This window comes from Phyllobates terribilis, unplaced genomic scaffold (genome assembly GCF_046119375.1).
Source record: "Phyllobates terribilis strain yellow unplaced genomic scaffold, ASM4611937v1 Scaffold_30__1_contigs__length_15301838, whole genome shotgun sequence".
Taxonomy (NCBI): domain Eukaryota; kingdom Metazoa; phylum Chordata; class Amphibia; order Anura; family Dendrobatidae; genus Phyllobates; species Phyllobates terribilis.
In genome coordinates, this window is record NW_027362790.1 from 11,932,456 (window position 1) to 12,002,309 (window position 69,854).

A 69,854-nucleotide genomic window follows, 5' to 3' on the forward strand; every position below is an offset into this window, starting at 1 on the left:
TAGAGACATGAAGGAGGCTGGGGTGATCAGGGATAGCTGTAGCCCCTGGGCAGCTCCACTAGTCTTAGTCAAAAAGAAAGACAACACCATGAGGATGTGTGTAGATTACCGGAAAATCAACCGTATCACACACAAGGATGCGTACCCCTTACCAAGGATAGAGGAGTCTTTGGCTGCTTTAAGATCTGCTAACTTCTTCTCTACCTTGGATCTCACTAGTGGGTACTGGCAGGTTCCTGTAGCAGAGGCGGACCGGGAGAAGACCGCATTCACCACCCCGATGGGACTTAGCGAGTTTACCTGCATGCCGTTCGGACTCTGCAATGCACCAGGAACCTTCCAACGATTAATGGAGTGTTGTCTGGGCCACAGAAACTTTGAAACGGTCCTGTTGTACCTGGACGATGTCATCGTATATTCCAAGACGTATGAGGACCACCTGAAACACCTGGCGGAAGTGTTCGAAGCTCTGGCAAGCTACGGCCTAAAGGTGAAACCCTCCAAGTGTCACCTCCTGAAACCAAAGGTGCAGTACCTGGGACACGTGGTGAGCGCTGATGGAGTGGCTCCCGACCCTGATAAGATCACCGCAATTAAGGAATGGCCAAGTCCCTCCAGTGTAAAGGAAGTGCGGCAGTTCCTCGGGTTGGTAGGCTATTACCGCAGATTCATCCCCGGTTTCACCAAAAAGGCAGCTCCTATGCAGGACCTCCTGATAGGCCATTCCCGGAAGGCCAAGAACCAGAAGCCACCCTTCAGATGGGAGAAGTTAGAAGAAGAGTCCTTCCGCCAGCTGAAGATGGCCCTCACGGGGGATGAAATCCTGGCGTACCCTGATTACAGCCAGCCCTTTATCCTCTACACCGACGCAAGTAACATCGGGCTAGGAGCCGTGCTGTCCCAGATCCAGCAGGGGAAAGAACGAGAAATCGCTTACGCCAGCCGAAAACTGCGACCCACCGAAAGAAACCCTGAGAATTATAGCTCATTTAAGCTAGAGTTCCTGGCAGTGGTGTGGGCAGTCACCGAACGCTTTAAGCACTACCTCGCTTCTTCCCGGTTCACCGTGTACACGGATAACAACCCGTTGACACACCTGGACACTGCAAGACTCGGTGCCCTAGAGCAGAGATGGATGGCCCGTCTGTCCAACTACGAGTTCACAATCAAATACCGGGCAGGACGCTCCAATACCAACGCGGACGCCCTGTCCAGGATGCCAAACCTACCGGACGTAGGAGAAGGTCCAGAGGGACTGGAAGAAGTCGAACTCCCCGCGTTCCACCGTCATGGGACTATCCAGTATTCCCATCGGGTAAGGAGTAAGCAAGCCGCTTTGTTTAACCCCTTGCCTCACTACAACTGGGAGGATACGCAAGACAGTGACCCTGCCGTCCGGCTGGTGAAGGAGGTGCTGACTCGGCCAGAGGCTCGCCTTGACCCAGACGCACCGGAGGAAGCCAAGCAACTGTGGGCTGAGAAGAGTCGACTGTTCCTTTACAAGGGGAAGTTGTGCCGCAGAATGGTTAACTCCCGGACGCATGAACTAATCTGGCAAGTAGTGGTGCCACGGAGAGACGCAGCCATGGTGATGGAAGCATACCACGACGGGGCTGGACACTTCGGATGGAAGAAGCTGGAGTTCCTGCTGCGTGGGCGGTTCCACTGGGTAGGCATGAGGGGAACCATCGAGAGGTGGTGCAGAGACTGTGGCCCGTGCAACCTAAGAAGGAAGGACCGTGCCAGCCAGAAGACTCCCCTGCAGTCCATCGTCACCCGGCAGCCGTTGGAACTGGTAGCCTTGGATCATGTAAAACTGACCCCAAGCAGAAGTGGCTACGTCTACGCGTTAACCATTGTGGATCATTACTCCCGGTTCTTGGTTGTCGTCCCCGTTAAGGACTTAACGGCTCAAACAGCAGCTAGAGCCTTCCAGCAGCACTTCTGCCGTCCACACGGGTACCCGGACCAAGTGCTGACGGACCAGGGACCTGCCTTTGAAGCGGAGGTCTTCCGGGAATTCTGCAATCTGTATGGCTGCCGGAAGATAAGGACGACACCCTATCATCCGCAAACTAATGGACTTTGTGTGAAAATGAACCAGGTGGTAATGGATCTCCTGAAAACGTTGCCCCTGGAAGAACTCAGTCTGTGGCCTGAGAAGCTGCCCGATCTAGTGGACCTATACAACCACATCCCGGTAGGTTCCACCAACTGTACCCCGGCTTACCTAATGAGGGCGAGACCTGGTAAGTTACCTATTGACCTGGAAATGGGAGTCCTGACACCCGAGGACACTTCACCAGAAGCAGACTGGGACACAGAGAGGCAGCAGCAGTACCGGAAAGTACAGGAGAGCGTGGAGCGAAGTCTCTGTCAGGCTAGGGAAAGACAAGAGAAAACTTACAACCAGTATGCTCGCGCTGTTCCCCTGGTACCCGGAGAGCAGGTCTTGAAGAGGAAAAGACGGCTCCACAAGTTGGACGACCAGTGGGAGAAGGACCCGTACACCGTACTGCCCTCAAGCCACGAGAACCCGAAAGTCTGTACCATCAGTAAAGACGGAGGGGAGACCATAGCCATTGTATCCCGGGATCACCTGAAGAAGTGTCCTGAACAGCTACGGAACCCTGAAGAGGAACAAGAAGACCATCGACCCGTAGAGGAAAGGGAAGATATGGTTAGTACTGTGCTCGGAGACTTCCCTCGGTCCTGGACTCAAGTCAATGGTGCAGTTGTGGTACCCGTCCTCACGTTCCTCCAACCAGCATCCCAAGTGCCTACGGAGCAACAGGTAGAGCTGGAAGAGCAGCCGGTCCAGGAGGCAGAAGACTCCACACAAGCAGAACAGGAGGATCAACCCTCTGCTTATAGTGAGCCTGCCGTACCCCTAGTGAGCCAAAGAGCCGGTAGACAGCTGCCCAGTTTACCCTTGACAGCTCCTACACCCTGTAGTTCAGGGCTAGACAGTCAGCTCCGTAGGTCCACTAGGGCCACTAGAGGCCAGTTACCCGCACGTTGGAGGATTTGAAGTGTATAAATTGTTTTATTTGTGGTTACCTGTTTTTCTTGTTGCTTGTGTATAATTATGTGCTTCTAGTTATTTATAGGAGTCCTTGGTGGATTTACCAGGAATCCTTGTACATGGTTGGAGCGTAACCTAGGAATGGACTAAAGACTGTTAAGGACTCGGGGCAGGACAGACCCCTACCTGGTTACGTCTCCCTGTTTTGGTGAAATGGACACCTTGCTTTTCTTCAAAGACTGCACCCGGTTGCGGACACGCTGTAACCATCTTTATGTGTTTTTCTTATTGTATTATTATTGTTTATACCTTGTTTTGTTTTTCTAAAAATATGTTTAGTCCCGGAGTACTAAATTTCACTAGGGGGGAATGTGGCACCCCAGGGGTCTGGTTTCCACAGTAACGGCAATGTTATGTCTGAGAGCAGGTGGGAGGTCTCTTGGTCAGGGATCCTGTGCATGCCACACCTCCTGCCCAGTCCTGGGAGGGGAAGAACTTCCCCTATATATAAACCTAGGGCTGAGGCAGGGTTAGTGAGTAGAGAAGAAGTAGAGACAGAGAAGAGAAGCAGATATAGGAAAGAACATCAGGAGCTCTGTGGGAGCAGTGCTACAAGGAGTCAGGGGCTGGCAGCTGCAGAGCTCGCCCTGACTGAGAAGTTATCACCGGACCCGGAGTCCGAGGCTGTGGGGACTAACTCCTATCCAGCAGCAGAAACCGACCGGCAGGGGATTGCAGGTCCTCTGGCCCACAAACCCGAAGGCACGGTCACACGCGTGGGACCAGCACCGCCGTCGTGGAGCGGAAGCTACTAGAAGGCCCCGAGTCACCGGCCATACGGGTGAGCACCACACGGTACACTCAGGGACGTGGGCTACTTATACCCGCTTCTAGCAAGGTAGCCAGAAGAGTATCGTTAGTTTGGGAGGCCTACAACTCCGCCTGGCCAGGGGAGATCCCATCTGCTCAAGGACTGACCAGGCCCCAATCGCTAGCCAGTACTCCGGGAGGGTCTATCGTTGTCACCAGTAAAGACCCTGAACTACACCGTACCGTCTCTGAGTGGTTCCTGCTACCCCCATCATCCACGTTGGCTGCCCTGAGGCCATACCCCTCCCGTTGGGGGTTATACTATCACGCTGCACAATCCTACCACCGGCCTCAGCGGTCTGCCCTGCAGCAGCAGCTCCTTAGCTGTACTCAACGGGTGGCGTAGTCGTCCAACATCTACCGCTAATACAGCGCCACTTAGTCTGACTCCCTGGGCACGGACCGGATCACCGCCACGAGACTACAACCCTCAAGAGATCCGGCTCCGGGTAAGCTCCCGCATGCGCAACGCAGCGCGACACAGGCCCAGGGGCGCGTCAAATGCTTATGAGGGCCTCTTGTGGAGGAATCCATCAATGCACACTTCTAGGATCTGTGATACCAAGCGCAGCTGGGTGTCACCGCAGCGAACGTCGCGTCTTCAGGCGTCTGTGTAAGAACATCACATTTTTATTTTCCTCCCTGAATAAGCACCAAATGGAATAGCTGAATGCCAGGATACAGAGACCGGCGGGGGGCAGGGAGGCGCTGTCCGCTGGATTTTGTGCTGGTTTCACAAGCGGTCACCCTGCAGTTTTCTCTGAATTTGCTGTGGAGACTTTTCACAACACATCTAATAATTGTGAACCTTCCACCTCACATGTTTATTACCTTGTCAGCTGGGCGGGATGAAAGCCGGACAAGAATGATCCTTATTATATATAATGGCTGCACTGAGCGATGGGGAAAAGCCGCAGAGGACTGAGAGCAGAAGGGCAGAGGGGTTCCTCTTCCTCATAGGAGAAAGTCTACAGGGACCAGTACAGAAGCCGGTGCAGAAGGGGAGACAAGGGCTGAGCCACTTACACAGACAGAAAGCTGAGGAGAGGAGGACATGTTATTACTCCAGGATCCGCTCCATTCCTTCCCTATGTGGCATTCAAGCCCTGAGCTCGGCTTTTCTGGAGCCCCATAGAGAATGAATGGAGCTGCAGTTGAATCCTGACTTTCCACTCCTTCCCGATCAGACGATGGTTCGCAGCGGTCAGACCCCCACGATCAGTAAGTGATCACCGAGCCTGTGGATAAGTGATAACTTGTTTTCTTCAGACATCCCCTTTAAGCAATGGAGCATGCCAGCAGAGAAGGCGCTGGTTACAGGGGAGACTTTACCTCTGGAGGCCGCATATAGGATATGTGAGGGGCGGACACTTCCCGTATTCATCATTACTGAGCCCCCGCTCTGTACGGCTCTTATCTGAGCTGCAGGAGACGCAGCAGTTACTAATCAGCCGTTCTCCGTTCACTTGCAGCCATCCGAGCTCTGCTGTGCCTGTTAGGGGTGAAGTGTAGCGCCCCGAGGGTTCGGCCGCTACAGGGGTATTGCACCTCTGCCAGAGGTGTGATATTCCACTCCCGGGTAAGGATGGAGTGTGGACCAGGGCTCAGTTAGCTGCATGCAGCACACGCACCCCATTTCCGAGGGACAGCTCAACGGTGCTCCCACTAGACAGTAGTGCAGGCACGACCGATTATGTCCCTGCCTGGAGTGGGGAGGGCGGTGGAACACCCAGTGCTGTAGGGGCAGATAGGGGTTGGTTCCTGAGTGTAGGTAGGAGCCCATTGGTTGCTGGTCACCTGGGCTCATGGTCAGAGGGAGGTATAAAAGGTGGGCACCATCTTAGATCTAGGTTCTGTCCAGAGAGGAGAAGACAGGGAGTATAGGCTCTGTAGGAGCTCTACTCCAGGAGGGCCTAGTGAGAGGCCGAGGAGGAAGTGAAGGGGAGCTGTGGTGCCACCTGAGCCCAGCTCCATGAGAAGGGAGGAGAAGAAGGAACAGGAAAGACGGAGGAGAGACAGAGAAACAGAAGGGCTCAGGAACAAGAAGGTGGAAGGGACCCTAAGAACCCATGAGAATCCAGGGTGAAGGGTCAGGCAGATTAAGGGTACCGGATCCCAAGTTGGTGGAGGAGAAACAACCTTCAGCCAAAGACCGGTCGTCGTGATCATTTATTGGTGCGACACCTCATCAAACCTGCTAGGAAGGCACCATATAGGACAGCGGAGGACGGGGCCCACGTTTAACCGCACAAGTCCGCGGCAGCTGGACAGAAGTGGGTCACTGGTGAGGCAGGCCAGAGAAAGGAAAGAAGGGGGTCCTGTGCCATATTCCTGAGCTGCCTGGGAGTTGACCGAGCCCCTCACCTGGTGGACGCAGCACGGCTCGGGCGGTCACTACGTGCACAGAAGTGACCCGGAGTACCTGAACTGTGAGTAAAAGACATTGGACGTTGTTTGTGTGCTCTTTCGCTCCTCCAGCACTACCGGTACTGGGACTCTAACTACCATTACTCCCACCATCCACTACACTGCCCTGGGGCCGCACTCTTCCCGTGGGGAGTAACATCAGCCCCAGCGGACTGCCTTGCAGTGGCGGATCCTAATAACCGCAATCCACGGGTGGCGTAGTCGGACATTATCTAAAGTACAGCAGCAGACTACCATTGGTCTGACCACCCTGAGCCGCGGGACCGGGCCGCCACTACTACTCCCAGAGTCTCCCTATTGCCCGGTTCCGCGTGCCCCACGGCCCAGGGGGCGAGTCAGAAGTTCGGGTCCTAGGAGGCATCGACTATGCAGCCTGCACAGCAGATCACAGCCCGGGCACCACGTCTCCGGGTAAATCTCCACCTTTTGAGTTACTTCTTGTGCAGCTGCCCCATGCAAGTTGCTCCGCTCTCCTCGGCCAGCTCCTGCTGAAGACTGAGCTCCTCTGCCCAATCTAGGAGCTCAATAGCCCTGATCACGTCAGTGGTAGCCCAGCGCTGCTGGATCAGATTTACAAATGGAAAACTAATCAGCCCTAGGCATTTCTAATATGTGCAGAGCAGGCGACATAAGTCTCACCGGCATCCTCATAGACCTTTGCTCAGCCGGGGTCTAATAGGAGCAGTAAGATGGCCGTCATGGGGTCTATTGTTAGATCTCGGCTGCCATAGAAACTCATCGGCACCATGATCGCGCCTCCCTCTCCTGTCTAAAGTGCCTAAATGCTGTGGAAGCCCCCTACTGTGTCATACAGTGGATTAAACTGCCAGGGTCAGGGTTGGCTCCACTGTCGGAGGCTGAGGCAGGAGCAGGAATGTGTTATACAGCCACACTTCTGCCGCAGATCTTGTAAGAGCCCTGACAGGACCTGCCTGATGATAATGTGTCCTATAGAGCGGGTCCTGGTACCGGACTGCCCTGTACATATTCACCACTAGCTGGGAACCAGTTACTTACAAGGTCTAGTTTCGGATGTGTTTCCAGGTTCTGTAGTTGTCAGCATTTTATCCTTAAGGCCGAGTTATAATATCACTGTAACACTCTCGCCCTGTACCTGTATACCTGCCCTGTGTGCTGCACAAAAGTGTATAACAAAGTGTGTGTGTACACAGATATCTATCTCCTGAATGGAATTACTGCTAGATCTCCTGTACATAGAAATATGAGGTTCTTAGCACACATTTTGAGCAAATTGTGCGAGCCCATCTGCCAACGTCAAGGCGACCTCTTCAGATGGGTCCCTACACTAACACTACACTAACTTAGTAACTGGGACTAGTTTTTTTTATTGTTATTACCACCATTTTTACTATTTATTATTATTGCATTAATCCAATTAATTGTAACTGTTATAAAACTAATTAAAAAATTTAATTCAAATTTTTTTCTTATTCTTGTGATTCTAATAATGGTATTACTAAAATCCCTATGCCTAAAGCTGTTGATCCAGAAGAAGGCAAAAACCCCAGGACACCTACCGCCAATTTGTGTCACGGGAAAAATTCCTTCTTGACCCCGGGAAAAGGCGATCAGTCCTAGGACCCTGGATCAAACCTAATAATGCTATTACAAGTTATATATTACACTAATTATTGTACTACTGGAGTTATTTTAATTTGTTTTTATAAATCTAACTATTTGATATGGTTATTATTAACATTGTGCTATCTTATTACAGTATTATTCTTCTTTCCTATCACTACTAATACTGCCCTATACCTACAGTGTTGATCCAGAAGAAGGCAGAAACCCCAGGACACCTTCAGCCAATTTGTGTCACAGGGAAAAATTTCCTTCTTGACCCTGAGAAAAGACGATCAGTCCTAGGACCCCGGATCAAACCTAATTATGTTACTAGTTATGTAATTACTATTACTGTACTAAATGTACTACTACAGTTGTTTTTAATATAGTTTTTTATATATTTTGTCTTATGTCCTGCTTTCTTATTAAAGTACTACTCTAACTTTTCTATAACTATTTAATATTACAGTATTGATTGAACTACGTCTATAATTATTTTTATTTACTCTTTGTTCTTTCTATAGATATAACTAGTTTATATTTATTAATAATAATAACCTGATGTCTTATTACGGTATTATTCTTCTTTCCTATTGCTACTAATACTACCCTATACCTAGAGTGTTGATCCAAAAGAAGGCAAAAACCTCAGGATACCTTCAGCCAATTTGTGTCACAGCGGAAAAATTCCTTCTTGACCCCGAGAAAAGGCGATCAGTCCTAGAACCCTGGATCACACTGCTATTCTACCTACTACTATTACTATTGTTATTTTATTACTTTCTTACTATTATCACTAGTATTATTACTCAAATTACACTAATACTCATATACTACCACTATATAACTACTATCCTGCTATTATTACTTTGGTGGATTTATACTTACCAGCCGGTATTGCCGTATGATGTTATCGGCAGAGAGGTCCCAGCAGGATGGTCCACATGATGTTCCTCTTTCCTCTCAAATACCGGTTGATGTAATGGCGGACGTTGTTCTGGTTCTGCTTCTTCCTTTTTGTTGTAGGATCGATTGTTGTCTTTTCTGGCATTTGGCCATCCCTTTCCCCCTAGGGATCTTAAGGTGCAGTTCTGTCCTCTTCGGTCTCCTCTTCGGTGGGACTCCTCTTCGGTGGGTCTCCTCTTCGGTGGGACTCCTCTTCGGTGGGACTCCTCTTCGGTGGGTCTCCTCTTCGGTGGGACTCCTCTTCGGTGGGACTCCTCTTCGGTGGGACTCCTCTTCGGTCTCCTCTTCGGTGGGTCTCCTCTTCGGTGGGTCTCCTCTTCGGTGGGTCTCCTCTTCGGTGGGACTCCTCTTCGGTCTCCTCTTCGGTGGGACTCCTCTTCGGTGGGTCTCCTCTTCGGTGGGACTCCTCTTCGGTGGGACTCCTCTTCGGTGGGTCTCCTCTTCGGTGGGTCTCCTCTTCGGTGGGACTCCTCTTCGGTCTCCTCTTCGGTGGGACTCCTCTTCGGTGGGACTCCTCTTCGGTGGGTCTCCTCTTCGGTGGGTCTCCTCATCGGTGGGACTCCTCTTCGGTGGGTCTCTTCTTCTGTGGGACTCCTCTTCGGTCTCCTCTTCGGTGGGTCTCCTCTTCGGTGGGACTCCTCTTCGGTGGGACTCCTCTTCGGTGGGTCTCCTCTTCGGTGGGACTCCTCTTCGGTGGGACTCCTCTTCGGTCTCCTCTTCGGTGGGTCTCCTCTTCGGTGGGACTCCTCTTCGGTCTCCTCTTCGGTGGGTCTCCTCTTCGGTGGGTCTCCTCTTCGGTGGGACTCCTCTTCGGTGGGACTCCTCTTCGGTGGGACTCCTCTTCGGTGGGTCTCCTCTTCAGTCTCCTCTTCGGTGGGTCTCCTCTTCGGTGGGTCTCCTCTTCGGTGGGACTCCTCTTCGGTGGGACTCCTCTTCGGTGGGTCTCCTCTTCGGTGGGACTCCTCTTCGGTGGGTCTCCTCTTCGGTGGGTCTCCTCTTCAGTGGGACTCCTCTTCGGTGGGTCTCCTCTTCGGTGGGACTCCTCTTCGGTGGGACTCCTCTTCGGTGGGACTCCTCTTCGGTCTCCTCTTCGGTGGGTCTCCTCTTCGGTGGGACTCCTCTTCGGTCTCCTCTTCGGTGGGACTCCTCTTCGGTGGGACTCCTCTTCGGTGGGTCTCCTCTTCGGTGGGACTCCTCTTCGGTGGGACTCCTCTTCGGTGGGTCTCCTCTTCGGTGGGACTCCTCTTCGGTGGGTCTCCTCTTCGGTGGGACTTCTCTTCGGTCTCCTCTTCGGTGGGTCTCCTCTTCGGTGGGACTCCTCTTCGGTGGGACTCCTCTTCGGTGGGTCTCCTCTTCGGTGGGACTTCTCTTCGGTCTCCTCTTCGGTGGATCTCCTCTTCGGTGGGTCTCCTCTTCGGTGGGACTCCTCTTCGGTGGGACTCTTCTTCGGTGGGACTCCTCTTCGGTGGGTCTCCTCTTCGGTGGGACTCCTCTTCGGTGGGTCTCCTCTTCGGTGGGTCTCCTCTTCGGTGGGACTCCTCTTCGGTGGGACTCCTCTTCGGTGGGTCTCCTCTTTGGTGGGTCTCCTCTTCGGTGGGTCTCCTCTTCGGTGGGACTCCTCTTCGGTGGGACTCCTCTTCGGTGGGTCTCCTCTTCGGTGGGTCTCCTCAACAGCCTGACTCGCGAAAAACGAAAATTTTGGCCGATCGCCTCGAAAATCGGTACGCCGGGACCCGTGACGAGGCCCGCGAGGGCAGCATCTCCGCTTTTGCGGGGTCTTTTTTCCCCTCGCCGTGGCGTTTCTTTGGGCCGCCGCGGCCGTTCCGTCGCCCCGGCGGTCGCGAGGACTTTGCCTGCCCGACCGCCTAGGCAGGCCGAACGATACGCCGCCTCTCCCGCGCCTCTGGGACGACGCCCACTTTTCATGGAAAAGATGACCCCAAAATCACTTTAACTGTATTAGCATGACCCCAAAATCGGGAAATGCGCACCTTAACCGGATTAGCATATGCGGTCTACCGACCACAGGCAGATGGCGCAGGAGACCACGGAACCCTCAAACACCATTATCTGGGTTAGGAGAAGCAATGCGGCGAACGAGCAGCAGATGGTGCTGCTGTCCATGGACAGTTTTGCCTTTAGCTAGACCAATGGGGTGGAAAAAAAAGTGCGCCCAAAAATAGAGAAAGTTTACGTTTTTTTTCCGTAATTCATCCGATGAGCGTGATAACGGACGCTGCGCTGAACAGAGGCGCGGAGGAACGGGCGGTGAAATAAGTGCGCCAAAAAAACAAAGTTTACGTTTTTTTTCCGTAATTCATCCGATGAGCGTGATAACGGACGCTGCGCTGAACGGAGGCGCGGAGGAACGGGCAGTGAAATAAGTGCGCCAAAAAAACAATAAAGTCTACGTTTTTTTTCCGTAATTCATCCGATGAGCGTGATAACGGACGCTGCGCTGAACGGAGGCGCGGAGGAACGGGCGGTGAAATAAGCGCGCCAAAAAAACAATAAAGTTTACGTTTTTTTTCCGTAATTCATCCGATGAGCGTGATAACGGACGCTGCGCTGAACGGAGGTGCGGAGGAACGGGCGGTGAAATAAGCGCGCCAAAAAAACAATAAAGTTTACGTTTTTTTTCCGTAATTCATCCGATGAGCGTGATAACGGACGCTGCGCTGAACGGAGGCGCGGAGGAACGGGCGGTGAAATAAGTGCGCCAAAAAAACAATAAAGTTTACGTTTTTTTTCCGTAATTCATCCGATGAGCGTGATAACGGACGCTGCGCTGAACGGAGGCGCGGAGGAACGGGCGATGAAATAAGCGCGCCAAAAAAACAATAAAGTTTACGTTTTTTTTCCGTAATTCATCCGATGAGCGTGATAACGGACGCTGCGCTGAACGGAGGCGCGGAGGAACGGGCGGTGAAATAAGTGCGCCAAAAAAACAATAAAGTTTACGTTTTTTTGCCGTAATTCATCCGATGAGCGTGATAACGGACGCTGCGCTGAACGGAGGCGCGTCCGCACGTACGCTTATTTTTATTTTGCGAATTTCATGTGAAAAACGGGGTCAGTGACTTTTTTCCTGCAGATTGAGTTTTAAGTGCGTGTGGTATCATCAGCCCCTCCCCCGGATGATGGCCGCCGCAATAAAAGTACTTAAAAAGACCCTCAAATCGCGTAAAACGGGGATGTTGCACGACGGGGGCGGGGTCCGGGTGTTTGACTCGGAGCCGGCTGGCTTGTCACTCATGGTGCCATGTACAATATGTGAACGGCCGGTAGGGGACGCGCACGGGCTGCGGGCTCGATGTGGGGGGCCGTGTACAGTGTGAACTGCTTGTGACCCCGTCCGGAGCACAATGTAGAATGGCCGTGGGGGAGGGGGGGCGCCAGCTCTATGTTCCAGCTTGCACTGTTATCTCCTTTCCCCGTCCCTGTGTGAATGGCTGGGGGCGGGAGGACGTGACGCTACTGGGAAGCCAGCTGCCTGGCTGAGGCCGCAGCCGCACAGCATGTTGGGAGATGTAGTCCACGCCCAGGCCAGAAGAGTCAGTGACAGTGCCTGGAGAACTACAGCTCCCAAGAGCCTCCGCGGGAGAACGGAACTCTTCCTTCCTGCCTTCCCGGATTGGCTGAGACTGAAGAAAATGGCAGACAAAGAGCAGCGGATACCCGCCGGCTGCTGTCATCCTTAACTTAGGTACACTCAACGATCCTATGTCCCAACAGGACTGGGGCAAAGCACCACAACAGGGGGACACTGGGCCACACAGGACAGGACAGGGCCAGAGGACGAGGCTAGAGGGACGCAGAGGCTTACAGGACAGGAGCAGAGGACGGGGGGTGGTGCCTGCAGCAGAGACACTGGGGGACAGCCAGAGACAGGGGGACACAGGGGACAGCCAGAGACACAGGGGGACACTGGGCCACACAGGACAGGACAGGGCCAGAGGACGAGGCTAGAGGGACGCAGAGGCTTACAGGACAGGAGCAGAGGACGGGGGGTGGTGCCTGCAGCAGAGACACTGGGGGACAGCCAGAGACAGGGGGACAGCCAGAGCCACAGGGGGACACGGGGGACAGCCAGAGACAGGGGGACACAGGGGACAGCCAGAGACACAGGGGGACACTGAGCCACACAGGACAGGACAGGGCCAGAGGACGAGGCTAGAGGGACGCAGAGGCTTACAGGACAGGAGCAGAGGACGGGGGGTGGTGCCTGCAGCAGAGACACTGGGGGACAGCCAGAGACACAGGGGGACACGGGGGACAGCCAGAGCCACAGGGGGACACGGGGGACAGCCAGAGACACAGGGGGACATGGGGGACAGCCAGAGACACTGGGGGACACGGGGGACAGCCAGAGCCACAGGGGGACACGGGGGACAGCCAGAGACACAGGGGGACATGGGGGACAGCCAGAGACACAGGGGGACACGGGGGACAGCCAGAGACAGGGGGACACGGGGGACAGCCAGAGACACAGGGGGACAGCCAGAGCCACAGGGGGACACGGGGACAGCCAGAGCCACAGGGGGACACGGGGGACAGCCAGAGCCACAGGGGGACACGGGGGACAGCCAGAGCCACAGGGGGACACGGGGGACAGCCAGAGCCACAGGGGGACACGGGGGACAGCCAGAGACAGGGGGACACGGGGGACAGCCAGGGACACGGGGGACAGCCAGAGCCACAGGGGGACAGCCAGAGACACATGGGGACACGGGGGACAGCCAGAGACACAGGGGGACATGGGGGACAGCCAGAGACACAGGGGGACAGCCATAGCCACAGGGGGACACGGGGGACAGCCAGACACTGGGGGACACGGGGGACAGCCAGAGACAGGGGGACAGCCAGAGACAGCGGGATATGGGCCACAGGCAGAGACATGGGGAGCAGGTACAGACAGACACCGCACACGGGGGAGACAGCAGGCACAGGGGGACACAGCTACAGAGGGACACAGCTACAGGGGGACACAGCTACAGGAGTACAAAGCCACAGGGTGACAGACACAACCACACCACCGCTCACACACACCACTGCACACCTACACCGCCGCACGCAGACACCGCCGCACGCCCGCATGTATTGCATTATTCTTAAATCTTCATAAATAAACTACATACATATTCTAGAATACCCGATGCGTTTGAATCGGGCAACCATCTAATATATATATATATGTGCTGTCTTCCTCCTGTGTGCGTTACTCCCTGTGTATGTGTGTTTCTTTGTGTATGTCCCAACTGGCCAGCTGGGACGCGGCTGCTGGTGGTGGTGTCGTCCCCTCTGGCCAGCTGGGACGCGGCTGCTGGTGGAGGTGTCGTCCCCCCTGGCCAGCTGGGACGCGGCTGCTGGTGGTGGTGTCATCCCCCCTGGCCAGCTGGGACGCGGCTGCTGGTGGTGGTGTCGTCCCGCCTGCCCAGCTGGGACGCGGCTGCTGGTGGTGGTGTCGTCCCCCCTGGCCAGCTGGGACGCGGCTGGTGGTGGTGGTGTCGTCCCCCCTGGCCCGCTGAGACGCGGCGGCTGCTGGTGGTGGTGTCGTCCCCCCTGGCCAGCTGGGACGCGGCTGCTGGTGGTGGTGTCTCCCCCCCTGGCCAGCTGGGACGTGGCTGCTGGTGGTGGTGTCTCCCTTCCTGGCCAGCTGGGACGCGGCTGCTGGTGGTGGTGTCGTCCCCCCTGGCCTACTGGGACGCGGCTGCTGGTGGTGGTGTCCCCCCTGGCCAGCTGGGACGCGGCTGCTGGTGGTGGTGTCCTCCCTGGCCAGCTGGGACGCGGCTGCTGGTGGTGGTGTCGCCCCCCCTGGCCAGCTGGGACTTGGCTGCTGGTGGTGGTGTCGTCCCCCCTGGCCAGCTGGGATTTGGCTGCTGGTGGTGGTGTCGTCCCCCCTGGCCAGCTGGGACGCGGCTGCTGGTGGTGGTATCCCACCCCCCCCTCCCGGCCAGCTGGGACGCGGCTGCTAGTGGTGGTGTCCCCCCTGGCCAGCTGGGACGCGGCTGCTGGTGGTGATGTCGTCCCGCCTGGCCAGTTGGGACGAGGCTGCTAGTGGTGGTGTCCCCCCTGGCCAGCTGGGACGCTGCTGCTGGTGGTGATGTCGTCCTGCCTGGCCAGTTGGGACGAGGCTGCTAGTGGTGGTGTCCCCCCTGGCCAGCTGGGACGCGGCTGCTGGTGGTGATGTCGTCCCGCCTGGCCAGTTGGGACGAGGCTGCTAGTGGTGGTGTCGGGCCAGCTTTGACGCGGCTGCTTGTCGTGGTGTCGGGCCAGCTGGGACGCGGCTGCTGGTGGTCTTATATGTATATTTTGTATCATTATATATTTATATTATGGCAAATTAATTTCCCTTTTTTTTTTCTTCAGTTAGATAACGAAGCATTGTGGAGATGCGGCTCTCCAGCCTCCATGATAACGCAACCCGGCTATCCTCTTCTTCCTTGGTTTGAGTATATATGTGTATGTGTATGGCGTGAGCCAGCAGAGGCCGTCCTCCTGGCCAGCTGGGACGCGGCTGCTGGTGGTGGTGTCGTCCCCCCTGGCCAGCTGGGACGCGGCTGCTGGTGGTGGTGTCGTCCCCCTGGCCAGCTGGGACGCAGCTGCTGGTGGTGGTGTCTCCCACCCATGGCCAGCTGGGACGCGGCTGCTGGTGGTGGTGTCTCCCCCCCTGGCCAGCTGGGACGCGGCTGCTGGTGGTGGTGTCGTCCCCCCTGGCCCGCTGGGACGCGGCTGCTGGTGGTGGTGTCCCCCCTGGCCAGCTGGGACGCGGCTGCTGGTGGTGGTGTCCCCCCTGGCCAGCTGGGACGCGGCTGCTGGTGGTGGTGTCCTCCCTGGCCAGCTGGGACGCGGCTGCTGGTGGTGGTGTCTTCCCCCTGGCCAGCTGGGACTTGGCTGCTGGTGGTGGTGTCTTCCCCCTGGCCAGCTGGGACTTGGCTGCAGGTGGTGGTGTCTTCCCCCCTGGCCAGCTGGGATTTGGCTGCTGGTGGTGGTGTCGTCCCCCCTGGCCAGCTGGGACGCGGCTGCTGGTGGTGGTATCCCACCCCCCCCTCCCGGCCAGCTGGGACGCGGCTGCTAGTGGTGGTGTTCCCCCTGGCCAGCTGGGACGCGGCTGCTGGTGGTGATGTCGTCCCGCCTGGCCAGTTGGGACGAGGCTGCTAGTGGTGGTGTCGGGCCAGCTGGGACGCGGCTGCTTGTCGTGGTGTCGGGCCAGCTGGGACGCGGCTGCTGGTGGTCTTATATGTATATATTGTATCATTATATATTTATATTATGTCAAATTAATTTCCCTTTTTTTTTTCTTCAGTTAGATAACGAAGCATTGTGGAGATGCGGCTCTCCAGCCTCCATGATAACGCAACCCGGCTATCCTCTTCTTCCTTGGTTTGAGTATATATGTATATGTGTGTATGTGTATGGCGTGAGCCAGCAGAGGCCGTCCTCCTGGCCAGCTGGGACTCGGCTGCTGGTGGTGGTGTCGTCCCCCTGGCCAGCTGGGACGCAGCTGCTGGTGGTGGTGTCTCCCACCCATGGCCAGCTGGGACGCGGCTGCTGGTGGTGGTGTCATCCCCCCTGGCCAGCTGGGACGCGGCTGCTGGTGGTGGTGTCCCCCCTGGCCAGCTGGGACGCGGCTGCTGGTGGTGGTGTCCCCCCTGGCCAGCTGGGACGCGGCTGCTGGTGGTGGTGTCGTCCCCGCTGAGACGCGGCTTCTGGTGGTGGTGTCGTCCCCCCTGGCCAGCGGGGACGCGGCTGCTGGTGGTGGTGTCTTTCCCCCTGGCCAGCTGGGACGCGGCTGCTGGTGGTGGTGTCCCCCCTGGCCAGCTGGGACGCGGCTGCTGGTGGTGGTGTCCCCCCTGGCCAGCTGGGACGCGGCTGCTGGTGGTGGTGTCGTCCCCCCTGGCCCGCTGAGACGCGGCTTCTGGTGGTGGTGTCGTCCCCCCTGGCCAGCGGGGACGCGGCTGCTGGTGGTGGTGTCTTTCCCCCTGGCCAGCGGGGACGCGGCTGCTGGTGGTGGTGTCCCCCCTGGCCAGCTGGGACGCGGCTGCTGGTGGTGGTGTCGTCCCCGCTGAGACGCGGCTTCTGGTGGTGGTGTCGTCCCCCCTGGCCAGCGGGGACGCGGCTGCTGGTGGTGGTGTCTTTCCCCCTGGCCAGCTGGGACGCGGCTGCTGGTGGTGGTGTCCCCCCTGGCCAGCTGGGACGCGGCTGCTGGTGGTGGTGTCCCCCCTGGCCAGCTGGGACGCGGCTGCTGGTGGTGGTGTCGTCCCCCCTGGCCCGCTGAGACGCGGCTTCTGGTGGTGGTGTCGTCCCCCCTGGCCAGCGGGGACGCGGCTGCTGGTGGTGGTGTCTTTCCCCCTGGCCAGCGGGGACGCGGCTGCTGGTGGTGGTGTCATCCCCCCTGGCCAGCTGGGACGCGGCTGCTGGTGGTGGTGTCGTCCCCCCTGGCCTGCTGGGACGCGGCTGCTGGTGGTGGTGTCCCCCCTGGCCAGCTGGGACGCGGCTGCTCGTGGTGGTGTCCTCCCTGGCCAGCTGGGACGCGGCTGCTGGTGGTGGTGTCGCCCCCCTGGCCAGCTGGGACTTGGCTGCTGGTGGTGGTGTCGTCCCCCCTGGCCAGCTGGGATTTGGCTGCTGGTGGTGGTGTCGTCCCCCCTGGCCAGCTGGGATTTGGCTGCTGGTGGTGGTGTTGTCCCCTCTGGCCAGCTGGGACGCGGCTTTTGGTGGTGGTATCCCACCCCCCCCCTCCCGGCCAGCTGGGACGCGGCAGCTAGTGGTGGTGTCCCCCCTGGCCAGCTGGGACGCGGCTGCTGGTGGTGATGTCGTCCCGCCTGGCCAGTTGGGACGCGGCTGCTTGTCGTGGTGTCGGGCCAGCTGGGACGCGGCTGCTTGTCGTGGTGTCGGGCCAGCTGGGACGCGGCTGCTGGTGGTGGTGTCGGGCCAGCTGGGACGCGGCTGCTTGTCGTGGTGTCGGGCCAGCTGGGACGCGGCTGCTTGTCGTGGTGTCGGGCCAGCTGGGACGCGGCTGCTGGTGGTGGTGTCCCCCCTGGCCAGCTGGGACGCGGCTGCTGTTGGTCTTATATGTATATTTTGTATCATTATATATTTATATTATGGCAAATTAATTTCCCTTTTTTTTTTCTTCAGTTAGATAACGAAGCATTGTGGAGATGCGGCTCTCCAGCCTCCATGATAACGCAACCCGGCTATCCTCTTCTTCCTTGGTTTGAGTATATATGTATATGTGTGTATGTGTATGGCGTGAGCCAGCAGAGGCCGTCCTCCTGGCCAGCTGGGACGCGGCTCCTGGTGGTGGTGTCGTCCCCGCTGTCCTGCTGGGACGCGGCTGCTTGTGGTGGTGTCATCCCCCCCTGGCCAGCTGGGACGCGGCTGCTGGTGGTGGTGTCGTCCCCCCTGGCCCGCTGGGACGCGGCTGCTGGTGGTGGTATCCCACCCCCCCCTCCCGGCCAGCTGGGACGCGGCTGCTAGTGGTGGTGTCCCCCCTGGCCAGCTGGGACGCGGCTGCTGGTGGTGATGTCGTCCCGCCTGGCCAGTTGGGACGAGGCTGCTAGTGGTGGTGTCGGGCCAGCTGGGACGCGGCTGCTTGTCGTGGTGTCGGGCCAGCTGGGACGCGGCTGCTGGTGGTCTTATATGTATATATTGTATCATTATATATTTATATTATGTCAAATTAATTTCCCTTTTTTTTTTCTTCAGTTAGATAACGAAGCATTGTGGAGATGCGGCTCTCCAGCCTCCATGATAACGCAACCCGGCTATCCTCTTCTTCCTTGGTTTGAGTATATATGTATATGTGTGTATGTGTATGGCGTGAGCCAGCAGAGGCCGTCCTCCTGGCCAGCTGGGACGCGGCTGCTTGTGGTGGTGTCATCCCCCCCTGGCCAGCTGGGACGCGGCTGCTGGTGGTGGTGTCGTCCCCCCTGGCCCGCTGGGACGCGGCTGCTGGTGGTGGTGTCCCCCCTGGCCAGCTGGGACGCGGCTGCTGGTGGTGGTGTCCCCCCTGGCCAGCTGGGACGCGGCTGCTGGTGGTGGTGTCGCCCCCCTGGCCTGCTGGGACTTGGCTGCTGGTGGTGGTGTCGTCCCCCCTGGCCAGCTGGGACGCGGCTGCTGGTGGTGGTATCCCACCCCCCCCCCCTCCCGGCCAGCTGGGACGCGGCTGCTAGTGGTGGTGTCCCCCCTGGCCAGCTGGGACGCGGCTGCTGGTGGTGATGTCGTCCCACCTGACCAGTTGGGACGAGGCTGCTAGTGGTGGTGTCGGGCCAGCTGGGACGCGGCTGCTTGTCGTGGTGTCGGGCCAGCTGGGACGCGGCTGCTGGTGGTGGTGTCGGGCCAGCTGGGACGCGGCTGCTGGTGGTGGTGTCGGGGCAGCTGGGACGCGGCTGCTGGTGGTGTTGTCGGGGCCTGCTGGGACGCGGCTGCTGCTGGTGGTGTCTTCCCCCGTGGCCAGCTGGGACGTGGCTGGTGGTGGTGTCGTCCCCCCTGGCCAGCTGGGACGCGGCTGCTGTTGGTGGTTTCGCCTCCCCTGGCCAGCTGGGACTTGGCTGCTGGTGGTGGTGTCGCCCCCGATGGCCAGCTGGTACAGACACCTGAATGTCCGCACCTCTGACACTGGGAATAACCCAGGGTCTAAAAAACGGCAAAGTCCCTTCATTTTGAGTAAATCCGGTTATTTAGCAGAACATGGTACAGATGTTAACCGGATGTACCCAAAGTTTATTCACCCTAATCCCGTTACTTAGCAGAACATGGTGCAGATGTTAACCGGATGTACCCAAAGTTTATTGACCCCACTCCGGACACCTGGATGCCCGCACCCCCTATTCCGGACACCTAGATGCCCGCACCTCTGACAGTGGGAGTGACCCAGGGTCTAAAAAACGACAAAGTCTCCTCATTTTGAGTAATTCCGGTTAAGTAGTATAATGCAACCCGGCTACCCTCTTCTTCCTTGGTTTGAGTATATATGTATATGTGTGTATGTGTATGGCGTGAGCCAGCAGAGACCGTCTCCCACCTGGCCCGCTGGGACGTGGCTGCTGGTGGTGGTGTCGTCCCCCCTGGCCAGCTGGGACGCGGCTGCTGGTGGTGGTGTCCCCCCTGGCCAGCTGGGACGGGCATCAGACACCTGAATGCCCGCACCTCTGACAGTGGAAGTGACCCAGGGTCTAAAAAACCAGCAAAGTCCCTTCATTTTGAGTAAATGCGGTTAAGTAGTATCATATGGTGCAGTTGTTCACCTGATTAGGGAAAAATGGACTTTGGTTATCTTCTGCGCTATATGCTACAAATTAACTGGATTTACCCAGTTTAGGGAAAATGGACTTTGGGTAAATCCAGTTAACTATGGCCTGTGATTGGCTGAGGCAGTCACATTTTCTGGTCAGAAGCAACCTGGATGGACAGAGTAGTTGAGAAGCAATTATAAGTCCTAGTACAAACACTTCAACAGTAAAATACCAACTTTATTATTGAAAAAACAAATTACAATAATATAACAGTCAACTGCCCCTTTGTCCACCCATAAAGCTAATATATAAAGTACACAGATACAAAGAACAGCGGGTCAGATGCAGGGATAGAACCCATGTAAAATATTACTCGTCTAGCCAGTCTAATTCCGCCCCTTCTCCAAAATCATTTTTTCGGACACCATAATCAAAGAAGATTTCTGTTCCTGGCTTCAGATCTTGATTAGCATAAAACAGAATTGTTGGTGACCCATCTCCATATGACCAAACCTTTGTGTGAAGATTGAAATTGGTGGGCTTATGATTGATCAGCCTTCCAAAAGTGGACTCTATATCTGGATGGCAATCACAAGGCGCTTTGGAGCCATTAATGCATAATTTTCGGCCTTTGTGTTGAAAAAAGTACATATATGATGGTCCGGTCAGCATTTTCTGCAGCTTTTCCGCACTTTGATGGTCCATAAGTTCCCCGTGATAGTCACATATCACTTGACCCCTTTTAAAAGCACTGATGGTCTTTACGGTACGTCCACCTTTGCCAATGTCTTCTGTTATAATTAGTCCCTTCCATTTCTGTGTTAACACAAGCTCTTTGATCTCCTCATCTTGAAAATTGGGCTTGTGCCTTCGCTCATGGGGTTTCCAAGCGCTTTTCACTTGTTTTATGTCTGGAACATTTGTGCCCCATCCCTGTTCTTTTGCATACTTAAACAATTCTTTTTCATTGGGGACTGTCTTGAAATATTCTAAATACGAAAAAAATAAAAATGTTAGAATAATCAGCACACATATTTTCTATATAAGCATAGGCCTGGAACAGTGCCATCTACTGTAGATAGATTGGAATGGGGGGGGTGTAAACTTTAAAATCTTACCAGCAGCATCTGTTGATCTTATTTGTTTCTGATTGTAGAGCCATTTCTTTTGCAGAAATTTTGCATGCTCCCGGTTTACATTTCTACATTCTCTTATTGTAGGTGGAGAACTGTGTATTGCTACTCGGTGTATAGCTGTCAGCTTCCGAAACAACAAACTGCGCGGATACACAGCTTCCTCATCACTGCTTTCTTCCTCATCACTGCTTTGTTCCCCTTCACTGTGGCCCTCTGTGCTCGACCCTTCACTGTGGCCCTCTTTGCTCGACCCTTCACTGCTGTCCGATCCCTGGGCAGCGCTGCTCCTTGGCCTCTTGGAGACACTTTCTCTGTGAAGTCAAAATAAGAGAAGGTATGTTAAAAGGTTTTTCAAGGACTTTTATGATTTGAGCTTTGTAAATGCCTCTATTGTTTCTCTTGACATTGTCATATAGTGTATTTTCAAAATTAGCTCAGGAAACATCAGGGAAATCACTAGAATGAATAAGACCGTTGAACTGAAATAGTCATTGCTCAAATCTGATGCTACAAAAGGTGGTTGGTGGGGCTGATTGTGTATTCAGGGGGCTTTCACACTGGCGTTTCATCCTGATCAGGATGCGTTCCTATGTTGAGTATAGGGAGAAGGTCTGCATCAGGATGCATTAGGATTGCTATGCATACAAACGCACACCACTCAAACGCAGATGTGAAACCAGCCTCGGTTAGGACTCTTACCCAGATGTTTCTCCTTCCTTGTTTTCCTCCATTTTCACCAATTGTTTCATTCCTTCAACTAAATCTGTGAAGACAATCTGGTGCTTGAGGGTCTCATAGTTTACATAAGCAGCTGTGAGGGAACGAGTGTCCTTTGGCATCTCATCTGCCCAATATTTATATGCAGAAATCGCCTTTTGGTACGTCATAACGGGCAGCTTGAACCTGAGAAGAAAGGAATTGTTAGTATGGGCAAAGGCCCCTTTACATGCAGAGATATGTGTTCAAAGATTGGTCGGCAGATCTCTGATGGCTGTGAAATCATGGATGTATTGGTTCATTTGTACCCAGCCACAAACCTGGCACTGTATGTCCATGATTTCGCTGCAGACAAACACTTTAAACAAGGCGGGGTGGCTGTGGTTAGCACTGCAGCCTTGCATCCTTGCAGATGTTGTCCATGGTGTGTTCAAATCCCAACATCTGCAAGGAGTTTGTATGTTCTCCCCATGTTTGCCTGGGTTTCCTCCCAGACTCCAAACACATACTGATAGGATGTTTACATTGTGAGCCCCAATGGGGACAGGGTTGCAAACGTATGTAAAGCGACTTGGAATTAATAGTGCTATATAAATGAATATTATTAGTGGGTAAAGGGCCACTAAGACTATATTGAAAATGTATTCATACAATCTAAAGTAAACATTATTAGTTGCCTAGAGCAACTAAGCACAGATCAACTTTCATTTTACCTGAGCAATTTAGGACATGGAAACAGTTCAGATTGGTTTCTATGGGCAGCAGACAGTTTGTGTATAATATTTATTATTAATATTATAATTAATATAATAAATATTATTTGTTATTATTTAATCTTAGATATTTTCACTTTGTCTTATTTTAAAAAATAAGGACCTGTGTTTCTCCCCCTTTCCACTTACTTGTTATGGAATCGCATTAGGTCTCCTGATGGATTTTTCAAACCTTGGCCAGATTGAGAAAGAAAAAATTGCTCGACGGTGGTTGATTGCGCTTTATCCAGTGTCGGCCGTATTTTTTCAAAATATATTGTAAAAAGCTGTTAGAGTAAAACAATAAATTATGGATTCGATCTATGTAGAACACTGAAATATATACTCTTCATGTTCCTCCAAGGATTTCTAACACGTACCTTCTCCTCCTCATTGTCCAGTATAACTATATCGCGTCCTGTGTAAACAGCTACAAATTTTCTTTCTTCACGGTCTTTTACTTCTTTCTTTTGCAGCCAATGTTTTACCTATTGGATAACAAACATAGAAAATACATTGCATATGACACACCATCATATCTACAGAAAAATGTTTGGTGATCAATAGCACCCAGCAATCTGAAGTCCTCATATACCTCAAGGGTCGTGGCGCAAGTCTCATCCGGGGAGTCCACCCAGTCACAGGTACATAGTAGAAGAACAGAAGACAGCGTCTCACAGGTTGGTGCAGTATCAAAAAGTGCGCTGTGAGCGGAATAAAGTGCTTTTTGATACTGCACCCATCTGTGAGACGTTGTCTTCCATTCTTCTACAACATCATGTCTGTCAATAGTATGATAATAAGTTGCTTACCGTTAGGTTTTTGGGTACCGATGGCTTGCGTTTGTGTCTCAATATGAGGAGTGCAATGAGGTATGATCCAGCTAGAACTTTTTCATTGTTGGAGAGTATTTGATGGGATCTTGCCTTCTTAAATATGGTGTTGATATGGTTTTTAGACACTTCTAGGATTTTGCAGCATTCTAGATTAGTGATTGGCTGGGGAGCCAACCTGTATGTGATTAAAAAAAAAAAAGTTACTTTCACACTTAATCATTCTTATGAATACTTTGTAATTTGCGGAAATTATCCAAGCAATGACTCCTATACTTACCCCCTTTTCATGCCTTTACGTCTCTTATGGAATCCCTGTTGAATCTTGTTTAATTCCTCTAAAAAACGTTTTGCATTTGTTTTTGTTTCCTCCTCATCCACGGTATCAGGGCAGTTGTCTCTCACAAAAATTACAAATTGGCGCACATTTCGTAGATATTTTTGAATAGTATTCTCAGTATTTTGCTTTCTCAGTTCATCAAAATATGCCTTTGTCTTATCAAATTCGTTTATAAAGTCCAGGGTGATTTCCTCCGGACTGACGAAATACAGAAATTTGGCAACATGGTCTACCTGAAATTAAACACACATACATTAGGATTAGTCTCTTTAAGGAGTATTCATCAACTACATGCAACCTGACAGCGTATCAAACTTACCATTGCCTCAACAGAAATCTCTTTATGGGTCTCCTGTAAATAGGTTTTAAACCTTGTCAGCATAGGGGACTTTATATCATGTTTCTTGTACATCCCAGCCTCTGCCAGTTGTTTTCGCGGGTGGGACCTGAAACAGATATAGACACACATATTGGGACACATAGTAGAGAACTGTTAGCTCATAATTAGTGTCAGATACCTGTATATCCAGTATCCTCTCCACATAATTTTCTATTGTATCAAGATGAGGGGCGTAACTACAATAGGTGCAGGGTTACAATCGCACGTGGGCCCTGCTGGCTAGGGGGCCCCAAAAGTCACTTTTGGCCTACAGAAAGACTAACGCTAATACAGATTTGCAACAATTGAGGGCTCCGTTGGAGCCTTTGCATTGGGGCCCATGAGCTTCCAGTTACGCCATTGATCAAGATCCTAACACTATCCATACACAGGGACATCCCTGCCGCATGACCAGTGATAAGATGAGGACTTCCCACCCACCAAAAGCACCCCACCTTGTTTGGCCAGAGAACCCCCCCCCCCAGCACCCATCACTACACAAATAAAGCGCTTATCAGGTTTCTGAGGCTCCATGGAGCCGGCCGCAGGACCCCCTCCGCTCCTGGTTGAGTCACAGCATATGCACACAGTGTGGAGACCCAGAAGAGATTCACTGGCCTGATGTATAGCACACATTGTGTGTATATGTAACACTACTCAACCAGGAGGAGAAGAGGACATGAGGCCGGCCCCCAGGACCACCCTGCATACCTGCTCAGTGACTAGTGGGTAGTAATCGTCTAATAATGCATGCAACATACATTGAGTAGGCATGTGTATATCCACCGGACACATCATCCACACAGCCTCTGTGCACCCTGTTATCCCATTAAATAACTGATATACACAGATATATCTGCACATGCTTACTTATATTTCATCTGTTACTAATACAGTACTTGGACCTGATGGTAAATAGAACTTACGTAGATGGTTCACCGCTGCTGCCGGCAGCCTCACAATCTGGCAGCCTAAGGAGATGAATGTAAATCTGCATTATGCATTGATACTTTGTACAGACCTTCATATCTGCCGCTTGGCTTTCCACCCCCAGCCCCTCACATCTACTTCCCAGCATCTCATCATTACAGTAACTTGCTGCGTACAGGTCACCTGTCATGGAGCAGGAGTTAAGATTTATTTATTTTTCTTCATTGCACAAATCTGTCTTTATTGAAATGTGATGCAGCTTTTGCATGTTTCCTGGCACAGATTCTGGTACAGAAAAAACAATGTGAACATACTCTAACACATGTAATACAGTAAACACTTTTAATTCAGTTTAAAAAATAAAAAAAGGTCTGTTCACACTGCTTTTTAGTGCGTTAGAATTTGTGCTGGAGAACGCTTTTTTTTAAGAACGCGGTTTTTTATGTACAACGATGAAGGACATCTATATCCCCCCAACCTGGTTTATATGTCCCCCATCCTAGTGTATATATATCCTCCTTCCTAGTATATATAACCCCCATCCTGGTATATACTAGGATGGGGCACATATGGTATATACATTCCCCAACCTAGTATATATAACCCCCAACCTGTATATACCCTATGTCCCCCATCCTAGTATATATATCTCCAACTATTATAAGACAGACACTGGTATTATAAGACGGACCCCATTTAATAATAAAAATTATTTTTTTTCTCTTTTCCATCACCAAATTTGGGGTGCGTCTTATAATCCGGTGCGTCTTAAAAAGCTAAAAATACGGTACTAAAAAGACCTAAGTCACCCGGAGTAAAGATGCCTCCAACACTGCCACTCCATGTACCGTGGAACTATATCTGCTACCCCCATAACCACCCAGATTCACATAAAGATAGAAGGAACAATATAATTACCTTGTAGATGGTTTATTGTAGACTATGCACCCACGTTTCTCCAAGAAATCAGCAAAAAAGTCACTGGCATTTTCACATTTGCTTTTCTTATAGTCCAGTGAGTCGTATGGAACCGCAGTCAGGAAATTGAGGGCCTTTCTTTGCTTCCTTTTTGCTTCCTTAAAAACTTCAAGCTGCTCATTGGGAGAAGTTGTAGCCATACAAGATTTCTTCAGATGTGAATGTAGGTTGAGCTGAAAAGTTTTGCATAGCTTGCAAAAACTTTTAACACTGCTTTTTGTTGAAGACATGCTAGCTAGAATCAGTAGCTACAGTTGCACAGGTCCACAGCATCTGAAGAGTCACATATTTATACACAATAAGACACACAAGAAAAAAAAATGCAATAGGTAAGACTCATGATGGAAAGCTGAGTTATTATGGAAGAGATAAACAGTTCTGGCTATAAATAATTAGGAGTTAGTAGATAAGAAGTGTGAAGGGTTTATTGCCTTGTGACCAGGTCCAGTGTTATGATGCCCCCACAGGTCTGAGGAGCAAACTCCTTAGCTGATGTAGAATGACATAAATCCACGCGACACATTCACTCCTGCTCTGAAAGTGTAAAAGTTCATCATCAGTTCATATTCTGAATTTCTTCTTTCTCTCTGAGATTTGAACTTACCTTTTAATACTAGTAATTTCATATCTGTTATGCTGTGATCAGGGGAACACAGGTGCTTGGCTACAGGCAGATCTATTCTTTCTTCTTATTGTGTGGCGATGTCCTAAGTTTTTGCCCTGTCTCCCCCCTACATACAGACCCCCAGCTGGACATTTGGTACATATAGTTAAGTACACCCCATTAGATGTGATACAGCTGAACGTACCTGGGATCTTATAGTCCTGATGTGAGTTGGGGATCTTTATCTTGTCTGTGGTTTTACACTTTTTCTGGTAGCAGAGAAGGTACCTGTAGCTGGTGGAGATGACAGGGAGCTTCTGACAATGATGCTTCTTAGATTTGGGGGCTGCCTGAAACACAGAAGTGGGGGATCTGGAAATATGGATTGTAATCGGCCATCTTTTTGTAGTAAGGGTTGTAGTTTCTGTGCAGCTCTTCTTAGCGCCTGAAGACGTTCCATGAACACTTTAATCGATTTCATCCCATCATCAACCTAACACTCAACTACTCCTGGACTGAAATTAACTTTTTGGACACCATCATCAAGCTACAGAACAATGAAATAGAAATATCCTTGTACCGGAAACCAATCGACCGTCCTACATACCTTAAATGGGACAGTTTCTATCCAAAACACATTAAAAACTATTGTTTACAGCCAAGCCATCAGATACAATCGGATATGTTCCAACCAGATGAACAGAGACAAACACGTTGATGGCCTCAGAAAGACCTTTTTGAAACAGGGCTACCATCCAAGAACAATTGAGAACCAGATTACAAGAGCCACCAGAATATCAAGGAATCATCTCCTACATCACAAAACCAAACAAGAAAGCAGCCGGGTGCCTCTAGTAGTCACCTACAATCCAAATCTGGAGGCGCTAAGGAGAGCTGCACGGAAACTACAACCCTTACTACAAAAAGATGGCCGATTACAATCCATATTGCCAGACCCCCCACTTCTGTATTTCAGGCAGCCCCCAAATCTAAGAAGCATCATTGTCAGAAGCTCCCTGTCATCTCCACCAGCTACAGGAACCTTCTCTGCTACCAGAAAAAGTGTAAAACCACAGACAAGATAAAGATCCCCAACTCACATCAGGACTATAAGATCCCAGGTACGTTCAGCTGTATCACATCTAATGGGGTGTACTTAATTATATGTACCAAATGTCCAGCTGGGGGTCTGTATGTAGGGGGGAGACAGGGCAAAAACTTAGGACATCGCCACACAATAAGAAGAAAGAATAGATCTGCCTGTAGCCAAGCACCTGTGTTCCCCTGATCACAGCATAACAGATATGAAATTACTAGTATTAAAAGGTAAGTTCAAATCTCAGAGAGAAAGAAGAAATTCAGAATATGAACTGATGATGAACTTTTACACTTTCAGAGCAGGAGTGAATGTGTCGCGTGGATTTATGTCATTCTACATCAGCTAAGGAGTTTGCTCCTCAGACCTGTGGGGGCATCATAACACTGGACCTGGTCACAAGGCAATAAACCCTTCACACTTCTTATCTACTAACTGCTAATTATTTATAGCCAGAACTGTTTATCTCTTCCATAATAACTCAGCTTTCCATCACCAGTCTTACCTATTGCATTTTATTTTCTTGAATGTCTTATTGTGTATAAACATGTGACTCTTCAGATTCTGTGGTATACTATGCTTGATGAAGAGACCTGCGTAGTCTTGAAAGCTTGCAATTTGTTCCCATCTTTTCATTTAGCCATTAAAAGGTATCAACCACTGAGGACTCTCAAATCTAAATACTGTTCTATCTACTGGCTAACACAGTACAAGAATATATATTTTCCCTATTTCCAAACAAAGGGAGTTTAAAGTAAATTATACTGATTTCTATACTTAAGCCCCCCGTCTCACATAGCGAGATCGCTAGTGAGATGGCTGCCCACCTCACCAGCGATGTCGCTGTGTGTGACACTTTGTAGCGATCAGGCCCCTGCTGTGAGGTCGCTAATCGCTGCAGAATGTCCTGGACCATTTTTTAGTCGCTGCCCTCCCGCTGGTCAGCACACATCACTGTGTGTGACCAGTGGGACCAGCGATCAGGCTGGTAGCCATGATAAACAGCGCGTTGCTAGGGGCACACGCGCACTTAGTAACCCGCTGTTTATCATGGTTACCAGCCTGCTTCAGCAGCAGACTGGTAACCAGGAGCAGGACATCGTGGAAAGATTCTTTCCCCGATATCGCTCCTCCCCTGATCGCTGGTGACCCTGCCTATTTGACAGCTCACCAGCGATCACTTAGCGACGCACCAGCGATCCCGGCTAGGTCACATCGTTGTCGGGATCGCTGCTGCGTCGTTATGTGAGACGGTACCCTAAGTAATGCACATTTTCTAAATGGACATTGTCTAATTATATGAATGATACTTAAATTATATCTATCGATTTTTTTTTTTTGTATTTACAAGTAAATACCTTGATGTGCTGGCTTGAGGTTCCTGCATTTCTTCCCATAATCGTAGCACCAGAGTGATGGCAAATGTTTTGTTTATTTTTTCGGGCATCAGACACCTGAATGCCCGCACCTCTGACAGTAAAAGTGACCCAGGGTCTAAAAAACGGCAAAGTCCCTTCATTTTGAGTAATTCCGGTTAAGTAGTATAACGCAACCCGGCTATCCTCTTCTTCCTTGGTTTGATTATATATGTATATGTGTGTATGTGTATGGCGTGAGCCAGCAGAGACCGTCTCCCACCTGGCCCGCTGGGACGCGGCTGCTGGTGGTGGTGTCGTCCCCCCTGGCCAGCTGGGACGGGGCTGCAGGTGGTCGTGTCGGGCCAGTTGGGACGCGGCTGCTGGTGGTGGTGTCTTCCCCCGTGGCCAGCTGGGACGTGGCTGGTGGTGGTGTCGCCCCCCCTGGCAAGATGGGACGCGGTTGCTGGTGGTGGTGTCGGGCCAGCTGGGACGCGGCTGCTGTTGGTGGTGTCGCCTCCCCTGGCCAGCTGGGACGCGGCTGCTGGTGGTGGTGTCGCCCCCCCTGGCCAGCGGGTACAGACACCTGAATGTCCGCACCTCTGACAGTGGAAGTGACCCAGGGTCTAAAAAACGGCAAAGTCCCTTCATTTTGAGTAAATCCCGTTACTTAGCAGAACATGGTGCAGATGTTAACCGGATGTACCCAAAGTTTATTCACCCTAATCCCGTTACTTAGCAGAACATGGTGCAGATGTTAACCGGATGTACCCAAAGTTTATTCACCCTAATCCCGTTACTTAGCAGAACATGGTGCAGATGTTAACCGGATGTACCCAAAGTTTATTGACCCCACTCCGGACACCTGGATGCCCGCACCCCCTATTCCGGACATCTGGATGCCCGCACCTCTGACAGTGGGAGTGACCCAGGGTCTAAAAAACGACAAAGTCCCTTCATTTTGAGTAATTCCGGTTAAGTAGTATAATGCAACCCGGCTACCCTCTTCTTCCTTGGTTTGAGTATATATGTATATGTGTGTATGTGTATGGCGTGAGCCAGCAGAGACCGTCTCCCACCTGGCCCGCTGGGACGCGGCTGCTGGTGGTGGTGTCATCCCCCCTGGCCCGCTGGGACGCGGCTGCTGGTGGTGGTTGTGTCCCCCCTGGCCCGCTGGGACGCGGCTGCTGGTGGTGGTGTTGTCCCCCCTGGCTAGCTGGGACGCGGCTGCTGGTGGTGGTGTCCCCCCTGGCCAGCTGGGACGCGGCTGCTGGTGGTCTTATATGTATATATTGTATCATTATATATTTATATTATGTCAAATTAATTTCCATTTTTTTTTTTTCTTCAGTTAGATAACGAAGCATTGTGGAGATGCGGCTCTCCAGCCTCCATGATAACGCAACCCGGCTATCCTCTTCTAACTTGGTTTGAGTATATATGTATATGTGTGTATGTGTATGGCGTGAGCCAGCAGAGGCTGTCTCCCCCCTGGCTAGCTGGGACGCGGCTCCTGGTGGTGGTGTCGTCCCCCCTGGCCAGCTGGGACTCGGCTGCTGGTGGTGGTGTCCCCACCCCCTGGCCAGCTGGGACGCGACTGCTGGTGGTGGTGTCCCATCCCCCCCCTTGGCCAGCTGGGACGCTACTGCTGCTGGTGGTGTGTGTCCGTCCACCCCCCCTGGCCAGCTGCGACGCGGCTGCTGGTGGTGGTGTCCTCCCTCTGGCCCGCTGGGATGCGGCTGCTGGTGGTGGTGTTGTCCCTCCTGGCCCGCTGGGACGCGGCTGCTGGTGGTGGCGTCGTCCCACCTGACCAGCTGTGACGTGGCTGCTGGTGGTGGTGCCGCCTCCCCTGGCCAGCTGGGACGCGGCTGCTGGTGGTGGTGTCGTCCCCTGGCCAGCTGGGACGCGGCTGCTTGTGGTGGTGTCGTCCCCTGGCCAGCTGGGACGCGGCTGCTGGTGGCGGTGTCGTCCCCTGGCCAGCTGGGACGCGGCTGCTGGTGGCGGTGTCGTCCCCTGGCCAGCTGGGACGCGGCTGCTGGTGGTGGTGTCGTCCCCTGGCCAGCTGGGACGCGGCTGCTGGTGGTGGTGTCCCCCCTGGCCAGATGGGACGCGGCTGCTGGTGGTGGTGTCGTCCCACCTGACCAGCTGGGACGTGGCTGCTGGTGGTGGTGCCACCCCCCCTGGCCAGCTGGGACGCGGCTGCTGGTGGTGGTGCCCCCCCCTGGCCAGCTGGGACGCGGCTGCTGGTGGTGGTGTCGTCCCCTGGCCAGTTGGGACGCAGCTGCTGATGGTGGTGTCTCCCCCCCCCCTGGCCAGCTGAGACGCGGCTGCTGGTGGTGGTGTCTCCCCCCCTAGCCAGCTGGGACACGGCTGCTGGTGGTGGTGTGCCTCTCCCGGCCAGCTGGGACGCAGCTGCTGGTGGTGGTGTCCCCCCTGGCCAGCTGGGACGCGGCTGCTGTTGGTGGTGTCCCCCCCCCGGCCAGCTGGGACGCGGCTGCTGGTGGTGGTGTCGTCCCCGCTGTCCAGCTGGGACTCGGCTGCTGGTGGTGGTGTCGTCCCCCCTTTGCCAGCTGGGACCCGGGTGCTGGTAGTGGTGTCGTCCTCCCTGGCCAGCTGGGACTCGGCTGCTGGTGGTGGTGTCGTCCCCCCTTTGCCAGCTGGGACTCGGGTGCTGGTGGTGGTGTCGTTCTCCCTGGCCAGCTGGGACTCGGCTGCTGGTGGTGGTGTCGTCCCCCCTTTGCCAGCTGGGACCCGGGTGCTGGTAGTGGTGTCGTCCTCCCTGGCCAGCTGGGACTCGGCTGCTGGTGGTGGTGTCGTCCCCCCTTTGCCAGCTGGGACGCGGGTGCTGGTGGTGGTGTCGTCCTCCCTGGCCAGCTGGGACTCGGCTGCTGGTGGTGGTGTCGTCCCCCCTTTGCCAGCTGGGACTCGGGTGCTGGTGGTGGTGTCGTTCTCCCTGGCCAGCAGGGACTCGGCTGCTGGTGGTGGTGTCGTCCCCCCTTTGCCAGCTGGGACTCGGGTGCTGGTGGTGGTGTCGTTCTCCCTGGCCAGCTGGGACTCGGCTGCTGGTGGTGGTGTCGTCCCCCCTTTGCCAGCTGGGACCCGGGTGCTGGTGGTGGTGTCTTCAAGCGCTAAGAAGAGCTGCACAGAAACTACAACCCTTACTACAAAAAGATGGCCGATTACAATCCATATTTCCAGATCCCCCACTTCTGTGTTTCAGGCAGCCCCCAAATCTAAGAAGCATCATTGTCAGACGCTCCCTGTCATCTCCACCAGCTACAGGAACCTTCTCTGCTACCAGAAAAAGTGTAAAACCACAGACAAGATAAAGATCCCCAACTCACATCAGGACTATAAGATCCCAGGTACGTTCAGCTGTATCACATCTAATGGGGTGTACTTAATTATATGCACCAGCTGGGGGTCTGTATGTAGGGGGGAGACAGGGCAAAAACTTAGGACATCGCCACACAATAAGAAGAAAGAATAGATCTGCCTGTAGCCAAGCACCTGTGTTCCCCTGATCACAGCATAACAGATATGAAATTACTAGTATTAAAAGGTAAGTTCAAATCTCAGAGAGAAAGAAGAAATTCAGAATATGAACTGATGATGAACTTTTACACTTTTAGAGCAGGAGTGAATGTGTCGCGTGGATTTATGTCATTCTACATCAGCTAAGGAGTTTGCTCCTCAGACCTGTGGGGGCATCATAACACTGGACCTGGTCACAAGGCAATAAACCCTTCACACTTCTTATCTACTAACTGCTAATTATTTATAGCCAGAACTGTTTATCTCTTCCATAATAACTCAGCTTTCCATCACCAGTCTTACCTATTGCATTTTATTTTCTTGAATGTCTTATTGTGTATAAACATGTGACTCTTCAGATTCTGTGGTATACTATGCTTGATGAAGAGACCTGCGTAGTCTTGAAAGCTTGCAATTTGTTCCCATCTTTTCATTTAGCCATTAAAAGGTATCAACCACTGAGGACTCTCAAATCTAAATACTGTTCTATCTACTGGCTAACACAGTACAAGAATATATATTTTCCCTATTTCCAAACAAAGGGAGTTTAAAGTAAATTATACTGATTTCTATACTTAAGCCCCCCGTCTCACATAGCGAGATCGCTAGTGAGATGGCTGCCCACCTCACCAGCGATGTCGCTGTGTGTGACACTTTGTAGCGATCAGGCCCCTGCTGTGAGGTCGCTAATCGCTGCAGAATGTCCTGGACCATTTTTTGGTCGCTGCCCTCCCGCTGGTCAGCACACATCGCTGTGTGTGACCAGCGGGACCAGCGATCAGGCTGGTAGCCATGATAAACAGCGCGTTGCTAGGGGCACACGCGCACTTAGTAACCCGCTGTTTATCATGGTTACCAGCCTGCTTCAGCAGCAGACTGGTAACCAGGAGCAGGACATCGTGGAAAGATTCTTTCCCCGATATCGCTCCTCCCCTGATCGCTGGTGACCCTGCCTGTTTGACAGCTCACCAGCGATCACTTAGCGACGCACCAGCGATCCCGGCCAGGTCACATCGTTGTCGGGATCGCTGCTGCGTCGTTATATGAGACGGTACCCTAAGTAATGCACATTTTCGAAATGGACATTGTCTAATTATATGAATGATACTTAAATTATATCTATCGATTTTTTTTTTTTGTATTTACAAGTAAATACCTTGATGTGCTGGCTTGAGCTTCCTGCATTTCTTCCCATAATCGTAGCACCAGAGTGATGGCAAATGTTTTGTTTATTTTTTCGGGCATCAGACACCTGAATGCCCGCACCTCTGACAGTAAAAGTGACCCAGGGTCTAAAAAACGGCAAAGTCCCTTCATTTTGAGTAATTCCGGTTAAGTAGTATAACGCAACCCGGCTATCCTCTTCTTCCTTGGTTTGAGTATATATGTATATGTGTGTATCTTTATGGTGTGAGCCAGCAGAGACCGTCTCCCCCCTGGCCGGCTGGGACGGGGCTGCTGGTGGTGGTGTCCCCCCCCCCCCCCCGGCCAGCTGGGACGGGGCTGCTGGTGGGGGTGTCGTCCCCCCTGGCCAGCTGGGACGGGGCTGCTGTTGGTGGTGTGTCCCGTCCCCCCCCCCCCCCGGCCAGCTGGGACGCGGCTGCTGGTGGTGGTGTCCCCCCTGGCCAGATGGGACGCGGCTGCTGGTGGTGGTGTCGTCCCACCTGACCAGCTGGGACGTGGCTGCTGGTGGTGGTGTCGTCCCACCTGACCAGCTGGGACGTGGCTGCTGGTGGTGGTGCCGCCCCCCCACGGGCCAGCTGGGACGCGGCTGCTGGTGGTGGTGCCCCCCCCTGGCCAGCTGGGACGCGGCTGCTGGTGGTCTTATATGTATATATTGTATCATTATATATTTATATTATGTCAAATTAATTTCCCTTTTTTTTTTTTCTTCAGTTAGATAACGAAGCATTGTGGAGATGCGGCTCTCCAGCCTCCATGATAACGCAACCCGGCTATCCTCTTCTAACTTGGTTTGATTATATATGTATATGTGTGTATGTTTATGGCGTGAGCCAGCAGAGGCCGTTCTCTTGGCCAGCTGGGACGTGGCTGCTGGTGGTGGTGGCATCCCCCCTAGCCAGCTGAGACGCGGCTGCTGGTGGTGGTGTCGTCCCCCCTGGCCCGCTGAGACGCGGCTGCTGGTGGTGGTGTCGTCCCCCCTGGCCAGCTGGGACGCGGCTGCTGGTGGTGGTGTCCCTCCCCCCCTGGCCAGCTGGGACACGGCTGCTGGTGGTTGTGTTGTCCCCCCTGGGTCGCTGCTGCTGGTGTCCCCACTTGGCCAGCTGGGACGCGGCTGCTGGTGGTCTTGTGTATATATATTATATATTGTATCATAATATATTATATATTAAAAAATATTATATATTTATATTATGGCAAATTATTTTCCCCTTTTTTTTTTTTTCTTCAGTTAGATAACGAAGCATTGTGGAGATGCGGCTCTCCAGCCTCCATGATAACGCAACCCGGCTATCCTCTTCTAACTTGGTTTGAGTTTATACAATGCCGGCAAGAAAAATCTTTACAAATTCAACAAAACCACAAAATCTTAACGTTCAAGTGTTTTATTGTTGATATTTTGTTACAATTAGTATTTTAATTAATTAGTATTGATATTTACATTTTACTAAGCCAGCTTTGCTATTATATAGTTTTTGATTATCTCCTTCATTGTGTGCACTTTTAAGAAGTGAAATCATGATGCGGATTTTACTTGTAAAGTTTTTTTTTTACTGCACAAATGTAAAGATTTTTTTTGCCGGCAATGTATGTATATATGTGTATGACGTGAGCCAGCAGAGGCCGTCTTCCCCCCTGGCCAGCTGGGACGCGGCTGCTGGTGGTGGTCTCCCCCCTGGCCAGCTGGGACGCGGCTGCTGGTGGTGGTCTCCCCCCTTTCCAGCTGGGACGCGGCTGCTGGTGGTGGTGTACCCCCCTGGCCAGCTGGGACGCGGCTGCTGGTGGTGGTGTCGTCCTCCCTGACCTGCTGGGAACGCGGCTGCTGGTGGTGGTGTCGTCCCCCCTGGCCAGCTGGGACGCGGCTGCTGGTGGTGGTGTCGTCCCCCCCTGGCCAGCTGGGACGCGGCTGCTGGTGGTGGTGTCGTCCCCCCTGGCCAGCTGAGACGCGGCTGCTGGTGGTGGTGTACCCCCCTGGCCAGCTGGGACGCGGCTGCTGGTGGTGGTGTCGTCCCCCTTGGCCAGCTGGGACGCGGCTGCTGGTGGTGATGTCGTCCTCCCTGGCCAGCTGGGACGCGGCTGCTGGTGGTGGTGTCGTCCCCCCTGGCCAGCTGGGACGCGGCTGCTGGTGGTGGTGTCGTCTCTCCTGGCCAGCCGGGACGGGTATCAGACACCTGAATGCCCGCCCCTTTGACAGTGAAAGTGACCCAGGGTCTAAAATACGACAAAGTCCCTTCATTTTGAGTAAATGCGGTTATTTAGCAGAAGATGGTACAGATGTTAACCGGATATACCGAAAGTTTATTCACTCTAATCCCGTTAATTAGCAGAACATGGTACAGATGGTAATCGGATTTACCAAAAGTTTATTGACCCCATTCCAGACAAACATTAAAACATTACCAGTTGTCCAGTGTCGTATGTATGATAAGGACTTAGCAGGTCCCGGGGACCAATGGTGAACACTAATCAATCTGAGGCTAATCACATATAATGTCCAGCACTGTCATGGGGGGGTAATGTGCCAGAACCCCTGGGGGTCATTTCGGGCATCAGACACCTGAATGCCCGCACCTCTGATAGTGGAAGTGACCCAGGGTCTAAAAAACCAGCAAAGTCCCTTCATTTTGAGTAAATCCTGTTAAGTAGTATCATATAGTGCAGTTGTTCACCGGATTAGGGAAAAATGGACTTCGGTTACCGCTTGCGCTATATGCTACAAATTAACTGGATTTACCCAGTGTAGGGAAACTGGACTTTGGGTAAATCCGGTTAACTATGGCCTGTGATTGGCTGAGGCAGTCACATTTTCTGGTCAGAAGCAACCAGGATGGACAGAGTAGTTGAGAAGCAATTATAAATGATAGTACAAACACTTCAACAGTAAAATAACTTTATTATAGAATAAAATAACAATATAACTCAGAAACTTTTAATATATAAAGTGCACACATATAAAGAACGGTGGGTCAGCTGCATGGATAGAGCCCATGTAAAAGTGTCAAGCTTTCAAGTCTGAACATTCCGCCCCTTCTCCATACTCGTGTCTTCAGAGTCCATAGTCAACAAAACAGTTCTGTCCCTTTTATAAATTAGGCAAACGCTTGAGCAGGACCACGGGGTTCATCCTCGGACGAGAAGGGCTGGGTCCTTCAGTGCTTTACAAGAAAACAAATACTGAGTGTTAGTATGCATTACATTTTTTTTATGTCTTTATTTTAACATGAGGGTTCCCTTACGCGCAGCAACAGTTGGCAGATATGTGATACCTGTCGGCGGTGAATCAGTGTCGGGCCGTTTGAGCGGCCCAATGGACCGGACACTGAGCGAGCGCTTGGTCTGTCAGGCAGATGCTGCAGGAGCGTGACTCAGGTGTGCACGGACACTGATGGGGCCAGGACATGTTTGTTTCTGAAAACTGTAAAGCATTAAGACACTTCCCATCATTTAGAGCAGGGATCTCTAACCCCAGGCCTCGAGGGCCGCAAACAGTGCAGGATTTCCTTAGCATTGCACAGGTGACGATTAAGGAAATCCTGAAAACCTGCACTGTTTGCGGCCCTCGAGGCCTGGGGTTTGAGATCTCTGCTCTACATGATGGGAAGTGTCTTAATGCTTTACAGCTTTCATAAACAAACATGCCCTGGCTATTACATTAAATGGCTGTACTATAACACCAGTTCTCTCAATGTACATAAGCATGTTCCAGAATTACCTGGAGGAGCTCCTTTTTAGCGACTGGCCCGCCCTCGACATTGTTTCAGTGCTGGGTGAAGAGCCTAAACCTGCCCTGAAATAAAACCATGAGTATTAGAGCTCTTACGGAGTGCACCCATTAGATTGGCATCACAGTATTGAACTCATTTTAAGCCAGCTCCCCACTCATCACTATTCTCCAATCCATATGGAGCCTGCACATCGGCCCTGCCTCCACCAGAAACACAGTTCAAAATAGATGACAATCTGGCTCAAAACAAATGGATTTTTTTTCTGTTTCTTTAAAGGTGCATAACAAAGATCAATGTGACATATCAGTGTGACCCCAGTCAACGCATTTCACGTGCTAGATGCCTGCTTATTCATAATCCAGACAATGTCTCATGAATAAGCATGCATGTTGCATGTGAGAAGTGCTAACTGAGGGTCATGCTGATCATGGCTTAGATCTTTCTTATGCACCTTTTTTTTGCCAGATTGTCATCAATTTTGTTGAATCATAGTATTGAATTAGTATACCTTTAACTGTCTAATCAAAGGTTCTCTGGTGCCCTCTTCTGCAGCTCTTTAGAAGTCTAAAGGCCTTGTCTCACATAGCGTCACCGTTTTGATGACGCTAGCGATGTCGCTCTGTGTGACACAAAGCAGCGATCAGGCCCCTGCTGGGAGTTCGCTGCTCGTTCAGGAATGGCCTGGCCATTGGTGAACAAAGGTGATCTCCCGCTGGGCGGGCTGATCGCTGCGGGCGACACCTTCCAGCGACTCTGACAAAGCGGACCCCTATGGAGGTCCGCCTTGTCAGAGTCGCTGGTGAGATAGTCATGTTTGACATCTCGCCAGCGACGCCACTGCGGTCCCGCCTCCGTCACGTCACAGCGATCTCGTTAGCGAGATCGCTGTGTGACGGCACGTTTAGGAAACAAATCACATTTAGTTACAAAGCAGGTTTCAGTTTGTATCTTACAGTTAAATACCTTGATGTGCTGGCTTTTTCATTCATTTCTTCATCCCACGATCGAAGCACAAGAGTGTGGCCATGACAAACGCTTTCTAGGGTGTTTTCCCTATAGTTCCTCTCTGCTGTCTCGTTGGAGTGGCCAAGATATCTTGCAAATAGATGTTTTTCGGAGTCTTTTAATCTGGAGATGGTCCAAGATTCGATGACTTTCCGAATCATTTGGCTGGTTACAGAGGGAAGCTCAAACCTAGAATGAAATGTAGAGAATCAAACACATAGCTCTGTACATAGGTTTTCAGAAAGATTTTCTAAATCTTACCTTGTATGATAGCGCTTTATGTCATTGGACACATTATATATGGCCCCCCCTGTGGTCGATAGGAAGAAATTATTTGGCGAGTTTTCATTGACCAGAACGGGTCGTATTTTGTTAAAATACACCTCTAGCCACTGTAAAAGCAAAAACAAATACAAACATGGTAAGATAGAGAAGGACTCTGGGATTTTCCATGAGGAAAGGATACTTTGAGAAATCTTACTTCTTGTTCAGTTGGAGAAAGCGCAAAGCAGGCCACTTGTTGGGCGGATGTCTTGTGTGCCTTCACACCGACTACTACGAAGTCTCTCCCCTGAAATGAGTAAGGCGACCTTCTGTCCCACTCTGAAACCTGTGAGGGAAGACAGATGTGAAAGTTTAAGTGACAGGTGTCATTAAGGTGATGAGGCAGAAGAGGTGGTTACGTACTGTAAGATTTTGAATTACGCCCGGGCGCTGTCCATGTTTTAAGACCAGAAGGGTCTCCAAATAGTACAGGACGTTGAGCTGATGATATATTATTTTGCTACCACCTTTTATATATTGGAGTGATTTTGAAAAGGAGTTCTTGGCCACATTTAAGATCTTTAGATATTCCGCTGGCTTCAAATGCATTGTGGTTAATGCGTCAAACCTAAGATGGAGAAAACATATGGTTACATACAGCCATGTGAAATCCCTTGGAACAAAAGAGCAATTAACAAAATATACACACATTCATATAAGCTCATAACTCGCCTGTTGCTGACCACCTCCTTTGAGACTCCTTTTGCCAGCGACGTTTGGATTTCCTTGGTCACGGTATTAAAAATTTTGTAGGCTTTATACAGCGCTTTGTCTTCATGTGCCAGATTGGTTGCTCTTTGCTGATAACGCAGGAATCTTTTCAAGTTCTTTAAATAATTGGATGATGTCTGGCTCGAGAGCCCGACTTCCTGCAGCTTACCAAAGAACGACCGTGCCTTCTGAATGTCCCGTACAAAATCTAACCGCAAGCAGTCCTTATTCATAAAGTAAAGAAACCTCGACACATTTGCCACCTCCTGCTTGATCTTCTTCATTGACGCCACATATGTCTTTAAATATTGCGCAAAACCCATCAGAACTGGATGACTATCCGGAAAACGCTTATATAAACCGGCTTTTTTCATGCTTAATTTTAGCCCACTCCATTTTCTTTTTAGGACTCTATAATGTAGGATGCAAGAGCAATAGTTCAGACTTTGTTACATAAAAAAAAATAAAAAATTAACAGATGAGAAAAGAGACGGTGCAGATTTCCTCACTTGTTCAGCTCCTCATCAGAAACTTCCTGCTCCGAGGAGACGGCGGATTCCTGCTCACAGACATTGGATTTCAGCTCATCAGAGGAGAAGGTGTATTCTTCACCGGACGACGCTTCATCCTCTTCATCACTCTGGCACTCACTAGGATCCTTCTCCACTGGTAAGTCTGCTACTTCTTCATCATCCATTACCTGAGGATCCATGCGGACTGGACTTCCCACATTCTCCGTTTCCCATTCCTCGTCTGTAATAACTGGTGAGTCTTTTGGTTTGGGTGTGGCTGGACCCGCTTGCTCAGTCCTACAAAGTTAGTATGACAATCAGCAAATTTTGGAGACTGGGTGTAAACGACCAGTTATGATGTTACAGCCAGGCTCTAAAGCAAATATGCCTCTATACGGGGTCCTCCACACTCGCTGAATTGTGATATCTAAGGAATTATGCAAAATACTAACAGGGTGTAACTTACAAACTGTCAGCATTTTGTAGCCTAGATCCACACCCAGATTTTAGGAAAAGCCCGGACAACCCCTTTAACTGTGAATGCTGAGTGTATCCTAATGAAAAGACTAAGCAATAAACTCACTGTACAGGCGATCTCTGGAGGTCTTCTTCTCTTGAAGGAGATACTTGAGTTGACTGAGCAGAGGGATGCACGGCACTGGCACTGTGAGGAGAGAAAGCATTATGTGCGAGTTAGACAGACAGACTGACACAGACAGACTGACACTTACACACTCTCGGACATCTCGCTCTCCTGGACCACTTCAAATTCCACCGCAGAGGCAGTACTGCTGGTACCTGCAGTCTGCTCCTCAAGTTGGACAGTACTGTACATTTATAAAAAGCCACCTGATTAACAGACATGCATATCAAATGGCGATGAGCCATCCTGGGTTAGATGGGGTCAAATGCATCGACCCAATCTGACCAAAAATCAGGGATTTAGATAGAGGCTGTGCTGCTCCTCCACACGCTGAATTGTGATATCTGGGTAACCATCCAAAATACTAACAGGGTGTAACTTACAAACTGTCAGCATTTTGTAGCCTAGATCCACACACAGATTTTAGGAAAAGCCCGGACAAGACCCTTTAACTGTGAATGCTGAGTGTATCCTAATGAAAAGACTAAGCAATAAACTCACTGTACAGGCGATCTCTGGAGGTCTTCTTCTCTTGAAGGAGATACTTGAGTTGACTGAGCAGAGGGATGCACGGCACTGGCACTGTGAGGAGAGAAAGCATTATGTGTAAGACAGACTGACTGACTGACACAGACAGATAGACTGACACTTACACACTCTCAGACGTCTCGCTCTCCTGGACCACTTCAAACTCCACCGCAGGGGCAGTGCTGCTGGTACCTGCAGTCTGCTCCTCAAGTTGGACAGTACTGTAAATTTATAAAAAGCCACCTGATTAACGGACATGCATATCAAATGGCAATGAGCCATCCTGGGTTACATGGGGTCAAAAGCATCGACCCAATCTGACCGACAATCGGTGATCGGCCCTAACCTTAAACCCAGTCTGCCAAAAAAGTGCCTGATCCATCCTGAAGTTGGGCCGATCAGATCGTTCAACACTAATATATTAAACATACAAAGTCATGTGATATAGCCAAAACATTGATGATTATTATTATTATTGATAGGAAAAAGTGGAGCCTACCTGGCCGCAGTTGGCTCCCGGACTATGAGGTACCCTCTATCCTCAAGGAAAGGGATTACGTTGGCCAATGTTTGAAGAGACATAATGTCCTTCTCGTGTATGCTTGTCCCTTTGGATGTGATTTCTCTAACTCTGGCCCTTGCATCAGCAATAGCGGCTTTCCTCTCCTCGGCAGAATTTTGGGTCATGCACACTGCGTGTAGATGTTTGTCCAGTCGCTCTGATACTCTAGAGCAAACTGGGCAGGTCAGGTATGTCCTCGTGCTATATGTTCTAAAAAAAAGCAGTATAAGACTGGTGATGCACCGTGCAACTATTGTCAAAGGGAATACGGCCTTACACATTCATAAAGTGCTCAAAAAGTTACAGACATGACAAAATGGCAGACTTCACACCGCTCCATGTGGTATCACTGTCACAGTGTGACTGCGTATTGCATCAAGTAAGGTCATTCACCCATAGACACCCAGAAGGGAATAAAAAATGCTATACATATTGGCAAATGTAAGACACTGGTAGGTAATGTACATACTTGCGCCCAGCAGCCGGCGGATCCACAACACCATGGGATCTGTATTAAAAAACACATCATATAAAAATAAAACCTAGCCTGTAAAAAAAAAATCTCACAGCCTATTTCCCTGCAATAAAACAACAAATCCCCGCTGGTTGTTTTCTTCAGTCTTTCTTGGGGCAGCAGTGACTCTGTACATTGGGTGGATGTCATTCTCTAGTGGATCGTGGTTGATCAGATTGCCTTGCTGTGCACTATGCCAGCAGTTACCTGGATTCACCTGAGCCTTCTGACAATGAATTTATACATCAATCAGATGCAGAGGGCATGCCATGAATTCACATTTAAACATAAACATTGCACTTACTCCCTCCATGGACCACAGGTGGGAATATTTTGAGTACATTTTTGCATTGTGTTTTTCCTGTGTTTTTCTGTCTATGGGGGAAGTACATTGAAGCTTGATGTTATCAAAAGCCAAATGTGCATTTTTGCTGCATCTCATTGATTTCAATGAGTTGTAAAATCTGCTTTCTGCAGCAATAATGCAAGTAAGAATTGACAGGACATTTCTTTGAAAAGCACAGTAAAAACCTGAGCTTTTGACACATTTTGTTAAGAAACAAAAATGAATGGATGTGCACAGCTTTTATCTGAAACTTATAGGTTTTGCTCTAAACCAAAACTGCAGGTAGGGATTAGCATAGATCTGTGAGGACTGGAGTTAGGGACCTCTGCACTAGAGAATGAAATTCCCCCATAGCAAGGCGTCCTACAACTGCCCACTGTCCAAATCCAGCATATAGAAGAGATAGCAGCAATTCTACTCACCCCTCCACGTCACTAGCAGCAGGCTCCATTCCAGGCAGGATAGCTATACCAAACGTTTCAGCACACAGCACCTCACCTTGTGATAATGCTCTGGGTTCAGGCCACTGAATTTATACTTTATCAATTACAGGGGGTGTGCTATACATTTTAAATATTGTAAGCCCTCCCTCTATGGACCAAAGAGGAGAAGCATCACCTTTTTTTCTCTCATACTATAAACATTGTAAGCCCCCCCTCTAGGGACCAAAGGTGGGAGATGCTTCAGATTTCTTTTTTTAAACTGGCATTCTCAGTCCATGTGATGGGTTTTTTTCTTTTTTCACTGATTTCAGAAGCAATAATGCTCCTATATTCGCCCTCCCTGCAGGTTCTGCTGATGCCTGGATAGAAGCCATAAATGCTGCTCACTGTGCCATCATCGCCAGGGAGGGGGACAGTCTGTCACCTTATCTCATATTTTTGTTTTTTTAACACAGCTGTAATGTACACAGGGACATGTTAGTGTATAATCCTACAATAAGGTCATATGTTACGTGTCCTATGGGCTATGGTGAAGGCAGCAGAAATCTGTAAAACCAGGGTTCCCTGTGGTGTATAATGCAGATGAGGGACACGGTCATTAATCCCCCTGACTGGAGAGAGACCTCTTTATAAAATGCATCCTAGCTGAATATAGCACCTTATCTCAGACGGAGCCCCCCAACGCCAGGCTGTGTGGGAACAATCTCAGAGTTGGGTAGTTCTGTCACTGTATGTGAAATCTGTGTAAAATATATATATATATATATATATATATATATATATATATATATACTGATAATGTATGTAAAGCTCTGCGGAATATGTTAGCGCTATATAGAAATAATCGATTATTATTATTACTATATAATTGCCTTGTGCTTCCAGTTCCGTAACCGAAATCCCACGTCGCTGAACCAATCCCGGCCGGCCAGAACCAATCAAGGACAGGCGCAGTCCAGCCGCAAATTGCCGCGGGAATTGAACCATGCTCACCAGAAGTGGAACTCACCCGCCGCCAGGAGTCGCCTGGACCCGCCATCGCTGGAACCCCTTCCCCCATTCCCCTTCGCCCGACATCGCCACTGCACTGCCTGCAGCCACCTCCGTGCACAGGCCGCAAGCCGCGGTCTTTCCTAGAGGCTGTGGCTGCACGGAGGTGGGTGCAGACGGCGCCGCAGCAATGTAGGGTGAGGGGACACATATATACACACCGCATGTATATATACACACACACACTCACTCAGAGATCACATGACTGTGACATCACCAAAGGCCCTTGAGCAGGTATAGACCGCAGCTCCCCTGCTCTGCCCCTCTCTTCCCCCGCTTTATCCCCTCTCTGCCCCGATGTCCCCTCCTGTGCTCCGCTGACTCCTCTGCTGTCCGCCACTGTGCTCCATTCACCCTTGCTCTACTAGCTCTGCTCCACTGACACCTTCTCTGCTGTCCGCCGCTGTGCTCCATTCACCCCCGTTCTACTTGCTCTGCTTCACTGACACCTTCTCTGCTGTCCGCCGCTGTGCTCCATTCACCCCCGTTCTACTTGCTCTGCTTCACTGACACCTTCTCTGCTGTCCGCCGCTGTGCTCCATTCACCCCCGTTCTACTTGCTCTGCTTCACTGACACCTTCTCTGCTGTCCGCCGCTGTGCTCCATTCACCCCCGTTCTACTTGCTCTGCTTCACTGACACCTTCTCTGCTGTCCGCCACTGTGCTCCATTCACCCTTGCTCTACTAGCTCTGCTTCACTGACACCTTCTCTGCTGTCCGCCGCTGTGCTCCATTCACCCCCGCTCTACTTGCTCTGCTTCACTGACCCCTTCTCTACTGTCCGCCGCTGTGCTCCATTCGGCCCTTTACCACTTGCTCTGCTTCACTGACCCCTTCTCTACTGTCCGCCGCTGTGCTCCATTCGGCCCTTTACCACTTGCTCTGCTTCACTGACCCTTTCTCTGCTGTTCCCCGCTGTGCTCCACTGACCCGTTCTCCGCTGTCCCCACTGTGCTCTACTGTCTCCCGTTGTGTTCTACTCTCCCCCCGCTGTCCCACTCTCTGCTACTACCCTCACTCTGCTCTACCCGCTCACGCCTACTCTGCCCGCTCTCACCCGCTGCATGAGATCAAGCACGTGGGATGGAGGGCAGAAAGCGAATACTGCGGGGGCAGATCCAGCACGGGGGGGGGCAGTGACCCAGGGTCTAAAAAACGACAAACTCCCTTCATTTTGAGTAAATGCGGTTAAGTAGTAGCATATAGTGCAGATGTTCACCGGATTGGGGAAGAATGGACTTCGGTTACCGCCTGCGCTATATGCTACAAATTAACTGGATTTACCCAGTTTAGGGAAAATGGACTTTGGGTAAATCTGGTTAACTATGGCCTGTGATTGGCTGAGGCAGTCACATTTTCTGGTTAGTACACCCAGCAGCAGCAGCCTCTATATACAGCCCAGCAGCAGCCTCTATATACAGCCCAGCAGCAGCCTCTATATACAGCCCAGCAGGCTCTATATACACCCCAGCAGCTTCTATATACAGCCCAGCAGCCTCTATATACACCCCAGCAGCCTCTATATACAGCCGAGCAGCCTCTATATACAGCCGAGCAGCTTCTATATACACCCCAGCAGCTTCTATATACACCCCAGCAGCCTCTATATACACCCAGCAGCAGCAGCCTCTATATACAGCCCAGCAGCAGCCTCTATATACAGCCCAGCAGCCTCTATATACAGCCGAGCAGCTTCTATATACACCCCAGCAGCTTCTATATACACCCCAGCAGCCTCTATATACACCCAGCAGCAGCAGCCTCTATATACAGCCCAGCAGCAGCCTCTATATACAGCCCAGCAGCCTCTATATACAGCCCAGCAGCTTCTATATACAGCCCAGCAGCCTCTATATACACCCCAGCAGCCTCTATATACAGCCGAGCAGCCTCTATATACAGCCGAGCAGCTTCTATATACACCCCAGCAGCTTCTATATACACCCCAGCAGCCTCTATATACACCCAGCAGCAGCAGCCTCTATATACAGCCCAGCAGCAGCTTCTATATACAGCCCAGCAGCCTCTATATACACCCCAGCAGCAGCAGCCTCTATATACAGCCCAGCAGCAGCAGCCTCTATATACAGCCCAGCAGCCTCTATATACAGCCCAGCAGCTTCTATATACACCCCAGCAGCTTCTATATACACCCCAGCAGCCTCTATATACACCCAGCAGCAGCAGCCTCTATATACAGCCCAGCAGCAGCCTCTATATACAGCCCAGCAGCAGCCTCTATATACAGCCCAGCAGCCTCTATATACACCCCAGCAGCCTCTATATACAGCCCAGCAGCCTCTATATACACCCCAGCAGCTTCTATATACACCCCAGCAGCCTCTATATACAGCCCAGCAGCCTCTATATACAGCCCAGCAGCTTCTATATACAGCCCAGCAGCCTCTATATACACCCCAGCAGCCTCTATATACAGCCGAGCAGCCTCTATATACAGCCGAGCAGCTTCTATATACACCCCAGCAGCTTCTATATACACCCCAGCAGCAGCAGCCTCTATATACAGCCCAGCAGCAGCCTCTATATACAGCCCAGCAGCCTCTATATACACCCCAGCAGCAGCAGCCTCTATATACAGCCCAGCAGCAGCCTCTATATACACCCCAGCAGCCTCTATATACAGCCCAGCAGCTTCTATATACACCCCAGCAGCTTCTATATACACCCCAGCAGCCTCTATATACACCCAGCAGCAGCAGCCTCTATATACAGCCCAGCAGCAGCCTCTATATACAGCCCAGCAGCAGCCTCTATATACAGCCCAGCAGCCTCTATATACACCCCAGCAGCAGCAGCCTCTATATACAGCCCAGCAGCAGCCTCTATATACACCCCAGCAGCCTCTATATACAGCCCAGCAGCAGCCTCTATATACACCCCAGCAGCAGCCTCTATATACAGCCCAGCAGCAGCCTCTATATACACCCCAGCAGCCTCTATATACAGCCCAGCAGCAGCCTCTATATACACCCCAGCAGCAGCAGCCTCTATATACAGCCCAGCAGCAGCCTCTATATACAGCCCAGCAGCCTCTATATACAGCCCAGCAGCTTCTATATACAGCCCAGCAGCCTCTATATACACCCCAGCAGCCTCTATATACAGCCGAGCAGCCTCTATATACAGCCGAGCAGCCTCTATATACAGCCGAGCAGCCTCTATATACACCCCAGCAGCTTCTATATACACCCCAGCAGCCTCTATATACACCCAGCAGCAGCAGCCTCTATATACAGCCCAGCAGCAGCCTCTATATTCAGCCCAGCAGCCTCTATATACAGCCCAGCAGCTTCTATATACACCCCAGCAGCTTCTATATACACCCCAGCAGCCTCTATATACACCCAGCAGCAGCAGCCTCTATATACAGCCCAGCAGCAGCCTCTATATACACCCCAGCAGCCTCTATATACAGCCCAGCAGCTTCTATATACACCCCAGCAGCTTCTATATACACCCCAGCAGCCTCTATATACACCCAGCAGCAGCAGCCTCTATATACAGCCCAGCAGCAGCCTCTATATACAGCCCAGCAGCCTCTATATACACCCCAGCAGCAGCAGCCTCTATATACAGCCCAGCAGCAGCAGCCTCTATATACAGCCCAGCAGCCTCTATATACAGCCCAGCAGCTTCTATATACACCCCAGCAGCTTCTATATACACCCCAGCAGCCTCTATATACACCCAGCAGCAGCAGCCTCTATATACAGCCCAGCAGCAGCCTCTATATACAGCCCAGCAGCAGCCTCTATATACAGCCCAGCAGCCTCTATATACACCCCAGCAGCCTCTATATACAGCCCAGCAGCCTCTATATACACCCCAGCAGCTTCTATATACACCCCAGCAGCCTCTATATACAGCCCAGCAGCCTCTATATACAGCCCAGCAGCTTCTATATACAGCCCAGCAGCCTCTATATACACCCCAGCAGCCTCTATATACAGCCGAGCAGCCTCTATATACAGCCGAGCAGCTTCTATATACACCCCAGCAGCTTCTATATACACCCCAGCAGCCTCTATATACACCCAGCAGCAGCAGCCTCTATATACAGCCCAGCAGCAGCCTCTATATACAGCCCAGCAGCCTCTATATACACCCCAGCAGCAGCAGCCTCTATATACAGCCCAGCAGCAGCCTCTATATACACCCCAGCAGCCTCTATATACAGCCCAGCAGCTTCTATATACACCCCAGCAGCTTCTATATACACCCCAGCAGCCTCTATATACACCCCAGCAGCTTCTATATACACCCCAGCAGCCTCTATATACAGCCCAGCAGCTTCTATATACACCCCAGCAGCCTCTATATACAGCCCAGCAGCTTCTATATACACCCCAGCAGCTTCTATATACACCCCAGCAGCCTCTATATACACCCAGCAGCAGCAGCCTCTATATACAGCCCAGCAGCAGCCTCTATATACACCCCAGCAGCCTCTATATACAGCCCAGCAGCTTCTATATACACCCCAGCAGCTTCTATATACACCCCAGCAGCCTCTATATACACCCAGCAGCAGCAGCCTCTATATACAGCCCAGCAGCAGCCTCTATATACAGCCCAGCAGCAGCCTCTATATACAGCCCAGCAGCCTCTATATACACCCCAGCAGCAGCAGCCTCTATATACAGCCCAGCAGCAGCCTCTATATACACCCCAGCAGCCTCTATATACAGCCCAGCAGCAGCCTCTATATACACCCCAGCAGCAGCAGCCTCTATATACAGCCCAGCAGCAGCCTCTATATACACCCCAGCAGCCTCTATATACAGCCCAGCAGCAGCCTCTATATACACCCCAGCAGCAGCAGCCTCTATATACAGCCCAGCAGCAGCCTCTATATACAGCCCAGCAGCTTCTATATACAGCCCAGCAGCCTCTATATACACCCCAGCAGCCTCTATATACAGCCGAGCAGCCTCTATATACAGCCGAGCAGCCTCTATATACAGCCGAGCAGCCTCTATATACACCCCAGCAGCTTCTATATACACCCCAGCAGCCTCTATATACACCCAGCAGCAGCAGCCTCTATATACAGCCCAGCAGCAGCCTCTATATTCAGCCCAGCAGCCTCTATATACACCCCAGCAGCAGCAGCCTCTATATACAGCCCAGCAGCAGCCTCTATATACACCCCAGCAGCCTCTATATACAGCCCAGCAGCTTCTATATACACCCCAGCAGCTTCTATATACACCCCAGCAGCCTCTATATACACCCAGCAGCAGCAGCCTCTATATACAGCCCAGCAGCAGCCTCTATATACAGCCCAGCAGCCTCTATATACACCCCAGCAGCAGCAGCCTCTATATACAGCCCAGCAGCAGCCTCTATATACACCCCAGCAGCCTCTATATACAGCCCAGCAGCAGCCTCTATATACAGCCCAGCAGCAGCAGCCTCTATATACAGCCCAGCAGCAGCCTCTATATACAGCCCAGCAGCCTCTATATACAGCCCAGCAGCTTCTATATACAGCCCAGCAGCCTCTATATACACCCCAGCAGCCTCTATATACAGCCGAGCAGCCTCTATATACAGCCGAGCAGCTTCTATATACACCCCAGCAGCTTCTATATACACCCCAGCAGCCTCTATATACACCCAGCAGCAGCAGCCTCTATATACAGCCCAGCAGCAGCCTCTATATACAGCCCAGCAGCCTCTATATACACCCCAGCAGCAGCAGCCTCTATATACAGCCCAGCAGCAGCCTCTATATACACCCCAGCAGCCTCTATATACAGCCCAGCAGCTTCTATATACACCCCAGCAGCTTCTATATACACCCCAGCAGCCTCTATATACACCCCAGCAGCTTCTATATACACCCCAGCAGCCTCTATATACAGCCCAGCAGCTTCTATATACACCCCAGCAGCCTCTATATACAGCCCAGCAGCTTCTATATACACCCCAGCAGCTTCTATATACACCCCAGCAGCCTCTATATACACCCAGCAGCAGCAGCCTCTATATACAGCCCAGCAGCAGCCTCTATATACACCCCAGCAGCCTCTATATACAGCCCAGCAGCTTCTATATACACCCCAGCAGCTTCTATATACACCCCAGCAGCCTCTATATACACCCAGCAGCAGCAGCCTCTATATACAGCCCAGCAGCAGCCTCTATATACAGCCCAGCAGCAGCCTCTATATACAGCCCAGCAGCCTCTATATACACCCCAGCAGCAGCAGCCTCTATATACAGCCCAGCAGCAGCCTCTATATACACCCCAGCAGCCTCTATATACAGCCCAGCAGCAGCCTCTATATACACCCCAGCAGCAGCAGCCTCTATATACAGCCCAGCAGCAGCCTCTATATACACCCCAGCAGCCTCTATATACAGCCCAGCAGCAGCCTCTATATACACCCCAGCAGCAGCAGCCTCTATATACAGCCCAGCAGCAGCCTCTATATACAGCCCAGCAGCTTCTATATACAGCCCAGCAGCCTCTATATACACCCCAGCAGCCTCTATATACAGCCGAGCAGCCTCTATATACAGCCGAGCAGCCTCTATATACAGCCGAGCAGCCTCTATATACACCCCAGCAGCTTCTATATACACCCCAGCAGCCTCTATATACACCCAGCAGCAGCAGCCTCTATATACAGCCCAGCAGCAGCCTCTATATTCAGCCCAGCAGCCTCTATATACACCCCAGCAGCAGCAGCCTCTATATACAGCCCAGCAGCAGCCTCTATATACACCCCAGCAGCCTCTATATACAGCCCAGCAGCTTCTATATACACCCCAGCAGCTTCTATATACACCCCAGCAGCCTCTATATACACCCAGCAGCAGCAGCCTCTATATACAGCCCAGCAGCAGCCTCTATATACAGCCCAGCAGCCTCTATATACACCCCAGCAGCAGCAGCCTCTATATACAGCCCAGCAGCAGCCTCTATATACACCCCAGCAGCCTCTATATACAGCCCAGCAGCAGCCTCTATATACAGCCCAGCAGCAGCAGCCTCTATATACAGCCCAGCAGCAGCCTCTATATACAGCCCAGCAGCCTCTATATACAGCCCAGCAGCTTCTATATACAGCCCAGCAGCCTCTATATACACCCCAGCAGCCTCTATATACAGCCGAGCAGCCTCTATATACAGCCGAGCAGCTTCTATATACACCCCAGCAGCTTCTATATACACCCCAGCAGCCTCTATATACACCCAGCAGCAGCAGCCTCTATATACAGCCCAGCAGCAGCCTCTATATACAGCCCAGCAGCCTCTATATACACCCCAGCAGCAGCAGCCTCTATATACAGCCCAGCAGCAGCCTCTATATACACCCCAGCAGCCTCTATATACAGCCCAGCAGCTTCTATATACACCCCAGCAGCTTCTATATACACCCCAGCAGCCTCTATATACACCCAGCAGCAGCAGCCTCTATATACAGCCCAGCAGCAGCCTCTATATACAGCCCAGCAGCAGCCTCTATATACAGCCCAGCAGCCTCTATATACACCCCAGCAGCAGCAGCCTCTATATACAGCCCAGCAGCAGCCTCTATATACACCCCAGCAGCCTCTATATACAGCCCAGCAGCAGCCTCTATATACACCCCAGCAGCAGCAGCCTCTATATACAGCCCAGCAGCAGCCTCTATATACACCCCAGCAGCCTCTATATACAGCCCAGCAGCAGCCTCTATATACACCCCAGCAGCAGCAGCCTCTATATACAGCCCAGCAGCAGCCTCTATATACAGCCCAGCAGCTTCTATATACAGCCCAGCAGCCTCTATATACACCCCAGCAGCCTCTATATACAGCCGAGCAGCCTCTATATACAGCCGAGCAGCCTCTATATACAGCCGAGCAGCCTCTATATACACCCCAGCAGCTTCTATATACACCCCAGCAGCCTCTATATACACCCAGCAGCAGCAGCCTCTATATACAGCCCAGCAGCAGCCTCTATATTCAGCCCAGCAGCCTCTATATACACCCCAGCAGCAGCAGCCTCTATATACAGCCCAGCAGCAGCCTCTATATACACCCCAGCAGCCTCTATATACAGCCCAGCAGCTTCTATATACACCCCAGCAGCTTCTATATACACCCCAGCAGCCTCTATATACACCCAGCAGCAGCAGCCTCTATATACAGCCCAGCAGCAGCCTCTATATACAGCCCAGCAGCATCCTCTATATACAGCCCAGCAGCCTCTATATACACCCCAGCAGCCTCTATATACAGCCCAGCAGCCTCTATATACACCCCAGCAGCTTCTATATACACCCCAGCAGCCTCTATATACAGCCCAGCAGCCTCTATATACAGCCCAGCAGCTTCTATATACAGCCCAGCAGCCTCTATATACACCCCAGCAGCCTCTATATACAGCCGAGCAGCCTCTATATACAGCCGAGCAGCTTCTATATACACCCCAGCAGCTTCTATATACACCCCAGCAGCCTCTATATACACCCAGCAGCAGCAGCCTCTATATACAGCCCAGCAGCAGCCTCTATATACAGCCCAGCAGCCTCTATATACACCCCAGCAGCAGCAGCCTCTATATACAGCCCAGCAGCAGCCTCTATATACACCCCAGCAGCCTCTATATACAGCCCAGCAGCTTCTATATACACCCCAGCAGCTTCTATATACACCCCAGCAGCCTCTATATACACCCAGCAGCAGCAGCCTCTATATACAGCCCAGCAGCAGCCTCTATATACAGCCCAGCAGCCTCTATATACACCCCAGCAGCAGCAGCCTCTATATACAGCCCAGCAGCAGCCTCTATATACACCCCAGCAGCCTCTATATACAGCCCAGCAGCAGCCTCTATATACACCCCAGCAGCAGCAGCCTCTATATACAGCCCAGCAGCAGCCTCTATATACACCCCAGCAGCCTCTATATACAGCCCAGCAGCAGCCTCTATATACACCCCAGCAGCAGCAGCCTCTATATACAGCCCAGCAGCAGCCTCTATATACAGCCCAGCAGCCTCTATATACAGCCCAGCAGCTTCTATATACAGCCCAGCAGCCTCTATATACACCCCAGCAGCCTCTATATACAGCCGAGCAGCCTCTATATACAGCCGAGCAGCCTCTATATACACCCCAGCAGCTTCTATATACACCCCAGCAGCCTCTATATACACCCAGCAGCAGCAGCCTCTATATACAGCCCAGCAGCAGCCTCTATATACAGCCCAGCAGCCTCTATATACACCCCAGCAGCAGCAGCCTCTATATACAGCCCAGCAGCAGCCTCTATATACAGCCCAGCAGCCTCTATATACAGCCCAGCAGCTTCTATATACACCCCATCAGCTTCTATATACACCCCAGCAGCCTCTATATACACCCAGCAGCAGCAGCCTCTATATACAGCCCAGCAGCAGCCTCTATATACAGCCCAGCAGCAGCCTCTATATACAGCCCAGCAGCCTCTATATACACCCCAGCAGCAGCAGCCTCTATATACAGCCCAGCAGCAGCCTCTATATACACCCCAGCAGCCTCTATATACAGCCCAGCAGCAGCCTCTATATACACCCCAGCAGCAGCAGCCTCTATATACAGCCCAGCAGCAGCCTCTATATACAGCCCAGCAGCCTCTATATACAGCCCAGCAGCTTCTATATACAGCCCAGCAGCCTCTATATACACCCCAGTTTATTCACCCTAATCCGGTTACTTAGCAGAACATAGTACAGATGTTAACCGGATGTACCCAAAGTTTATTCACCCTAATCCGGTTACTTAGCAGAACATGGTACAGATGTTAACCGGATGTACCCAAAGTTTATTCACCCTAATCCGGTTACTTAGCAGAACATAGTACAGATGTTAACCGGATGTACCCAAAGTTTATTCACCCTAATCCGGTTACTTAGCAGAACATAGTGCAGATGTTAACCGGATGTACCCAAAGTTTATTCACCCTAATCCGGTTACTTAGCAGAACATAGTACAGATGTTAACCGGATGTACCCAAAGTTTATTCACCCTAATCCGGTTACTTAGCAGAACATAGTACAGATGTTAACCGGATGTACCCAAAGTTTATTCACCCTAATCCCGTTACTTAGCAGAACATGGTGCAGATGTTAACCGGATGTACCCAAAGTTTATTCACCCTAATCCGGTTATTTAGCAGAACATAGTACAGATGTTAACCGGATGTACCCAAAGTTTATTCACCCTAATCCCGTTACTTAGCAGAACATGGTGCAGATGTTAACCGGATGTACCCAAAGTTTATTCACCCTAATCTCGTTACTTAGCAGAACATAGTACAGATGTTAACCGGATGTACCCAAAGTTTATTCACCCTAATCTCGTTACTTAGCAGAACATAGTACAGATGTTAACCGGATGTACCCAAAGTTTATTCACCCCCCCATTCCGGACAAATAAAATAAAAATAAATGAAAAGCAAAAACTGAACTGAATGTCCAGCACTGTCGGGGGGGGGGGAGGGTAATGGGCCATAACCCCTGGAGGTCATTTTGGGCATCAGACACCTGAATGCCTGCACCTTTGATAGTGGGAGTGACCCAGGGTCTAAAAAACGGCAAAGTCCCTTCATTTTGAGTAAATCCGGTTACTTAGCAGAACATGGTACAGGAGTTAACCGTATTTACCCAAGGTTTATTGACCCCATTCCGGACAAATATCTGAAAATTGGCAAAAACAACTAAGTATGAAGGACTCATCGCGCGAATCGCTCTGGAACTGAAATCGGATGCGCGCACTGACATGCTCCCCTCTCTGGAAGTCTGACACATGTGAGAAAATTTTCTAAGTCCAAAAATTATTTTTTTTAAACTTTTTTTCAATTTTCCCCCTGTGGGATATATATTTTACCCACACTTTTGGAGCCCTCCTGGGATGCCCTCTAACATATTATAACCTCATTTTGCGTATGTTTTCACAAAAAAGTGAAATTTTCAAAAAAGTGAATTTTTTTGAAAAAACGACTAAGTATCAAGGACTCATCGGAGCAATCGCTCTGGAACTGAAATCGGATGCGCGCACTGACATGCTCCCCTCTCTGGAAGTCTGACACAAGTTGAAAAATTTTCTAAGTCCCAAAAAAATTTTTTTTAAACTTTTTTTCAATTTTCCACCTGTGGGATATATATTTTACCCACACATTTGGAGCCCTCCTGGGATGCCCTCTAACATATTAGAACCTCATTTAGCGGATGTTTTCACAAAAAAGTGAAATTTTCAAAAAAGTGAAAAATTTGGCAAAAACGACTAAGTATCAAGGACTCATCGGAGGAATCGCTCTGGAACTGAAATTGGATGCGCGCACTGACATGCTCCCCTCTCTGGAAGTCTGACACAAGTTGAAAAATTTTCTAAGTCCCAAAAAAATTTTTTTTTCAACTTTTTTTCAATTTTCCACCTGTGGGATATATATTTTACCCACACATTTGGAGCCCTCCTGGGATGCCCTCTAACATATTAGAACCTCATTTAGCGGATGTTTTCACAAAAAAGTGAAATTTTCAAAAAAGTGAAAAATTTGGCAAAAACGACTAAGTATCAAGGACTCATCGGAGGAATCGCTCTGGAACTGAAATCGGATGCGCGCACTGACATGCTCCCCTCTCTGGAAGTCTGACACATGTGAGAAAATTTTCTAAGTCCAAACATTTTTTTTTTCAACTTTTTTTCAATTTTCCCCCTGTGGGATATATATTTTACCCACACTTTTGGAGCCCTCCTGGGATGCCCTCTAACATATTAGAACCTCATTTTGCGGATGTTTTCACAAAAAAGTGAAATTTTCAAAAAAGTGAAATTTTTTGAAAAAACGACTAAGTATCAAGGACTCATCGGAGCAATCGCTCTGGAACTGAAATCGGATGCACGCACTGACATGCTCCCCTCTCTGGAAGTCTGACACAAGTTGAAAAATTTTCGAAGTCCCCAAAAAATTTTTTTTTCAACTTTTTTTCAATTTTCCACCTGTGGGATATATATTTTACCCACACATTTGGAGCCCTCCTGGGATGCCCTCTAACATATTAGAACCTCATTTAGCGGATGTTTTCACAAAAAAGTGAAATTTTCAAAAAAGTGAAAAATTTGGCAAAAACGACTAAGTATCAAGGACTCATCGGAGGAATCGCTCTGGAACTGAAATCGGATGCGCGCACTGACATGCTCCCCTCTCTGGAAGTCTGACACAAGTTGAAAAATTTTCTAAGTCCAAACATTTTTTTTTCAACTTATTTTCAATTTTCCCCCTGTGGGATATATATTTTACCCACACTTTTGGAGCCCTCCTGGGATGCCCTCTAACATATTAGAACCTCATTTTGCGGATGTTTTCACAAAAAAGTGAAATTTTCAAAAAAGTGAAATTTTTTGAAAAAACGACTAAGTATCAAGGACTCATCGGAGCAATCGCTCTGGAACTGAAATCGGATGCACGCACTGACATGTTCCCCTCTCAGAAAAATTTTCAACTTGTGTCAGACTTCCAAAGTCCCAAAAAAATTTTTTTTTCAACTTTTTTTCAATTTTCCACCCGTGGGATATATATTTTACCCACACATTTGGAGCCCTCCTGGGATGCCCTCTAACATATTAGAACCTCATTTAGTGGATGTTTTCACAAAAAAGTGAAATTTTCAAAAAAGTGAAAAATTTGGCAAAAACGACTAAGTATCAAGGACTCATCGGAGGAATCGCTCTGGAACTGAAATCGGATGCGCGCACTGACATGCTCCCCTCTCTGGAAGTCTGACACAAGTTGAAAAATTTTCTAAGTCCAAACATTTTTTTTTCAACTTATTTTCAATTTTCCCCCTGTGGGATATATATTTTACCCACACTTTTGGAGCCCTCCTGGGATGCCCTCTAACATATTATAACCTCATTTTGCGGATGTTTTCACAAAAAAGTGAAATTTTCAAAAAAGTGAAATTTTTTGAAAAAACGACTAAGTATCAAGGACTCATCGGAGCAATCGCTCTGGAACTGAAATCGGATGCGCGCACTGACATGTTCCCCTCTCAGAAAAATTTTCAACTTGTGTCAGACTTCCAAAGTCCCAAAAAAATTTTTTTTTCAACTTTTTTTCAATTTTCCACCCGTGGGATATATATTTTACCCACACATTTGGAGCCCTCCTGGGATGCCCTCTAACATATTAGAACCTCATTTAGTGGATGTTTTCACAAAAAAGTGAAATTTTCAAAAAAGTGAAAAATTTGGCAAAAACGACTAAGTATCAAGGACTCATCGGAGGAATCGCTCTGGAACTGAAATCGGATGCGCGCACTGACATGTTCCCCTCTCTGGAAGTCTGACACACAAAAAAATTTTTTTCCAACTTTTTTTCAATTTTTCCCTCGTGGGATATATATTTTACCCACACATTTGGAACCCTCCTGGGATGCCCTCTAACATATTATTCCCTCATTTAGCGGAGATTTTCACAAAAAATTAAATTTTCAAAAAAGTCAGAAAATTACACTAATCAATCTGAGGCTAATCAAATATAATGTCCAGCACTGTCAGGGGGGGGTAATGGGCCATAACCCTCTGGAGGTCATTTCGGGCATAAGACACCTGACTGCCCGAACCTCTGATAGTGGACGTGACCCAAGCTCTAAAATACAGCAAAGTCCCTTCATTATGAGTAAATCCGGTTATTTAGCAGCACATGGTGCACATGTTAACTGGATATACCCTCATTACAAATTTCCAATGACCGTGCTCCACCTGGTGACGGAAATTTGTTAGTGCATGCACAACCCTAATCCGGTAAAGTAGTAGCATATAGTGCAGTCTTAACCGGATTTAACCTCATTACAAATTTCCATTGACCGTGCTCCACCTGGTGACGGAAATTTGTTAGTGCATGCCATTTGTTAAAATATAGCATATAGTTCACTCTTTAACCGGATTTACCCCCTGTTACAAATTGACAGTGTTAGAGCTCCATCTAGTGACGGATGTCCAGTGGTGCAGTCCAAGTGCTAATCCGATTAAGATCATACATTTTCAATGGTCAATTAACAGTTTTTGGGCGAAAAATGTTACGCCATTTTTTTACGCAAACGCACATTTTGACCGTATAAATCTGTTCTAGAACGTTATTTCAGGTCCTAGAACGAACGGGAGCCTTGTCGCAACGCACGGTCCCCAAGAAAGTAGCGCCAAATCGTCCGCACGACCGCGCAATTGTCCGTTTTATGTCGAAACGCGCCCAAAGGGTCGCCTAACGGGCCCCGCAGCGAACGGGAGCGCATCCCCACCCACAGGTATGGAGAAGAGACCTGAAAACCACGCTTAGCGCCGCGATTTTGGGGTTGCGGCGGACGCGCTTGCGCGTCCGCCGCAACCCCATTATAAGTATAGGGAAATCTAGAGTCACCCTATGGGGTGAACTTCTCTGGAAAATAATTATCACTGCACTATAACGGTTTATAATGGAAGCCTATGGGAATGAGTTAATCCGGCGAGCGGCAGATACCCGAATTTGGTCTTTCGGACCAAATTTGGTCTACAAAAGTCTTATCCGTTATGCTTAGAGTCGCGAGGAGCCCAGATCTGGTCTGTCACAGCAGCAGCAGCCCATAGAACCCCTAATCTGGGCATTTCGCTTCGTACCCGAAGTCGGTCCCCTATGGCAGATAACATAGCAGGTCAACCTCTTCGGTGGGACTCCTCTTCGGTGGGTCACCTCTTCGGTGGGACTCCTCTTCAGTGGGACTCCTCTTCGGTGGGTCTCCTCTTCGGTGGGACTTCTCTTCGGTCTCCTCTTCGGTGGGTCTCCTCTTCGGTGGGACTCCTCTTCGGTGGGACTCCTCTACGGTGGGTCTCCTCTTCGGTGGGACTCCTCTTCGGTGGGTCTCCTCTTCGGTGGGTTTCCTCTTCGGTGGGTCTCCTCTTCGGTGGGTCTCCTCTTCGGTGGGACTCCTCTTCGGTGGGACTCCTCTTCGGTGGGTCTCCTCTTCGGTGGGACTCCTCTTTGGTGGGTCTCCTCTTTGGTGGGACTCCTCTTCGGTGGGTCTCCTCTTCGGTGGGTCTCCTCTTCGGTGGGACTCCTCTTCGGTGGGTCTCCTCTTCGGTGGGACTCCTCTTCGGTGGGACTCCTCTTCGGTGGGTCTCCTCTTCGGTCTCCTCTTCGGTGGGTCTCCTCTTCGGTGGGTCTCCTCTTCGGTGGGACTCCTCTTCGGTGGGTCTCCTCTTCGGTGGGACTCCTCTTCGGTGGGACTCCTCTTCGGTCTCCTCTTCGGTGGGACTCCTCTTCGGTGGGACTCCTTTTCGTCTCTGTTCGGTGGGTCTCCTCTTCGGTGGGTCTCCTCTTCGGTGGGACTCCTCTTCGGTGGGTCTCCTCTTCGGTGGGACTCCTCTTCGGTGGGACTCCTCTTCGGTCTCCTCTTCGGTGGGACTCCTCTTCGGTGGGTCTCCTCTTCGGTGGGTCTCCTCTTCGGTGGGACTCCTCTTCGGTGGGACTCCTCTTCGGTCTCCTCTTCGGTGGGACTCCTCTTCGGTGGGTCTCCTCTTCGGTGGGACTCCTCTTCGGTGGGACTCCTCTTCGGTGGGTCTCCTCTTCGGTCTCCTCTTCGGTGGGTCTCCTCTTCAGTGGGTCTCCTCTTCGGTGGGACTTCTATTCGGTGGGACTCCTCTTCGGTGGGACTCCTCTTCGGTGGGTCTCCTCTTCGGTGGGACTCCTCTTCGGTGGGACTCCTCTTCGGTGGGTCTCCTCTTCGGTGGGTCTCCTCTTCGGTCTCCTCTTCGGTGGGACTCCTCTTCGGTGGGACTCCTCTTCGGTGGGTCTCCTCTTCGGTGGGTCTCCTCTTCGGTGGGGCTCCTCTTCGGTGGGTCTCCTCTTCGGTGGGACTCCTCTTCGGTGGGACTCCTCTTCGGTGGGTCTCCTCTTCGGTGGGTTTCCTCTTCGGTGGGACTCCTCTTCGGTGGGACTCCTCTTCGGTGGGTCTCCTCTTCGGTGGGTCTCCTCTTCGGTGGGACTCCTCTTTGGTGGAACTCCTCTTTGGTGGAACTCCTCTTTGGTGTTTCTCCTCTTTGGTGGGTCCCCTCTTCTCAGGAAACACAACCAGATATTAGGAGCAATGCTCAACTGACAGAGTGCCACTACTGACCACCGTGCTGCCCTCATCCCACTAAGTAAAAGTGTTTTTTCCTGTTTTACGCAGAATGCGGACTACTGTGCAGCAACCTATACTCCCGAGGGGCCGCAGGAAACTGGAGTGAATAATGTCCTCCTCTTCCTTTAAATTACGCTTATGCCATGTTCTTACTGGTGAGACGTAATAAATAGCATTAAAGCTGCAGTAATTTTTTTTTTTATATACACTGCTCAAAAAAATAAAGGGAACACTTAAACAATAGAATATAACTCCAAGTAAATCAAACTTCTCTGAAATCAAACTGTCCACTTAGGAAGCAACACTGATTGACAATCAATTTCACATGCTGGAAATTATTGGCAATTATCAAGACATCCTCAATAAAGGAGTGGTTCTGCAGGTGGGGATCACAGACCACATCTCAGTACCAGTGCTTTCTGGCTGATGTTTTGGTCACTTTTCAATGCTGGTTGTGCTTTCACACTCGTGGTAGCATGAGACGGACTCTACAACCCACAGAAGATGCTCAGGTAGTGCAGGTCATCCAGGATGGCACATCTGTGAGAGCTGTGGCAAGGAGGTTTGCTGTGTCTGTCAGCGTAGTGTCCAGAGGCTGGAGACGCTACCAGGAGACAGGCCAGTACACCAGGAGACGTGGAGGGGACCGTAGGAGGGCAACAACCCAGCAGTAGGACCGCTACCTCCGCTTTTGTGCAAGAAGCAACAGGAGGAGCACTGCCAGAGCCCTGCATAATGACCTCCAGCAGGCCACAACTGTGCATGTGTCTGCACAAACGGTTAGAATTGACTCCATGAGCGTGGTATGAGGGCCCGACATCCACAGATGGGGGTTGTGCTCACAGCCCAACACTGTGCAGGACGCTTGGCATTTGCCACAGAACACCAGAATTGGCAAACTCACCACTGGCTCCCTGTGCTCTTCACAGATGAAAGCAGGTTCACACTGAGCACATGTGACAGACGTGACGGAGTCTGGAGACACCGTGGAGAGTGATCTGCTGCCTGCAACATCCTTCAGCACGACCGGTTTGGCAGTGGGTCAGTAATGGTGTGGAGTGGCATTTCTTTGGAGGACTGCACAGCCCTCCATGTCCTCGCCAGAGGTAGCCTGACTGCCATTAAGTACCGAGATGAGATCCTCAGGCCCCTTGTGAGACAATATGCTGGTGCAGTGGGCCCTGGGTTCCTCCTAATGCAGGACAATGCCAGACCTCATGTGGCTGGAGTGTGTCAGCAGTTCCTGCAAGATGAAGGCTTTGAAGCTATGGACTGGCCCGCCTGTTCCCCAGAGCTGAATCCGATTGAGCACATCTGGGACATCATGTCTCGCTCCATCCACCAACATCACATTGCACCACAGACTGTCCAGGAGTTGGCGGATGCTTTAGTCCAGGTCTGGGAGGAGATCCCACAGGAGACCATCCGCAACCTCATCAGGAGCATGCCCAGGCATTGTAGGGAGATCATACAGGCATGTGGAGGCCACACACAATGCTGCGCCTCATTTTGACTTGTTTTAAGGACATTACATCAATGTTGGATCAGCCTGTAGTGTGTTTTTCCACTTTAATTTTGGGGGTGACTCCAAATCCAGGCCTCCATTGGTTAATAAATTTGATTTCCATTGATGATTTTTGTGTGATTTTGTTGTCAGCACATTCAACTTTGTACAGAACAAAGTATTCGATGAGAATATTTCATTCATTCAGATCTAGGATGTGTTATTTGAGTGTTCCCTTTATTTTTTTGAGCAGTGTATTTTAACCCAGCTAAAAAGTGAACTGGCCCCCTCCTGAGGGGAAACTTGAAAAAATGTCTGAAGTCAGATCAAGTCCATTCTCTTCCTTCAGCTTGGCTCCGCTGGGCGCAGTTCTTCTTTAGCAAATGTTCATACAAAATCATCAATGGAAATCAAATTTATTAACCAATGGAGGCCTGGATTTGGAGTCACCCCCAAAATTAAAGTGGAAAACACACTACAGGCTGATCCAACTTTGATGTAATGTCCTTAAAACAAGTCAAAATGAGGCTGACACACTCCAGCCACATGAGGTCTGGCATTGTTCTGCATTAGGATGAACCCAGTGCCAACCGCACCAGCATATGGTCTCACAAGGGGCCTGAGGATCTCATCTCTGTACCTAATGGCAGTCAGGCTACCTCCGGCGAGCAGATGGAGGGCTGTGCGGCCCTCCAAAGAAATGCCACCTCACACTATTACTAACCCACTGCCAAACCGGTCATGCTGAAGGATGTTGCAGGCAGGAGATCGCTCTCCACGGCGTCTCCAGACTCTGTCACGTCTGTCACATGTGCTCAGTGTGACCCTGCTTTCATCTGTAAAGAGCACAGGGAGCCAGTGGCGACTTTGCCAATCCTGGTGTTCTGTGGCAAATGCCAAGCGTCCTGCACGGTGTTGGGTTGTGAGCACAACCCCCATCTGTGGACGTCGGGCCCTCATACCACCCTCATGGAGTCGGTGTCTAACCGTTTGTGCAGACACATGCACATTTGTGGTCTGTTGGAGGTCATTTTGCAGGGCTCTGGCAGTGCTCCTCCTGTTCCTCCTTGCACAAAGGCGGAGGTAGCAGTCCTGCTGCTGGGTTGTTGCCATCCTACGGCCCCCTCCACGTCTCCTGGTGTACTGGCCTGTCTCCTGGTAACGCCTCCAGCCTCTGGACGCTACGCTGACAGACACAGCAAACCTCCTTGCCACAGCTCGCATTGATGTGCCATCCTGGATGAGCTGCACTACCTGAGCAACTTCTGTGGGTTGTAGAGTCCGTCTCATGCTACCACGAGTGTGAAAGCACAACCAACATTCAAAATTGATCAAAACATCAGCCAGAAAGCACTGTTACTGAGATGTGGTCTGTGGTCCCCACCTGCAGAACCACTCCTTTGAGTGTGTCTTGATAATTGCCAATAATTTCCATCTATTGTCTATTCCATTTGCACAACAGCATGTGAAATTGATTGTCAATCAGTGTTGTTTCCTAAGTGGACAGTTTGATTTCACAGAAGTTTGATTTACTTGGAGTTATATTCTGTTGTTTAGGTGTTCCCTTTATTTTTTTGAGCAGTGTGTATTTTCTTATGTCCATGTATTTACTACTAAAAGTAATTTTTTACATTTAGATTTCATTTTTCACTGGTTATTACAGACTTATTGCTTCCCTGCACATTCAAGTTTCATGTTTTCTTTGGGCATAGATCAGCTAAAAGGCACTCAGGAAAAAAAACAGATGAAAGATCTACAACCTCTCCCTTAAGACTGTCAGAAGGAGCTCACTGATAGATTCTCAGTTAGCTAATTTTGCAGCCAGGAATAGACAGTGCAGCACAGATGCTACAGAAGGCAACATTTTTAATGAAACTCAATTACAGAAATCAATTTTAACCCCAAATACTTGCATTAAAGTAAAAAAAACAAATGGCCCCAAAGCAGGACAACCGCTTTAACTCCTTACCAACATCTGCCGTACATGTCTGGTATAAGTCAGTAGCGGGTGTATGGAGCAGAGTCAGCTCGCCCCGTACATGGCAGATAATGGCTGTGACAAACAACCAGGACCTGCCTCTAAGAGCTGCGAGTGGAGCGAAGATCTGCCCACCACTGTTAACCTGTTCAGTGCTGCTGTCAATCTCTAACAGCAGCATTAACAGCGCGCCGGCATTGGGACGCATCGTTCCATGCGCTCACCGGCGCTCCTGTGACGCGATCACAGGGCGCAGATGGACTGCTATGACATCCGGGGGTCTGCTGAAGTCTCCGTGCCTGTCATCATAAAGCTTCATTTGGGCTGTAAAGAAGACCGTGATTTTGCTATATGGAGCATTACTGTGGTATCGCTGTATATAGCACAAGCAATCAGATAATGTATACAAATGCAGTGAAAATTAAAAAAAAAAAAAAAGTGTAAAATATTAAAACTCCACACGTTCAACTCACCTCCCACTAAAAATAAAGATAATAAAAATATACACATTTGTGGTATGGTCTCTTTCAGAGAAATACAATCTATCCAAATATAAAAAACAAACGATCAGTGAACACAGAAAAAAATTCAAAAAGCCAAAATTGCATTTTTTTCGTTCGCCACAATACTACAGAAAATCCTGTAAGAAGCGATGACCGTGTCATATGTGTCCCAAAATGTTATCAATAAAGTCCTCTTGCCCTTCAAAAAATAAGCCCCCACACAGCTCCATCAACCCGAAAAATGAAAATGTTACGGGTCTCAGAAAAAATGGTGACACCATAAAAAAAAGTTTTTTTCTTTTGCCAAAACTCTTGGAGAAGTTTGGTGTTGCTGTAATCACACTGAGGAGTAGGATCCTATTACCAGGTCATTTTTACCACACTATGTGCGCCGTTAAAACCCTTCCCAGATAAACAGTGTCAGGCTTTTTTTTTCCTCGCACTTTTACTGCACTTGGAATGTTTTTCCCGTTTTCTAGTACTATGTGGTAAATGAATGGTGGGATTTATAAGTACCGCTCATCCTACAAAATAACAAGACCTCACACTATGTGGACAGACATGAAAAAGTTATAGCGCTTGGAAAAAGCGAAGGAAAAAACAGAAAAAAACCATCAATTGGTTCTGTTGGGAAGGGGTAAAGCTGAAGAAACGCATGTAACAGCAGAATATGGAGGAAGGTGAGATATCACCGGCTGGTGGATACTACCTGCTCCATCGCTGGCAGAGTAACCCATCCCCATGGTGGCCGCTGAGATCTTCTCTTGTAGAAACGTCTCCAAACTCTATAAAACATGGGGAACAGTCAGCAGAGGGTTTGGTGATTGGCTCATATTGGCGATATACCCAGGGGCATTACTGGGCACAGGGAAGATTGGGAATGAATAGGATTGGCTGTTAGATATGTGATCTCTTCAATTAAAGGGGATGTCTAGTTGGAAGAAGTTCTCACTGATCTCTGGATAGGTGATGACTCTTAGATCGGTGGGTTTGGCCGCTATGACCCAATCAGCAGAACAGCACTTATAGATAGAAGTGAGCGAAGTGCAAATGTTCAACCGCCGGTCCGTTCATTCTCTATGGGGGGCGCTGTACTCAGCTTTCTCCTGCATAGAGAATGAATGGGGCGGTGGTCCGGGGAGGGTCTAGCAGGGATTAGTTGTGTTCCCAGCAGATCTAGAAGTTGTCACTTATCATGTGTTGGGGAATAATGACTTCTCCTCTGATAAATGTGCTGATTCCTGTCAGTTGTGGTCGCTGAGTGCGTGTGATGGGATGCGGCTCCGTCCGTTATATTATATCACGTCTTATACCTATAATCTCGCTGATCGCAGGTGTCTGTCTTCACACTCAGATGAGATGGAACAAACTGACCATATAGGACTTTTTTTTTTTTTCTTCTAATTCAAACCGAGCAATCCTATTGGCTGAGTATGAATGCAGTTACCATGGTGACAGAAGTAGCTGCAGATTTAAAGGGACAAGATACTAATATTGTACTAAAGTGTATTTTATTATATACTTCACATAACTGACTGGGTGCACCTTGGTGCTGGTGGGATGGCTTTTTTTTTTTTAATCAATAAACATGTTTACTAAGTACCCTATATTATATATATTTCCTATTGCTTTTTACTTACTTATAGCAGGGTATATGTGCATATTATTTCTATCCTAAGTTTGTCTATTTTCTAATAGACGGTGGCAAACTTCTTCCTGGCCTTTGAAGCACAGCTTTCAATTATTCCTGTCGTAAACCAGGTAAAAAGCTTCGAGCCGAGCGCGATCAGACTCCTTCAGTCCCGCAGCAGGTAAATCTGTGACCATCGCCGGCACTCCTGCTGTTCCTAGTACCGATCCCTCTATGAGCGGCTGTGCAGTAATGAAGGCAGGATTCACCCCAAACTTGCTCGTCTCTTTTTTCGATTTCCAGTTCTGGTAATTAGTGATACACATGTGTATATCCAGCGGTCAACTCAAAACCTATGTATGGAAAATCAATTGTTTGCTGTATGTGTGGCACCCCAGGGGTCTGGTTCCACAGTAACAGCAATGTTATGTCTGAGAGCAGGTGGGAGGTCTCTTGGTCAGGAATCCTATGCATGCCACACCTCCTGCCCAGTCCTGGGAGGGGAAGAACTTCCCCTATATAAACCTGGGGCTGAGGCAGGGTTAGTGAGTGGAGAGGGAGAGTTCAGCCAGGAGGGCTGACAGGGAGCTGTGGCTCCGGCTGGGCCCAGCTCCTGGGCCATGCCAGAAGTAGAGAAGAAGCAGAGAAAAGAAGCAAATATAGGAAGAAACAACAGGAGCTCTGTGGGAGCAGTGTTACAAGGAGTCAGGGCCTGTCAGCTACAGAGCTCGCCCTGACTGAGAAGTTATCACCGGACCCGGAGTCCGAGGCTGTGGGGACTAACTCCTATCCAGCAGCAGAAACCGACCGGCAGGGGATTGCAGGTCCTCTGGCCCAGAAACCCGAAGGCCCTGAGTCACCGGCCATACGGGTGAGCACCACACGGTACACTCAGGGACGTGGGCTACTTATACCCGCCTCTAGCAAGGTAGCCAGAAGAGTATCGTTAGTTTGGGAGGCCTACAACTCCGCCTGGCCAGGGGAGATCCCATCTGCTCAAGGACTGACCAGGCCCCAATCGCTAGCCAGTACTCCGGGAGGGTCTATCTTTGTCACCAGTAAAGACCCTGAACTACACAGTACCGTCTCCGAGTGGTTCCTGCTACCCCCATCATCCACGTCGGCTGCCCTGAGGCCATACCCCTCCCGTTGGGGGTTATACTATCACGCTGCACAATCCTACCACCGGCCTCAGCGGTCTGCCCTGCAGCAGCAGCTCCCTGGCTGCACTCAACGGGTGGCGTAGTCGTCCAACATCTACCGCTAAAACAGCGCCACTTAGTCTGACTCCCTGGGCACGGACCGGATCACCGCCACGAGACTACAACCCTCAACAGATCCGCCTCCGGGTACGCTCCCGCGTGCGCAACGCAGCGCGACACAGGCCCAGGGGCGCGTCAACTTTTGGCGTAGTCGGCAGGATTTCGTGCCCGCAACCACCAGGTACTGCGTGCCTGAAAAAGACTGTTCAAACTTACCTGTGGTGAAGATTCCCGCCATCCAGCGCCATCTTCCGCTTCCTTCCCGCCATCGGTGGAGTTTTCCCGCCATTCGGCGCCATCCTCGGCCTTCTTTTCGCCAGCCATGGAGTTTTCCCGCCATTGGACGCCATCTTGAGGACGCCGCGCGGGAAGAAGAGGGGCGTGGACTCCGAAAGCGCGCGAGAAACTGAAGCCCCGCCTCACGTCCGGACGTTGCGTAAGGTCCTGGAAGGAGCCCAGCAGACGCCGACGTCACAGGAGCGCGACGGAAGGTCCTCAACCCTGACGATCCACTGCGGAGCCGCGGCCTACGGAAGAGGATCATCGCAAGGTAGGCCACGGTCCACTAGGGGGGAGGAAGATGTCGGATACGGAGGAGAGCTTCACTGCCTCAACCCCCGCCAGCGCCACCGCTGCTGCAGTCATGCCTTTCACCATGCCCTATATCCCGGGAGCGGCCTGGCTACCCCAGTACTCAGGGGAGTCACATACCCTGCATGACTTTAGAGAAAAGCTGGATAGCCTCTTCCAGGTGTACCCCCTCACAGAGGAGCAAAAAGTGAGCATCCTGGTGGCCCAATTAACCGGGGCAGCCCAAAGGGAGGTAAAGTCCTGGCCACCTGGGAGGAGGACTGTCGCAGAGATACTAACCCAGCTAACCGAGGAGGAGCTGCAGTACTACCAATACGAGGAAAGCCAAGAGGACCCGGACGGGTCTGAGGACTACCCTCAGGAGGGAGCACAAAGAGGACATAGCTACTGAAGGGAAGTAGCGTGAATAAAGAGCTGTAAATAGTTACCCGTAAGGGTACAAGGACTGCTGCTAATTAAAATATGGTCCCCGTTGGGATTAGTGAATTGTTCCCCATGTGCCCCTATCTTAAACCAGGCTGAGGACTGTGAGCAGCCATTCCTTATCCCCACTGGCCGAGGACTGAGAGCGGCCATATCCTGTAAATAATTATGTGTTTCTAGTAATTTATGGGAGTCTTTGGTGGATTTGCCGGGAATCCTTTGTACATAGTTGGAGCGTAACCCAGGACGGACTAAAGACTGTTAAGGACTCGGGGCAGGACAGACCCCTACCTGGTTACGTCTCCCTGTTTTGGTGAAATGGACACCTTGCTTTTCTTCAAAACTGCACCCGGTTGCGGACACGCCGTAACCATCTTTATGTGTTTTTCTTATTGTATTATTATTGTTTATACCTTGTTATGTTTTTCTAAAAATATGTTTAGTCCCGGAGTACTAAATTTCACTAGGGGGGAATGTGGCACCCCAGGGGTCTGGTTTCCACAGTAACAGCAATGTTATGTCTGAGAGCAGGTGGGAGGTCTCTTGGTCAGGAATCCTATGCATGCCACACCTCCTGCCCAGTCCTGGGAGGGGAAGAACTTCCCCTGTATAAACCTGGGGCTGAGGCAGGGTTAGAGAGTGGAGAGGGAGAGTTCAGCCAGGAGGGCTGACAGGGAGCTGTGGCTCCGGCTGGGCCCAGCTCCTGGGCCATGCCAGAAGTAGAGAAGAAGCAGAGAAAAGAAGCAAATATAGGAAGAAACAACAGGAGCTCTGTGGGAGCAGTGTTACAAGGAGTCAGGGGCTGGCAGCTACAGAGCTCGCCCTGACTGAGAAGTTATCACCGGACCCGGAGTCCGAGGCTGTGGGGACTAACTCCTATCCAGCAGCAGAAACCGACCGGCAGGGGATTGCAGGTCCTCTGGCCCAGAAACCCGAAGGCCCTGAGTCACCGGCCATACGGGTGAGCACCACACTGTACACTCAGGGACGTGGGCTACTTATACCCGCCTCTAGCAAGGTAGCCAGAAGAGTATCGTTAGTTTGGGAGGCCTACAACTCCGCCTGGCCAGGGGAGATCCCATCTGCTCAAGGACTGACCAGGCCCCAATCGCTAGCCAGTACTCCGGGAGGGTCTATCTTTGTCACCAGTAAAGACCCTGAACTACACAGTACCGTCTCCGAATGGTTCCTGCTACCCCCATCATCCACGTCGGCTGCCCTGAGGCCATACCCCTCCCGTTGGGGGTTATACTATCACGCTGCACAATCCTACCACCGGCCTCAGCGGTCTGCCCTGCAGCAGCAGCTCCCTGGCTGCACTCAACGGGTGGCGTAGTCGTCCAACATCTACCGCTAAAACAGCGCCACTTAGTCTGACTCCCTGGGCACGGACCGGATCACCGCCACGAGACTACAACCCTCAACAGATCCGGCTCCGGGTAAGCTCCCGCGTGCGCAACGCAGCGTGACACAGGCCCAGGGGCGCGTCAACTTTT

At 50.8% G+C, this 69,854-nt stretch overlaps 5 protein-coding genes across 5 annotated transcripts; 2 read left to right on the top strand and 3 right to left on the bottom strand.

The window, feature by feature from the left end:
- Positions 1-20,325: 20,325 nt before the first annotated feature.
- LOC141178765 (uncharacterized) lies at positions 20,326-26,519 on the bottom strand. Its single transcript, XM_073660609.1, has 9 exons — positions 26,115-26,519; positions 25,193-25,237; positions 24,207-24,333; positions 23,828-24,120; positions 23,527-23,725; positions 23,095-23,202; positions 22,865-23,001; positions 21,945-22,148; positions 20,326-21,556 (listed from the first exon to the last, which is right to left on the bottom strand). The coding sequence occupies exons 1-9, from the start codon at positions 26,402-26,404 to the stop codon at positions 21,148-21,150; spliced, it is 1,812 nt and encodes a 603-aa protein (XP_073516710.1). The 5' UTR covers positions 26,405-26,519; the 3' UTR covers positions 20,326-21,147.
- Positions 26,520-28,185: 1,666 nt separating this feature from the next.
- LOC141178794 (uncharacterized) lies at positions 28,186-34,802 on the top strand. The gene is made up of 3 exons (XM_073660633.1): positions 28,186-28,243; positions 31,551-32,594; positions 34,660-34,802. Exons 1-3 carry the CDS (start codon positions 28,186-28,188, stop codon positions 34,665-34,667), a joined length of 1,110 nt encoding a protein of 369 aa, XP_073516734.1. The 3' UTR covers positions 34,668-34,802.
- Positions 34,803-38,593: 3,791 nt separating this feature from the next.
- Positions 38,594-39,661, bottom strand: LOC141178795 (uncharacterized). The gene is made up of 4 exons (XM_073660634.1): positions 39,363-39,661; positions 39,157-39,285; positions 38,937-39,067; positions 38,594-38,864 (listed from the first exon to the last, which is right to left on the bottom strand). The coding sequence occupies exons 1-4, from the start codon at positions 39,648-39,650 to the stop codon at positions 38,594-38,596; spliced, it is 819 nt and encodes a 272-aa protein (XP_073516735.1). The 5' UTR covers positions 39,651-39,661.
- Positions 39,662-40,215: 554 nt separating this feature from the next.
- Positions 40,216-43,354, bottom strand: LOC141178797 (uncharacterized). The gene is made up of 7 exons (XM_073660635.1): positions 43,238-43,354; positions 42,425-42,463; positions 41,893-42,165; positions 41,519-41,614; positions 41,367-41,447; positions 40,954-41,049; positions 40,216-40,519 (listed from the first exon to the last, which is right to left on the bottom strand). The coding sequence occupies exons 1-7, from the start codon at positions 43,264-43,266 to the stop codon at positions 40,216-40,218; spliced, it is 918 nt and encodes a 305-aa protein (XP_073516736.1). The 5' UTR covers positions 43,267-43,354.
- Positions 43,355-45,326: 1,972 nt separating this feature from the next.
- LOC141178798 (uncharacterized) lies at positions 45,327-58,577 on the top strand. The gene is made up of 3 exons (XM_073660636.1): positions 45,327-45,741; positions 46,070-47,542; positions 58,458-58,577. The coding sequence occupies exons 1-3, from the start codon at positions 45,634-45,636 to the stop codon at positions 58,575-58,577; spliced, it is 1,701 nt and encodes a 566-aa protein (XP_073516737.1). The 5' UTR covers positions 45,327-45,633.
- Positions 58,578-69,854: the final 11,277 nt, after the last annotated feature.

What these genes read in the sequence shown, in the direction of transcription:
- LOC141178765 (XM_073660609.1), bottom strand. Translation starts at nt 26,404, where the DNA reads ATGTCTTCAACAAAAAGCAGTGTTAAAAGTTTTTGCAAGCTATGCAAA. An exon ending in CGGTACCCAAAAACCTAACG is followed by an intron (nt 23,203 to 23,526) that starts GTAAGCAACTTA and finishes GTTATCCAATAG; the next exon opens with GTAAAACATTGGCTGCAAAA. An exon ending in AAGGAAGGAGAAACATCTGG is followed by an intron (nt 21,557 to 21,944) that starts GTAAGAGTCCTA and finishes TTGACTTCACAG; the next exon opens with AGAAAGTGTCTCCAAGAGGC.
- LOC141178794 (XM_073660633.1), top strand. Translation starts at nt 28,186, where the DNA reads ATGTGTCGCGTGGATTTATGTCATTCTACATCAGCTAAGGAGTTTGCT. An exon ending in GGAGTTTGCTCCTCAGACCT is followed by an intron (nt 28,244 to 31,550) that starts GTGGGGGCATCA and finishes TGGCCAGCTGAG; the next exon opens with ACGCGGCTGCTGGTGGTGGT.
- LOC141178795 (XM_073660634.1), bottom strand. Translation starts at nt 39,650, where the DNA reads ATGTGTGTATATTTTGTTAATTGCTCTTTTGTTCCAAGGGATTTCACA. An exon ending in GCGTAATTCAAAATCTTACA is followed by an intron (nt 39,286 to 39,362) that starts GTACGTAACCAC and finishes CTTCCCTCACAG; the next exon opens with GTTTCAGAGTGGGACAGAAG. An exon ending in ATAAAGCGCTATCATACAAG is followed by an intron (nt 38,865 to 38,936) that starts GTAAGATTTAGA and finishes ATTTCATTCTAG; the next exon opens with GTTTGAGCTTCCCTCTGTAA.
- LOC141178797 (XM_073660635.1), bottom strand. Translation starts at nt 43,266, where the DNA reads ATGGAGCCTGCTGCTAGTGACGTGGAGGG. An exon ending in GCTGCTAGTGACGTGGAGGG is followed by an intron (nt 42,464 to 43,237) that starts GTGAGTAGAATT and finishes TTTTTAATACAG; the next exon opens with ATCCCATGGTGTTGTGGATC. An exon ending in CTCCAGAGATCGCCTGTACA is followed by an intron (nt 41,050 to 41,366) that starts GTGAGTTTATTG and finishes ATAAATGTACAG; the next exon opens with TACTGTCCAACTTGAGGAGC.
- LOC141178798 (XM_073660636.1), top strand. Translation starts at nt 45,634, where the DNA reads ATGGCCTGTGATTGGCTGAGGCAGTCACATTTTCTGGTTAGTACACCC. An exon ending in ATATACAGCCCAGCAGCAGC is followed by an intron (nt 45,742 to 46,069) that starts CTCTATATACAG and finishes AGCAGCAGCAGC; the next exon opens with CTCTATATACAGCCCAGCAG. An exon ending in GCAGCCTCTATATACACCCA is followed by an intron (nt 47,543 to 58,457) that starts GCAGCAGCAGCC and finishes ACGTTATTTCAG; the next exon opens with GTCCTAGAACGAACGGGAGC.